Source organism: Phocoena phocoena, chromosome 9 (genome assembly GCF_963924675.1).
Source record: "Phocoena phocoena chromosome 9, mPhoPho1.1, whole genome shotgun sequence".
Classification (NCBI taxonomy): Eukaryota; Metazoa; Chordata; class Mammalia; order Artiodactyla; family Phocoenidae; genus Phocoena; species Phocoena phocoena.
In genome coordinates this window covers 22,482,200-22,554,288 of record NC_089227.1, presented here as the reverse complement: position 1 = coordinate 22,554,288, position 72,089 = coordinate 22,482,200, and the positions used below count along the sequence as shown (strand labels likewise).

The following is a 72,089-nucleotide window of genomic DNA, read 5'->3' as shown; positions in this document are numbered from 1 at the left end:
CACTGAGTACCATAATATATAATAAAAATATAGTTTATTTTATATTTTCCTTTTTTAATGTGATGTTTTCCAGATTTTAAAAGTGATTTATGTAGTTACTTTTTTGGTAATGAATGCATACCCTACCATGGATAACAATTATAAATTCTATACAAAATATCTAAAAGCTGCTATTTGAAACACCTGTGAGTGATCAAAATCTGGCAGAAGCTACAGATATATAGACCCTTGAAGTAGATAAAAACTCTATAGTTAGATTTGTGTTTGTGTGAAATTTTTTCCTGAAAAATTTTTTTCTGAGGATTTTCCACTAGTCCACAAGGCAAAGATAACTGACATTCAAATAGAAATGCATAATTTTACTGGCTGGGCTGCCAGAACAGCTGAAACATGAGTGAAAGCATCTTGGAAAGGAGGGAGCCACAGGGAAATGAGTCCCAGAATCTGTTTAAATTCCAAAAGTCTGGAATAAGACTAGGGTGCCTATTCTTATTACTTATATTCATATTTGTAGTAGAGGTCCTAATAAAGTAATAGGGAGAAATACATACTATTCAAGATACTTTAAAGAGATAAAGATGATAATGAAATATTCTGAAAATTTTAATGACAACATATTTGATGAGTTAGATAATATGGACAAATTCCTTGAACGATGCCAATGAGTAAAGGTCACTCAGGAAGAAATGAATCATCCGATAGCACTATATTTGTTAAACAACATAATCTTGTAGTTAAAAATCTTTGTGGCTTGGAAAGGAAGAGAAAGGCAGGAAAGAGTGATCTTGGATTCTGTTTAAAGCCACTTGGGGATACAATTTAATCCATACAGGGAGATGAATTACTGGGATTCCGAAACAAAGAGATGCAAATATTTATATGAAGAGAACTATGGGCAAGATACCCAGAGAAATGGTTAATTTTCTGAAAAAGCCACTGGTATGTCCCATGATGAAAAGGGTCAGCTTTTAAACACCTGCCAAATCTGGAACGGTTCTGCCCTCTGACAATGGCACTAGTCAAGTCAGATCATTACTGTTTCCTTTCCTCCATCCTCATTCTGTGATCCAGTGAAGGGTAGAAACTTGGTTAACAGGCAGAGGTTGGAGAAAAGAACACGTAAAATATGGGGGAAAGGCGCTATGCACACAGTCTCTTTCTACTTCAGGTGTGTGTCTTGCAGTTTAGAGATGGGAAAGAAAAAAATTGAGGAGAGAAGGGATGGCATTTAAACTTTTTGTTACTATGCTGGACTGGGCCTAAAAATATTGAACATTCATTACTAACAATGACCTCAAAAGTCATGACACTTCCCCAAAATTTCATCCAGCAGATGAGAAGACCCAGTGCAAGAGAATAAACATAAACAGATAGCTTTATGAGAAACCGTTTGTAAAATCCTAGAGGTAAGCACATTTATTTTTTTCAATTTTTAAAAAAATTTTATTTATTTTTGTCTGCCGTGGGTCTTCCTTACTGTGCGTGTGGGCTTTCTCTAGTTGCGGCAAGCAGGGGCTACTCTTCGTTGTGGTGCTTGGGCTTCTCATTGAGGTGGCTTCTCTCGTTGTGGAGCATGGGATCTAGGTCCATGGGCTTCAGTAGTTGTGGCATGTGGGCTCAGTAGTTGTGGCTTGCAGGCTCTAGAGTGCAGGCTCAATAGTTGTGGCTCATAAGCTCAGTTGCTCTGTGGCATGTGGGATCTTCCCAGACAATGGATCGAACTCATGTCACCTATGTTGGCAGGCAGATTCTTAACCACTTTGCCACCAGGGAAGTACATTTTTCAATGTTTTATTCTCCAATTTTCATATATAAAATAACAAACCACTTGGTTGTAGTATATTAATTCTGTAATCCACTGCTGAGTTTTATTTACTCCATTTATTTATACAATTAATATATAATCTTTATAATTATTTGGAATTTTTACATTAATAAATAAAATTTGTTCTATACTTTTCTATTCATATCTTCTTTTTACGTTTTGTTTTTATGATTGTAAAATATTTATAATACTGATCAGAGATATTCCCACTTTTTGGAGTGGAATACTTTAAATGTATTGAAATTATCTTTTCCTAATGTAGAAATGTCACAGAATGTAGCTGTGACAGCATTTGATCTTTGAACGTTTTAACGTATAGAAATGCATTACTATTCTAGTCTCTTCTACTGAAATTGGTCCAGTCACGTTTCTACTTCTCTCTTCTGATTGCATCATCAATGGGGGGGAATTCCCACCATAGTAATCAGCAAACGCTATATATGAGGGTGTTCTTTTTTTCCTTTTTCTTTCTTGGAGAGTCAGTGTTTAAGCACTGACCAGCACACCACAGATGCTAAAATATGGATGTAGAGATAAGATTCTTAGGTGAAAGCAAGGAAATTTTAGGTCAAAACTTCAAAAGAGTTAGGAATTAATGTCTTTTTTGTGAACAAATGATAATCAAGCACCAATTATGAGACCAGGAAAATTTCCAGAAAATGGATATACATGGAGTGAAAAAAGCAAACAATGTCCTTCTTATTGTAGAACTTCCATTCTTGGGGAGAATCAGACAAAGAGATGAATGAGTGAATGAATTAATTAATTAATAGGAAGAGTAAGGTGGGGGACAAAGTACAGTAAAAAAATCAAGGGTTAGTAGATATAGGATAATTTCAATTGTAAGTATTTATAAAATAAAATGTCCTAAAATTTATCCAGGGTAGTACAAAGTCTCATTTTCACTTTATGGCATGAGGTTAAGCATAAAATAGAGAGTATTTTATTTAAGATTATATACAAAATCTAAACTTTAAAAATCTATTTGTAAATATTATGAACAAACTTTCTGACTGTCTACTTCACTGAGAAATTAGAGGTGAATTTCAAACTCTTTTTATCTTTAATCATACATATGGATGAAACTGTCTTTAGCAATAATGTTTTCAAAATTATTATTGATCCATAGATTTTATTTTCAAATAATACTGCTTTAATCTTGTATAGTTATAATGATTTTAATTAACAGTCAACACTTCTAGATTCATTTTCCTATAATTCAAGCCAGAAATAAAGGGTTCTTGAATTTGTTCACTGAACTATTTTTTTCTCCTTCAGAGTGAGAATTGTGCTCTTTATGAGAAAGTTATATGGAAAAGTACATTTAGGTAGTACTAAATTGAATTTGAAAAAAAAAGGTATAAAATTAAACCATACTTTTCTCCTGTATCAGTGAAGATTTAATTTACTACAACTGGATAAAGACCAAAGTTTCCAATTTAAATAACTGCCATTTTTGATGCTAACCAATGATTATAAATACCTCTTGGAAAAATTCTGTATAAACACTTTTCACCTTCCCTTCTCAATGAATGGTCTACCTAGAGAATAACCAGTAACTTGCTGTCAGTAACATTTTGAATTTAGAATATTTTCAAACATCACATAATTGCTGAAGTTCAAAGTGTTTCCATTTAATTGTATTTTCCATCTATATTGGTGTTAATGGTTATAAAGTAAATTAAGTCTGATATAAATATAATAGGAGGTAATACTAGTTTTCTAAAAAGAAAGGTATACTGCCTTTGCTCTTTCATGTCAAAGCAGCCTTATATAGTCTGGGGTATTAGGTCTCCTTCAGAATAGATTCAACTAGAGAACAAAAGCTTAGGAAGGTACTTCTTTATACTTTTCTACCTATTCTACAATTATAAAAACAATTTTCCAGTTAATATGTAATCATATGATCTCCTGATTTATACCACTGTCATCTAAGGCATAAGGACACAATTATATGTATATATATACACACACAACTTTTACATATAATTTTTCCTACCAATAACATACTCATTTACACATTTCTACCAAATAATTTTCTTTTCGCATCCATGGCAAGGTTTAGAAGCAGACATTCATTTTACTAAAACTATCTGTGTTTGTTGTTGCCATGTTCCTCTGCTGACACTGTCAGTATTGAGCTAATGGTTCTATTTATCTCTCTATGTACCACAATAAATTTTAAAAACTATTTTGTTTTACTGAACTATTTGCTATAAAACATTTACTAGCAGTTATAATAGTACCTTTAATACTTCCTTTTAGCTGTCTTCCTTTTGTCCAGACTCTGAAAATCAAACCTTTAAAAACAGCTCTTCATCACCCAATAATTACAAGTTCAGGCACATTTCTATATCATTTTTAATACTTTGGTCTTATTTTAAAAGCTAGAAGCCCCAAAATATGTCAAAGATAGTTTCCAAAGCTTGTACAAAAAGGAATTATCACCGTTTTTCTCCTGTTCAAATTATTTTCATTAATTTTCTCCAAGAATTGATGACCCTCTCCAATAATTACACAATATTTGTCTTGCTTACATCCTTCCAAAAAAGTCATTAGGCCCACTAAAAAGTAGCTGGATATAAAGCATATTCAGGCCAACATAATACAGAGGAAGCAATTTACAAAAATGTTTGTAATTGGCTGGAGTTGAAGTCAGTTGTTGTGCCTCACCCCCTTTCTGAAGTAACTTTAAAAATCAGAAACTTAAGTTACAATAGATTTATTCCTCTTCACTTTTCCATATTTATTATTTCCTTTAATTAAATTACCCTTCTTTTTATTTCCCTTCTTGTTTTTTGGTACAGCTAATAGATTTGTTCTCAACGCCTGAGACTTAGTCGGGCTTGAAAATTTTCTTTCAAGTGGTTAAGGCTTATGTAGAAAGAGCTAATGGGAGTGTTCATTCACTTTAATGTGTCTTCCTCTTTTGGCTCTTTGCCAGCAAGATTTCCCTCCCTCAACCAAAGAAATAAGTTTCAATTTCTATTCATCATTTAAAAAATATTCATGGGAAAGTGCACTCAAATAAACATTAAAGAGATGACCAAGAAATGGTTGCTGACCTCTAGAAACTCCCCCTCACAGCATCAGGGGCCACCAATTGTCCTGGAAAAGGAATAAGAGAGATGTGGGGACTTCCCTGGCAGTCCAGCAGTTAAGACCCCACGCTTCCACTGCAGGGGGCATGGGTTTGATCCCTGGTCAGGAAACTAAGATCCCACCTGCCGCACAGTGCGACAAAAAAAAAACAAGACGTGAAACTAAATCAGGCAGTGGCTGATTTTACTTTCCTAATTTAACAATTTTATTTCAAAGCAATTCATGGCATTCTTTTTTTTATGGTAAATTAACAGATCCTTTACTTATATTAGACTATATATAATACATATTTACTTATATTAGAACCTTGCATGATAAATTTGACATTTTCCTACAGACATTGAAGAGACAGTAAACATTAACACTGAACACTGTGGAAAGCTAGATGAAAAAGCTAGAGAAAACTTTTATACCATAAGATCCAGTGCCTGTATTTTGTCATGTGAACTAAGAAGTTCACCCCTTAAAGCACCAAAAAGAAACACTTGTAACTGTCATGGCATTCTTAAAAGCAATATTTATATAAAGAATCCTTGGTTCACACAATATTCAACACAGTCTTATTAGGCTTTGGGGAAGGAAAAAAATAGAATTTTCCTGATAATAAAGGGTGCCTTGTCTCTCTCACTGAGGAAAATGTATAATACATTCTTAGATCAGAAGCAGATTATGGTTTTCTTTTACTAGGGTCTTGGTTTTGTTGTATTGGATATATTTTTGGTTTCAAAGTACTTTATGTTCTCAGAGTTCACTAGTCATAAGCTTTATTCCTTTCAAATTTTCATTTTCTTTTGTAAGACTGTTGTATCCCCCATGTGTTAATGTTCCTTAGGAGATCAAGTGTTGGCTCTTTCTTACTCTTATCAATAATTCACAGGGAAGACTGACATACAGTAACCTGGTTTGGATCCAGTTTTAAAAAATTAGAGTTGGACACATGTCAAGTCACCAAGTTATCAGAATTAAAATGAAAAGATTGCTTTCCAAGATATCTTCTCTATACTAGAAAAGAAAGCTACTTAAACATATTTTCAGTCTTAATAAGTTCAGCAGTAGTTGTCACACATTGTTAGCTAGTTTCCTACAGTCACATTGAGGAACAATGTTACCACGATATTAAGAAATGTCACTAATTGTTACTAGAATTTACATGTGCTGCTTGTAATATTTTCTTTAAAATTTGTGTTATTCCTCCAAGACTGTATTACTTAAAATAAAATAGATTGACATTTTGGGACATTAGTAAGAAGGCTCCGTTTAGACAAAGGCATCAAAAAGCAAAATGTATCTCTTCCTCAGATAAGACATTGTGTCTCATGTTGAATAATAAATTTGTGTTTTGAAACCGTGTGATGATATTTGGAGGTAAGGCCTTTGGGAAGTGATTAGGTCATGAGAGTGGAACTCTCCTCAAAGAGATCAGTGCCCTTATAAAAGGGACCCCAGAGAGCTCCCCTACCCCCTCTGCCATGTGAGAACATAGAGAGAAGATGTTGTCTATGAACCAGGAAATAGGTTCTCACCAGACACTGAATAAGCTGACTCCTTGTTCTTAGACTTCCCATCCTCCAGAACTATAAGGAAAAAACTTCTGTTGTTTATAAGCTACCCATTCTATTATAGCAGCCCAAACAAACCATGACAGAAATTGGTACCAGGAGTAGGGTGCTGCTATAATAAATAAGCAAAAATGTGGAAGCAGCTTTGGAACTGGGTAATGAGTAGTGTCTGAAAGAGATTTAAGGCTCATTCTAAAAAAAACCCTACATTGCCATGAAAGGACCTTTGAAGTCAATTCTGGTGAGAGCTCACACAGAAAAGAGGGGAGCTGTAGAGAAAGTCTCAACCTTTTTAGAAAATACTTAAATAATCCCGAACAGAAATGTTGATAAAAATATGGACAGTAAAGGCCATTAGGAAGAGGTATCAGAAAGAAATGAGGAACATGTTATTGGACAATGGAGAAAAGACAATCCTTGTTGTAAATTGGCAAAGAATTTGGCTGAATTGAGTTTGTGTTCTAGTGTTTTGTGGAAGGTAGACCTTACAAGTGATAAAAATGAATATTTTGCTGAAGCTATTTCTAAGTAAAGTGTTGATGTGGCTTTGTTCATCCTGACTGCTCATAGTAAAATGAGAGAAGAGAAATAATGTAAAGATAGAGTTGTTAATTTATGCAAAAAAGGAAGCAGAAGTTAAAGATTTGGAAAATGCTCAGCCTATTCATATTACAAAGAATGAAAACACTAAGGATGTGGCCAAGCAACCATTTGATATGCTTAGTATGAATTAGACATCTCAAGAAAGCTTGAACTATTCCCTAACACAACGGAAGAATGAGGCTGAAGATGCTTCGGAGATCATCAGAGCTGCTACTCCTATCACAGACCCAGAGTGTAAGGTCTGGGGTAGGGGCTCAAAGTGGTTTCAAAGGCGGGCCACTGGTATCTGCAGGACCTGGGTGCTCATATGTTGAAACCTAATCCCCAATGTGATGGTATTTGGAGGTGGGGACTATGACAGGTGATTAGGTCATAAGGTTGGAACTATCATGAATTGGATTAGTGCCCTTCTGAAAAGATCCTACAGAGCTCTCCTACCTCTTCTGCCATGTGAGAACACAGCAAGAAGACAGCCATATATGATATTCTACTATAGCAGCCCAAATGGACTAAGACATAGGAATTCCATCTCTGTGAGAGTGCAGGTAAGGTCTAGCAAACAGGTGATAAATGCTATATTGCAGTATATTAATGTCCTAGAAATCTATGAAAAATCAAGCAAAGGAAAAAAATAAAGCCTAAATTTGAAAAGTGCAACTAAAAAAATCAGGCCTGCTTATACACCAAAAAACAAAAAAAAAATCACAAAACAAACAAACAAAAAAACTGTTTTAGAAGAAACCTAAGGTTATCAGGGAGACAGTAATATTGTGTAATGTTGACCAAATTTAACACAGGTGGAAATTAACATTGGCTTTTCTTTTATAGAAAAAAAATCACTCAGTGCAATTGCCTCCTTGACCCTCCTGGGGTCAGGCAAAATCAAAACAATCTCAGCCCAATAGCCAGGAAGATGGGAAGTATGAAATTTATTCAGTGTATTTGGTTTAATTAAAGACTGGTAATTAGGATTATTATGTGTTGTAGCTTATCCTGAATTCTGATCACTGTGCTTTGTTCCCAGCTGGCCCTTTGGATCTTTTCTTTCATGCTCCAAATAGTTTTACCAATTTGAGTTTGAAAAAAGAATCCTTTGTGACTCAATTTATAAAACAAACGTGCTACTACAGTTGAGGGAGAATATTAATGATAGAAATTTTATGATGAGGTTATCTCGTTTGAAGTGTACTCTGCCCAAATTATTTCCCTTATCTACTTTTCATATGTTTTAAAATGTAATTACTATAAATTCATTGTTAAATATTTATCAATTATCATCTGTAGATTATATGTATGTGTGTGTATATATGTGTATGCATGTATAATTTATTTCACTCCCTGTGATTTTTTAAATACAAGTTATGTTTTTAATACTTTCTAAATGGAAAGCACACCATAATCCTTTTTATAAAAAGGGAAACAGATACAGGAGACATTTCCTCAAGACTTATCAAATGTCAGAATTTAAAGTTTTTCCTTCTGTCAACACTTATTATTTCCATTTATTGAAGAGAGCCTAGAAACTTAGGTTACATGAAAAGCTATGAATCCTAAATTTAAATGATTGGGACATTTTTCATATTCACAAATGATGCTTTAGCTGTTTTGGGGGGATAAGAAGACTATATGCCGGAGAAATTTGGTCAAACCACATTCAAACATTCAGTATGACATGATGGTGAAATCTTCCACACTATCTCAATTTCAACCTCATGGAAAATTAATGACTGCTATGAAAAGCCCAGGCTTGTGAGCTTAATTAACCCAGCACTGATACTATTAAACCAAAACAAAAAGTTCCATCTAATTCAAACTTCAGTTTTTAAAACCCATTTTCTTTTGTGCTACAGTTCAAAAGGAAAAAACAATATTGTGAACGTCATCATTGTTAAAATAATGAGCTACTAGCTCCAGTCAATTTGCTGTTTTGCTATAGCACAAATGGTAATGGTAAAAAAGAAAAAAATCATAGAATTATGAAAAGTAGAGTTTTTCTTAAACCTGAGGTAGGAATAAATAGCTGATAATTTAAACAGCATTATATCAAATATTTATTTTTGATGATATATATCTAATTTTGATTATTTTTTTCTTTCTTGTGACTATAATTCTTTGACAAACTATCTTAATTCTGTAATGGTTTGCCAACTCTAAAATATGTTGGTATGGGAGTATTAGTAAGAATATATACACTTTCCATTTCTTAAAATTTTAGCTGCATTTAAGATAGTAGTCACAAATTTCATTGAGGAATTCTATCCTATATCTTTCATGTTCATGTGCTAAGGCAGTTGAAGAAATGGTTGCCTGGTATTTTATTGTGAATCTATTCACCATTAATACATGGTTTAAAACAAAATGTTACTCTCTGTATCAGTCACAATAAGCTGGGTAAATATTATGGTAATAAACAGCCCCAAATCTCAGTGGCTTAAAACATCAAAGATTTGTTTCTTTCTCAATTTCTGCTGGGGTTGGCAGCTTTCCAGGCAGCTGTCTCCAAGGCAGTTGTTCTACATGGTGGGGTTCAGCATCCTAGATTACACCTCTACTTCATCAGATCTTTAATAACTATAGCAGCAGAATGCGATAGAGGATGGGAATACATACTTTTATTTATACCTTATTATATCTTTAATACTTCAACCAGGAAGTGATTCATGGTGCTCTGGTCACATTTTATTGCTAAAGCAAGTCCTATAGCCTTGCCTAAATTCAAGAGGTCAAGAAAGTGCAATCCTCCTGATGGAAAAGAGAACAGAAAATATTGTTGGGCAGTATAATAACTACTATACTTTATGAGATTTTCATTTACTTGTTTTGTTGTTGTTGATTTGTTTTCATGATTGCAGTATACTTTGAGCAGGGGTTGGTAAACCTTTTCCATCTAGAATAACATAGTGAGGATTTTGGCTTTGCAGGCTATACCCTCACAAATACTCAGCTCTTTTGTTGTAGTGTAAAAGTAGCAATAGGCAAGAGATAAACAAATGAGCATTCTGTGTTCCAATAAAACTTTTTTTTTTAACAAAATGTGATGGGGCTGAGTTGGTCATAGTATAATGAATCCTGAATTAGAATACACCCATCCCTTCTGATACAGAGGCTAAACGTTAATAACAAGAGATTTTCTGTATCTTCCTCATTCTTATCACTTCTTAGTCTCCTACCATGGCTTCCTAATATAACCATGTGAGTTGTGCACTGTATAAACTCAAGGGTAATTTTCACATCAACTACAAAATTAATGGTACCTCTTTTATTTCTGCACAGTGGGGGCCCATCTACTAAGCCTTGTACAGACATTACACCAATCACTTACACTTCTGTTTCATAGATACCAGTATGTTCTATTCTCTATTACAACATAATAGTACTCAGTGGGATGAAAAAGGTCTTAGGGGAACTATACACATAATGGTTCTTTTTGATGTATAATTTATAAATAAAAAGAAAATGTTGAAAAATACAGAAACATAAAAGAAAGTTTAAATGCTGTTAATTTTCTATTCAATTTATATGCATATAAATATGCACAAATAAATTGCTATGACAATGTATAATCAACTTTACACTGTACTTTTGTTTCATTTGATGTTTTCCAATATTATAAAGCTTATGAGATTGTGATTTTTAATGAATTTCTGGTTTTTCATTAGTTAGATCAACTATATTTCTTTGGCCATCTCCCTTTGTTTGAAATTTAGCATGTTTAAAATTTTTACTACTACAAATACCACAATGAAATGGCATTTACTAGTATAAATACCGCAAAGACATAGGTCGTTGAGCACACCTCTAGTTATTTTCTTAAAATAAATTCCTGTAAGCCAGCGAGCCACAATTAAGGAGCCTGCCTGCTGCAACTGAGACCCGGCACAGCCAAATAAATAAATATTAAAAAAAAATTATTATAAATGTAATTTTTTAGTCATTCACACAGTATAAGAATATGCTCTAGCTTTTGATGCTTTTAGACAGATTGTACTCCAGAAAAAGCATACCCCTGTATATGCTCACAAAGAGGGTGTAAATATTTCATATTATCCACACCAATACTGAGCATTATCTTTATATGAATAAATCATGTAAAAGCACACACTCATAATTATCTATTATTTACTGATTCAAGAATGATTTATTTATTTAGCAATTTCAGGAACCAAACTCATACACACACACACACACACACACACACACACACACACACACAGATTTTCCAGATATTAGAATGTAACTAATATTTGAGATCATATATTTGTTGTATAATTATCTGCCTTGTTACACAGAGGAATAATTAAAATGTTTCTTAAAGGTTCTGGGTTATCATTAAGACAATATAGGATGCAATTTTCAAAGGTCATTATCAATATTAATGAATTTTCACTCTATGACATATTTCTGTACTGTTTGATTTTGCCCACCTTGAAGATTTATTATTTTTATAATGAGAAAAAAATAGATGTAAATAAATATACACATGGTGAGACTATATACTAACAACCTGCTTTCTCAGCGTCCCTCAGGAAAATCAGTCTTATTAATGTGTAACTATATTACATTATTTATGAGTTTATATTTTCTTACTTCAGTAGTCTGCGTGCATTCTTGTTCTTTCACGTGGAATAGTAGAGAGAGGAGAAAATCATCTATTTCAGTTAGTCACAGAAATGGGAGGAATGTAGTGATGATGGAGAAATGGTTTTGGAGGAAGTGTATCTGAGGACAGTTTAAGAAGAAAGATAGGGCATGGAAACGTTAGAAACATTCTATTCTATTCAGCAGGGTTGGGGGATGTAGGAGTCCTTATCTCCTGCTATACTTGTGTTTTGCATGTTTTTCAAGTTTTCTTAAGTTACTTTTCCTTGTTTCCTGTGTACTCCCAAAGGTCCCCTCAAATAATTTTTTTTTGCCTACTAATGCATTCAATGGGAAGAAATTTATGTGAGATTGGTTTTATTTTCAGAGACTATATGAGAGGTAGCTGTTTACTATAATAATTATAATAAATACTGTTAAATGGTAAGCTTTTCAAAGTATTCTTTAAATGTCATCCCCAACCTATACTGTTATTTTATGTACTAGGCATGTGTTAAAAATGTAATAATAGAAATGTAGTGGGAACAAAACAGAAAAAACTGGGGTAGAGGTGAGGAAAGGGAGTTTTAAATTTTAGGATAATACTGGCATTAATGGCCTATTTTATAATATAAATATATATTATATAAATAATTATATTATATTATTAATTACATTATATTATTAATTATATTATATAAATAAATTATATAAATATATAATATAAATATTATATTATACTTTTATTATTATACACCAGTCAATAAAAAAATATATTACTACTGCATGTAAATGTTGTCCTGCAAATAACTAAATGACAGTATATCAGCACCATTAGTATGCCAGACTTTGTATAACTTCCAACTATAAGAAGCTCTTAGGGACTTCCCTGGTGGTCCAGTGGTGAAGAGTCTGCTTTCCAATGCAGGGGATGTGGGTTCAAAGCCTGGTAGGAGAACTAAGATCCCACATGCTGCAGGGCAACTAAGCCTGCATGCCACAACTGAGCCCGCATGTCTACTAGAGAGAGAAAACCCACACACCACAACTAGAGAGAAGCCCGCGTGCCACAACTAAGAGCCCACATGCCACAACAAAGATCCCGCGTGCAGCAACTAAGACCAGACACAGCCAAGAATAAAATTAATTAATTAATTAATTAATTAATTAAATATTTTAAAAAGAAGCTCTTAGAAGATCACATGATTTTCCAAAAAGATTGGTGTTCTCTTCTTCCAATAGGCAAAGGAATTAAACATTATATTCATATTTGCTGTGTATTACCATTTGACATCAGGATGGTAACAAAATGAGAATGAACCCAACTGCAGCAGACGCTGCTAGTTGTCTTACATTTCCATTCCCACCCTTTCAATGTTAAGATTAAAACATATGTGACAGCTGAAGACGTTATTTCCCAGCCGTCCCTGCATTTAGGTATAGCCATGTGACTGCCTTCTAGGCAATGGGATTTGAGAGAATGTGACATGGATGACTTTCAGGCCATGCCTTAGGAGGCAAAGTGATGCCCTATATTTTTGCCTCTCGCAGTCTTGCTAGCTGGAATGCTGATATCAAAAAGGAGTGGGTTTTTTTTTAATTTTTAAATTTAATTTAATTTAATTTTTTATACAGCAGGTGCTTATTAGTTATCCATTTTATACATATTAGTGTAAATATGTCAGTCCCAATCTCCCAATTCATCACATCACACACCCCCCCCGCCACTTCCCCCGCTTGGTGTCCATACATTTGTGTGTAGCAGACCAGCAAGATAGAAAGAGGCTGGGACTCTTGCACTGATAGAGCCTGATACAGCCACCATATCACACCAGGAATATTTTTTGCTCTGACTATATGTAAGAGAGAATTAAATTTCTATGTGGATTAATCTATTGTTATTCTGACTTTTATCATTGTAGCCAAAAGTTTACTCAATTAATCAACCAACTAAACATAAGCACAACAAATGTAAATGAGCTGGAATAAGTAAGAATGAGGAATTAATGTTTCCTTGCTGTTTTTGGCTCTAATAACAAGATTGAGCACTATTGATACATTAGTCACAGTTGTATAGTAAAATATGTGTTTCTAAATTTTAAATAGATAAGTGAGCTTGGATAGGAACAAAATCAAAAGATTCTGTAAATATACATATAAGAATATTTGAATGAAATATTCAGTACAATAGATTTTATATGTTGACTGTAAGCACTGCAGTTGGGGAAGCAAAGACAGACATAAGTAATAGATTGTAACAAGTGCAATTAGATTTATATGAGCAAAATACTTTGGGACCACACAGGAGTAAGTCTATACTGCAGTGCTTACAGTTATAAAATCTATTGTATTGTTCTGCCTATTTTTTTTGAAAATTTCCCATGTGAAACTACTAACATAAAAATATGGGGGTGAGACCTTCAAGATGGTAGAGGAGTAAGACGTAGAGACACCTTCCTCCCCACAAATACATCAGAAATACATCTACATGTGGAAAAACTCCTACAGAACACCTACTGAATGCTGGCAGAAGACCTCAGACTTCCCAAAAGGCAAGAAACTCCCCACGTACCTGGGCAGGGCAAAAGAAAAAAGGAAAAACAGAGACAAAAGAATAGGGACGGGACCTGCACTTCTGGGAGGGAGCTGTGAAGGAGGAAATGTTTCCACACACTAGGAAGCCCCTTCACTGGCAGAGACGGGGGCTGGGTGGGGGTAAGGTTCGGAGCCGTGGAGGAGAGCGCAGCAACAGGGTGCGGAGGGAACAGTGGAGAGATTCCTGCACAGAGGATCGGTGCCGACCGGCACTCACCAGCCCAAGAGGCTTCTCTGCTCACCCGTCGGGGCAGGTGGGGCCTGAGAGCTGAGGCTTGGGCTTCTGAGGTCATATTCCAGGGAGAGGACTGGGGTTGGCTGCGTGCACACAGCCTGAAGCGGGCTAGTGTGCCACAGCTATCCGGGAGGGAGTCTGGGAAAAAGTCTGGAACTGCCTAAAAGGCAAGAAACCATTGTTTTGGGGTGCGCGAGGAGAGGGGATTCAGAGCACCACGTAAATGAACTCCAGAGATGGGCACGAGCCGCATCTATCAGCGCAGACAACAGAGATGGGCATGAAATGCTAAGGCTGCTGCTGCAGCCACCAAGAAGCCTGTGCGCAAGCACAGGTCACTACCCACACCTCCCCTCCCAGGAGCCTGTGCACCTCACCACTGCCAGGATCCCATGATCCAGGGACAACTTCCCCGGGAAAACACATGACGTGCCTCAGGCTGTTGCAATGTCGCACCGGCCTCTAACGCCAAAGGCTTGCCCCGCATTCCGTACCCCTCCCTCCCCCCGGCCTGAGTGAGCCAGAGCCCCCAATCATCTGCTACTTTAACCCCGTCCTATCTGAGCAATGAACAGATGCCCTCAGTTGACCTACACGCAGAGGCAGGGCCAAATCCAAAGCTAAACACCAGGAACTGTGCCAATAAAGAAGAGAAAGGGAAATTTCTCCCAGCAATCTCAGGAGCAGTGGATTAAATCTCCACAATCAACCTGATGTACCCTGCATCTGTGGAATACCTGAAGAGACAACGAATCATGCCAAAATTGAGGCGGTGGACTTTGGGAGCAACGATATATATATATATATTTTTTTCCTTTTATTCTTTTTGTGAGTGTGTATGAGTATGTTTCTTTGCATGATTTTATCTGTATAGCTTTGCTTTTACCATTTGTCCTAGGATTCTGTCTTTTTTTTTTTTTTAATATAGTTTTTAGTGCTTCTAATCATTGGTGGATTTGGTTTTTGGTTTGGTTGCTCTCTTCTTTCTGTTTTTGTTTTTTTACTTTTAATTATTTATAAAAATTTAATAATTTTTTTTATTTTAATAATTTTATTTTTTCTTTGTTTCTTTCTTCTCCCTTTTCTTCTGAGCCATGTGGCTGACAGGGTCTTGCTACTACAAGCGGGTGTCAGGCCTGTGTCTCTGAGGCGGGAGAGCCGAGTTCAGGATATTGGTTCACCAGAGACCTCCTGGATCCATGTAATACCAAACAGTGAAAGGTCTCCCAAAGGTCTCCATCTCAGTGCTAAGACCCAGCTCCACTCAATGACCAACAAGCTACAGTGCTGGACACCCTATGCCAAACAATTAGCAAGACGGGAATACAAGCCCACCCATTAGCAGAGAGGCTGCCTAAAATAATTATAAGGTCACAGACACCCCAAAACATACCACCGGACATGGTCCCGCACACCAGAAAGACAAGATCCAGCCTTATCCACCAGAACACAGGTATTAGTCCCCTCCACCAGGAAGCCTACACAACCCACTAAACCAACCTTAGCCATGGTGGCAGACACCAAAAACAACATGAACTATGAACCTGCAGCCTGAGAAAAGGAGACCCCAAACACAGTAAATTAAACAAAAGGAGAAGACAGAGAGAAACACACAGAAGATGAAGGAGCAAGATAAAAACACACCAGGGGCTTCCCTGGTGGTGCAGTGGTTGAGAGTCCACCTGCTGATGCAGGGGACGTGGGTTTGTGCCCTGGTCCGGGAAGATCCCACATGACATGGAGCAGCTGGGCCTGTGAGCCATGGCTGCTGAGCCTGTGCATCCAGAGCCTGTGATCCTCAACAGGAGAGGCCACAACAGTGAGAGGCCTGCATACCGCAAAAAAAATAATAATAATAAAAAAATAAAAACGCACCACAACAAACAAATGAAGATGAAATAGGCAATCTACCTGAAAAAGAATTCAGAGTAATGATAGTAAGGATGATCCAAAATCTTGGAAATAGAGTGGAGAAATACAAGAAACGTTTAACAAGGACCTAGAAGAACTAAAGAGCAAACAAACAATGATGAGCAACAAAATAAATGAAATCAAAAATTCTCTAGAAAGAATCAATAGCAAAATAACTGAGGCAGTAGAACGGATAAGTGACCTGGAAGATAAAATAGTGGAAATAACTACCACAGAGCAGAATAAAGAAAAAAGAATGAAAGGAATTGAGTACAGTCTCAGAGACCTCTGGGACAAGACTAAACACACCAATATTCGAATTATAGGGGTCCCAGAAGAAGAAGAGAAAATGAAAGGGTCTGAGAAAATATTTGAAGACATTATAGTTCAAAAACCTCCCTAATGTGGGAAAGGAAACAGTCAATCAAGTCCAGGAAGTGCAGAGAGTCCCATACAGGATAAATCCAAGGAAAAACATGCCAAGACACATATTAATCAAACTATCAAAAATTACATACAAAGAAAAAATATTTTAAAAAGCAAGAGAAAAATAACAAACAACATACAAGGGAATCCCTATAAGCTTAACAGCTGATCTTTCAGCAGAAACTCTTCAAGCCAGAAGGGAGTGGCAGGACATTTTTAAAGTGATGAAATGGAAAAACCTACACCCAAGATTACTTTACCCAGCAAGGAACTCATTCAGATTCAACGGAGAAATTAAAACCTTTACAGACATGCAAAAGCTAAGAGGATTCAGCACCACCAAACCAGATTTACAACAAATGCTAAAGTAACTTCTCTAGGCAAGAAACACAAGAGAACGAATGACCTACAATAACAAACCCAAAACAGTTATGAAAATGGTAATAGGAGCATATATACCAATAATTACCTTAAATGTAAATGGATTAACTGCTCCCACCAAAAGACAAAGATTGGTTGAATGGATACAAAAACAAGACCTGTATATATGCTGTCTACAAGAGACCCACATCAGACCTGGGGACACATACAGACTGAAAGTGAGGGGATGGAAAAAGATATTCCATGCAAATGGAAATTAAAAGAAAGCTGGAGGAGCAATTCTCAAATCAGACAAAATAGACTTTAAAATAAAGACTACTAAAAGAGACAGAGAAGGATACTACATAATGATAAGGGATCAATCCAAGAAGTAGATATAACAATTGTAAATATTTATGCACCTAACACAGGAGCACATCAATACATAAGGCAAATGCTAACAGCCATAAAAGGGGAAATCGACAGTAATGTAATAATTGTAGGGGACTTTACAAAGGACAGATCATCCAAAACTGACACCAATGTACAGATCATCCAAAATGAAAATAAATAAGGAAACACAAACTTTAAATGATACATTAAATAAGATGGGCTTAATTGATAGTTATAGGACATTCCATCCAAAAACAACAGAATACACTTTCTTCTCAAGTGCTCATGGAATATTCTCCAGGATAGATCATATCTTTGGTCACAAATCAAGCCTTGGTAAATTTAAGAAATTTGAAATCATATCAAGTATGTTTTCCGACCACACGCTATGAAACTAGATATCAATTACAGGAAAAAACCTGTAAAAAATACAAACACATGGAGACTAAACAATACACTACTTAATAACCAAGAGATCACTGAAGAAATCAAAGAGGAAATCAAAAAATACCTAGAAACAAATGACAATGAAAACACAATGACCCAAAACCTATGGGATGCAGCAAAAGCAGTTTTAAGAGGGAAGTTTATAGCAATAAAATCCTACCTCAAGAAACAAGAAAAATCTCAAAAAAACAACCTAAGCTTGCGCCTAAAGCAATTACAGAAAGAAGAACAAAAACACCCTGAAGTTAGCAGAAGGAAAGAAATCATACAGATAAGATCAGAAATAAATGAAAAAGAAATGAAGGAAACAATAGCAAAGATCAATAAAAACAAAAGCTGGTTTTTGAGAGGATAAACAAAATTGATAAACCATTCGCCAAACTCATCAAGAAAAACAGGGAGAAGATTCAAATCAATAGAAATGAAAAAGGAGAAGTAACAACTGACATTGCAGAAATACAAAGGATCATGAGAGATTCCTACAATCAACTATATGTCAATAAAATGGACAACCTGGAAGAAATGGACAAATTCTTAGAAAACCACAAGCTTCCGAGACTGAACCAGGAAGAAACAGAAAATATACAGTCCAATCACAAGCCCTGAAATTTAGACTGTGATTAAAAAATCTTCCAGCAAACAACACCCCAGGACCAGATGGCTTCACAGGCGATTTCTATCAATCATTTACAGAAGAGCTAACACCTATCCTCTCAAACTCTCCCACAATAGAGCAGAGGGAGAACACTCCCAAACTCATTCTATGACAACACCATCACCATGACACCAAAATGAGACAAAGACGTCACAAAGAAAGAAAACTACAGGCCAATATCACTGAGGAACACACATGCAAAAATTCTCAACAAAATACTAGCAAACAGAATCCAACAGCACATTAAAAGGAACTTGCACCATGATCAAGTGGGGTTTACCCCAGAAATTCAAGGATTCTTCAATATATGCAAATCAATCAAGGTGATACACCATATTAACAAACTGAAGGACAGAAACCATACGATCTTCTCAATAGATGCAGAAAAAGCTTTCAACAAAATTCAACACTGATTTATGATAAAAACCCTCCAGAAAGTAGGCATAGAGGGAACTTACCTCAACATAATGAAGGCCATATACAACAAACCTACAGCCAACATTGTTCTCAATGGTGAAAAACTGAAACCATTTCCACTAAGATCAGGAACAAGGCAAGGTGCCCACTCTCACCACTATTATTCAACATAGCTTTGGAAGTTTTAGCCACAGCAATCAGAGAAGATAAAGAAATAAAAGGAATCCAAATCAAAGAAGAAGTAAAGCTGTTACTGTTTACAGATGACATGATACTATACATAGAGAATCCTAGAGATGCTACCAGAAAGTTACTAGCGCTAATTAATGAATTTGGTAAAGTAGCAGGATACAAAATTAATGCACAAAAATCTTGCAGGCCTATACACTAATGATGAAAAATCTGAAAGAGAAATTAAGGAAACACTCCCATTTACCATTGCAACAAAAAAAATGAAATACCTAGGAATAAACCTACCTAAGGAGACAGAAGAACTGTATGCAGAAAACTATAAGACACTGATGAAAGAAATTAAAGTTGATACAAACAGATGGAGAGATATACCATGTTCTTGGATTGGAAGAATCAACATTGTGAAAATGACTATACTGCCCAAAGCAATCTACAGATTCAGTGCAATCCCTATCAAACTACCAATGGCACTTTTCACAGAACTAGAACAAAAATTTCACAATTTGTATGGAGAAACAAAAGACCCTGAATAACCAAAGCAATCTTGAGAAAGAAAAATTGAGCTGGAGGAATCAGGCTCCCTGACTTCAGACTATACTACAAAACTACAGTAATCAAGACAGTATGGTACTGGCACAAAAACAGAAAGAGAGATCAATGGAACAGGATAGATAGCCCAGAGATAAACCCATGGTCACCTTACTTTTGATAAAGGAGGCAAGAATATACAATGGAGAAAAGACAGCCTCTTCAATAAGTGGTACTGGGAAAACTGGACAGCTACATGTAGAAGAATGAAATTAGAACACTCCCTAACACCATACACAAAAATAAGCTCAAAGTGGATTAAAGACCTAAATGTAAGGCCAGACACTATAAAACTCTTAGAGGAAAACATAGGCAGAACACTCTATGACATAAATCACAGCAAGATCCTTTTTCACCCACCTCCTAGAGAAATGGAAATAAAAACAAAAATAAACAAATGGGACCTAATGAAACTTAAAAGCTTTTGCACAGCAAAGGAGACCTCAAACAAGACGAAAAGCAACCCTCAGAATGGGAGAAAATATTTGCAAACAAAGCAACTGACAAAGGATTAATCTCCAAAATTTACAAGCAGCTCATGCAGCTCAATAACAAAAAAACAAACAACCCAATCTAAAAATGGGCAGAAGACCTAAATAGACATTTCTCCTAAGAAGATATACAGATTGCCAACAAACACATGAAAGGATGCTCAACATCACTAATCATTAGAGAAATGCAAATCAAAACTGCAATGAGGTATCACCTCACACTGGTCGTAATGGCCATCATCAAAAAATCTACAAACAATAAATTCTGGAGAGGGTGTGCAGAAAAGGGAACCCTCTTGCACTGTTGGTGGGAATGTAAATTGATACAGCCACTATGGAGAACTGTATGCAGCTTCCTTAAAAAACTAAAAATAGAATTATCATACGATCCAGCAATCCCACTACTGGACATATACCCTGAGAAAACCATAATTTAAAAACAGTCATTTATGACAATGTTCATTGCAGCTCTATTTACAATAGCCAGGACATGGAAGCAACCTAAGTGTCCATCAGCAGATGAATGGATAAAGAAGTTGTGGCACATATATACAATGGAATATTACTCAGCCATAAAAGGAAACGAAATTGAGTTTTTTGTACTGAGATGGGTGGACCTAGAGTCTGTCATACAGAGTGAAGTAAGTCCAAAAAAGAAAAACAAATACCGTATGCTAACACATATATATGGAATCTAAATTTTAAAAAGTTGGTTCTGAAAAACCTAGAGGCAGGACAGGAATAAAGACGCAGACCACAGACACAGAGAATGGACTTGAGGACATGTGAGGGGGGAGGGTATGCTGGGACGAAGTGAGAGAGTGGCATGGACTTATATATACTACCAAATGTAAAATAGATAGCTAGTGGGAAGCAGCCGCATAGCACAGGGAGATCAGCTCAGTGCTTTGTGACCACCTAGAGGGGTGGGATAGGGAGGGTGGGAGGGAGACGCAAGAGGGAGGAGATGTGGGGATATATGTATATGTATAGCTGATTCACTTTGTTTTAAAGCACAAACTAACACACCATTGTAAAGCAATGATACTCCAATAAAGATGTTAAAAAAAATTTTTTTAAAGATTGTACAATATTGTCTATCTTCTACAAAGATTTATTGATTGCCCCCTATTTGTTCCAGTACTAGGCACTATAGAGCAAAAGTTAACACATACTACCCATCCTTAAGAAAGTCAAAATCAGGGTCAGGAACAAAGGCAGGCAAAAGTAACAGTAAAGTGTAATATTATTGCACTTATTAGGAGCAAAGTACTTTGGGAGTACCTATGGGTAAGTGATTAATTTTCTTCTGGAAGTCAGAATAGGTTTCATAGAAGAAGTGATGTATGAGCTAGACCTTAAAAAATGAGTTGTATCTTTCCAGCCTTATCCTTCCAGAGGTTTCCAGAAGTCAAATTTATCAGAATGTGAAATGAGCTGCTTCAAGAAGTGATACACTTTCTAACACTGAAGATGATAGAGCATAAGTTGGACAAAGCTTATACAGAATGTAGTGGTCGGGAGTTGAGCATCTGTGTTGGGGTATTTGGCAGATACACCTTGCTTCTCTAAGTTTTTCGTCCCTAAGATGGTAACTTCTAAATTCTGAGTTGGGGTAGGTGTTAAAGTGGAGAGAAGGTGGAGGGCTGGGCATGGTGGTGGTGAATGCATTCCAGAAAAACGGATAGCACATACAAAGTTCTATTTGAAAAATGTGAAATAGGCCTGTGTAATCAGGGTGATAATGGCAGGAGTGCACTGAGGTCAAATACACAAGAGATGAGAAGGAAAGTATGAATTGAGTTCAGATAAACAAAATCCTCAAATATAATGTTTAGGAATTTTATCCTATGAGCTGCTGAAATACAACGGAAGTTTTGGAATCAGAAATATACGTGATAGGGCTTCCCTGGTGGCGCAGTGGTTGAGAGTCCGCCTGCCGATGCAGGGGACACGGGTTCGTGCCCCGATCTGGGAAGATCCCACATGCCGCGGAGCGGCTGGGCCCGTGAGCCATGGCCGCTGAGCCTGCACGTCCGGAGCCTGTGCTCCGCAGTGGGAGAGGCCACAACAGTGAGAGGCCCACGTACCGCAAAAAAAAAAAAAAAAAAAAAGAAATATACGTGATAGTTTTGAAAGAATGAAGTGAAGATATCATTATTCATAAATTTAAATAAAATCATAAGATGTCTAGTGGGCTTCTGATGTTTTTTGCCCACTTAGCATTTTTCCCTTCTCTTGCTAAAAGTGCCTCTTTCTTCTTTTAGAACCATCTCTTCTCAACTACAAGCAATCTTGGTATGACTGTCAATTAAGGCAGGCAAAAAACCTAAGGCAGAAAATGAAGAAGTTCTGCTTGAATTTGAATCTTGTGTAAAACACAAGTGAAGCTGATGATTCCCCTCACCCCAATGACTGTACGTTGAAAACATTACTTATTGATTTATAAACTTAGATTTGCAGAGCTGCCTTATTCTTGTTCTTCCTAAAATATCATTTTTGTCTTTTCCTTCAATAGTTGTTTTCTAACCCACATCCTTCCATAAATTCTAGATTGGTGATTAATCACAGTTCACTTGTGCTGTTTGAGAATAGAAGACCCTAATACATACCCACAGCATTCCTGTTTGATCATAAGCATACACTTCACTTATTACTCACTTAGTGAGATCATTGATATTATTCAAAAAATAGTTGGTGTTGGACATGAGCAAGATGGCAGAACTGAAGGCTCCAGACTTTCCTTCCACCAATGGACAAACCTCTTCGACAACAATACACAGACTGTTTCCCTTTTCAAGAAATTCAGACACCAGCTGAAAGGTGCCTGCACCCCATGAAAAGCTCAAAACCAGATGCATCAAAGTTGGTAGGAAATTTCGTGGCACCCTCTCACCATAACCCCTTCTCTTGGCATAGCACATGGTCTAGAGGAACCCCCCCAGCTCCCAGCATCTTCCTGGGCAGGAAAGGAGAGGACTGTACTCTACATTCAAAGTTTTGACATTTCCAGGGGCTGCCTGAGGGACTGGTATCTGTCTTGGCTGAATCTGAGCCCTGAAAAGGAAGAGCTCCAAGGTGGGAGCCACTGAGAATAAAGATGACAGTTTGGACTAGTATACATTCATTTACCATACATTTCCCTTTGTTGCAGAACATAACAAGAGGATGATAACCCCCAAATTCCAGCTTTTCTCAGGGAAGGGAAAGAGTTGGAGAATGGGTCCAACATTCCAGCTTCTCAATGGCCTGGGGACTGGCTTCTGTCTCACCTGCCTTGGGGGTACTACTAGGACCTGCTCTATTCTAGATGCCTGGGAGCCAGTGTGAATAAAGGTAAGGGTTTGGACCATTACATGCTCACTTGACTTTATGTATATAGAATCTGTGAATAAGAGTAGCCAACTATATTTTGCTGGGTATATTGCTGCTCCAAACAAAATCAGGGAGGAAGAAGCAGTGAGGGGCAGGGATCAACAACTAATGGAACCTGGTGCAGAAATGCAAAATAATGTCTTCAAATGTGGACAAGATGTATCCCCATTATAGAAGATTATAACGATAAATGAACAAGTCAGTGTATCAAATAATAATATAATGATCAAGTAAATTTTACTTGAGAAATCCAAGATATTTTCAACATTGGTCATCTCTTATGGTTATTCACTTCATTAACATAATAAAGGAGAATATCCACCTGGTCATCTAGATTTCAAAAAGCATTTTATAAAACTCAACTGTAGGGCTTCCCTGGTGGCGCAGCGGTTGAGAGTCCGCCTGCCGATGCAGGGGACGGGGGTTCGTGCCCCGGTCCGGGAAGATCCCACATGCCGCAGAACGGCTGGGTCCGTGAGCCATGGCCGCTGAGCCTGCGCGTCCGGAGCCTGTGCTCCACAACGGGAGAGGCCACAACAGTGAGAGGCCCGCGTACAGCAAAAAAAAAAAAAAAAAAAAACTCAACTGTATAGCTAATAAAATTACTTATCAGGCTAGGAGTAGAAAAAAATAATTACTTAACATTGTCATGATATATACAGGTAAAAAATTACTTAACATTGTCATGATATGTATATATATTTTTGTCATGTCTTACAAAAAAATGTAAGAATCATCTTCATTAAAACCAGACTCTAAACACATATAGTCAAGTGTCATCTATGATATTTTCAACTGCAAATAACAAAATGGAAATTAAACTTGCTTAAATGATAAGAAAGTTTATTAACTCACAGGATTGGATTTATCTTGGCTTCAAACTTCGGGATTGGCTTGAAACTGTTGCTGTTTTCCTATAATTCACTCATATGTGGTATCTTTGTTTGTTTCACTCTCAGGCTCTATTATTTTTCATGGTGGAAAAATGGAGGTAGTATTTTTTCAGATAACGCACCCCCATACCAGGACGTCCCAAAGGAAAAAAATATATATATCTCTTTTGGTGGATCACTTTTAAGAGAGAAGAAACTTCATGCCCAGACTCCTCTAGCAAATTACTATATATGTCTCTTGGCCCCAAATTAGTAAATATGCTCAATTTCAATTCTCCACTTTGGCTAAGGGTAATGTCTTATGATGACTGGCTTAAACCTGAATTATTGGACCAGTCATTATGGCAAGTGTGATGGGAATACTCTTGATCAATAAAATTTATTATTATTATTATTTTGGCTTAAAAACAGAAATTTATTTCTCACAGTTCATAAAGTCTGGGAAGTCCAAAATCAAGGTACCAGCATTCTTGGGTTCTGTTGAGAACCCGCTTCTTGGTTTGCAGACTGACACCTTCTTGCTGTCTCTCTTTTATTTTTTTAATTTTATCAAAGATAATATAAAAAGCTAAGCCTTTATTTCTTGTCTAAAGTTAGAGCTAAAACTCACTTTTCTACATTACAATGGAAGAGTCATCGATTACTTCTTTTTTATAATTTTTTAACATCTTTATTGGAGTATAATTGCTTTACAATGGTGTGTTAGTTTCTGCTTTATAACATAGTGAATCAGCTATACATATACATATATCCCCATATCCCCTCTCATCCTCCCTATCCCACCCCTCTAGGTGGTGACAAAGCAACAAGCTGATCTCCCTGTGCTATGCAGCTGCTTCCCACTAGCTATCTATTTTATATTTGGTAGTGTATATATGTCCATGCTACTCTCTCACTTCGTCCCAGCTTACTCTTCCCCCTCCCCATGTCCTCAAGTCCATTCTATACGTCTGTGACTTTATTCCTGTCCTGCCCCTATGTTATTCAGAACCATTTTTGTTTTAGATTCCGTATATATGTGTTAGGATATGGTATTTGTTTTTCTCTTTCTGACTTACTTCACTCTGTATAACAGACTCTAGGTCCATCCACCTCACTACAAAAAACTCAATTTCGTTTCTTTTTATGGCTGAGTAGTATTCCATTGTATATATGTACCACATCTTTTTTATCCATTCATCTGTCGATGGATGCTTAGGTTGCTTCCATGTCCTGGCTATTGTAAATAGAGCTGCAATGCACATTGTCGTAAATGACTCTTTTTGAACTATGGTTTTCTCAGGGTATATGTCCAGTAGTGGGATTGCTGGGTCATATGGTAGTTCTATTTTTAGTTTTTTTAGGAACCTCCATACTGTTCTCCATAGTGGCTGTATCAATTTACATTCCCACCAACAGTGCAAGAGTGTTCCCTTTTCTCCACACCCTCTCCAGCATTTATTGTTTGTAGACTTTTTGATGATGGCCATTAGACTGGTGTGAAGTGATACCTCATTGTAGTTTTCATTTGCATTTCTCTAATGATTAGTGATGTTGAGCATCCTTTCATGTGTTTGTTGGCAATCTGTATATCTTCTTTGGAGAAATGTCTATTTAGGTCTTCTGCCCATTTTTAGATTGGGTTGTTTGTTTTTTTGTTATTGAGCTGCATGAGCTGCTTGTATATTTTGGTGATTAATCCTTTGTCAGTTGATTCATTTGCAAATATTTTCTCCCATTCTGAGGGTTGACTTTTCATCTTGTTTACAGTTTCCTTTGCTGTGCAAAAGCTTTTAAGTTTTAATAGGTACCATTTGTTTCCTTTTGTTTTTATTTCCATTTCTCTAGGAGGTGGGTGAAAAAGGATCTTGCTGTGATTTATGTCATAGAGTGTTCTCCCTATGTTTTCCTCTAAGAGTTTTATAGTGTCTGGCATTACATTTAGGTCTTTAATCCATGCTAAGTTTATTTTTGTGTACCATGTTAGGGAGTGTTCTAATTTCATTCTTCTACATGTAGCTGTCCAGTTTTCCCAGCACCACTTATTGAAGAGGCTGTCTTTTCTCCATTGTATATTCTTGACTACTTTATCAAAAATAAGGTAACCATATGTGTGTGGGTTTATCTCTGGGCTTTCTCTCTTGGTCCATTGATCTATATTTCTGGTATTGTGCCAGTAACATACTGTCTTGATGACTGTAGCTTTGTAATATAGTCTGGAGTCAGGGAGCCTGATTCCTCCAGCTCAGTTTTTCTTTCTCAAGATTGCTTTGGTTATTCAGGGTCTTTTGAGTTTCCATACAAATTGTGAAAATTTTTGTTCTAGTTCTGTGAAAAATGCCATTGGTAGTTTGATAGGGATTGCACTGAATCTGTAGATTGCTTTGGGTAGTATAGTCATTTTCACAATGTTGATTCTTCCAGTCCAAGAACATGGTATATCTCTCCATCTGTTTGTATCACCTTTAATTTCTTTCAACAGTGTCTTATAGTTTTCTGCATACAGTTCTTTTGTCTATTTAGGTAGCTTTATTCCTAGGTATTTCATTCTTTTTGTTGCAGTGGTAAATGGGAGTGTTTCCTTAATTTCTCTTTCAGATTTTTCATCATGAGTGTAGAGGCATGCAAGAGATTTCTGTGCATTAATTTTTTTCCTGCTAGTTTACCAAATTCATTGATTAGCTTTATTAGTTTTCTGGGAGCATCTTTAGGATTCTCTACGAATAGTATCATGTCATCTCTCCAAACAGTGATAGCTTTACTTCTTTTCCAAATTGGATTCCTTTTATTCCTTTTTCTTCTCTGATTGCTGTGGCTAAAACTTCCAAAACTATGTTGAATAATAGTGGTGAGAGTGGGAAACCTTGTCTTGTTCCTGATCTTAGTGGGAATGGTTTCAGTTTTTCACCATTGAGAACAATGTTGGCTGCGGGTTTGTCAAATATGGCCTTTATTTTTTTGAGGTAAGTTCCCTCTATGCCTACTTTCTGTACTGTTTTTACCATAAATGGGTTACGAATCTTGGTGAAAGCTTTTTCTGCATCTATTGAGATGATCGTATGGTTTTTGTCCTTCAATTTGTTAATATGGTGTATCACATTGATTGATTTGGGTATATTGAAGAATCCTTGCATTCCTGAGATAAACCACACTTGATCATGGTGTATGATTCTTTTAATGTGCTGCTGGATTCTGTTTGCTAGTATTTTGTTGAGGATTTTTACATCTATGTTCCTCAGTGATATTGGCCTGTAGTTTTCTTTCTTTGTGACATTGTTGTCTGGTTTTGGTATCAGGCTGATGGTGGCCTCACAGAATGAGTTTAGGAGTTTTCTTCCCTCTGCTATATTTTGGAAGAGTTTGAGAATGATAGGTGTTAGCTCTTCTCTAAATGTTTGATAGAATTCTCCTGTGAAGCCATCTGGTCCTGTACTTCTGTTTTTGGAAGACTTTTAAACACAGTCTCAATTTCAGTGCTTGTGTTTAGCCTTTTATATTTTCTGTTTCTTCCTGGTTCAGTCTCAGAAGGTTGTGGTTTTCTAAGAATTTGTCCATTTCTTCCAGGTTGTCCATTTTATTGGCATATGGTTGGTGGTAATAATCTCTCATGATCCTTTGTATTTCTGCTGTGTCAGTTGTTACTTCTCCTTTTTCATTTCTATTGATTTGAATCTTCTCTCTGTCTTTCTTAATGAGTTTGGCAAATGGTTTATCAATTTTATTTATCTTCTCAAAGAACCAGCTTTTATTTTTATTGATCTTTGTTATTGTTTCCTTCATTTCTTTTTCATTTATTTCTGATCTGACCTGTATGATTTCGTTCCTTCTGCTAACTTTGGGGTGTTTTTGTTCTTCTTTCTGTAATTGCTTTAGGTGCAAGCTTAGGTTGTTTATTTGAGATTTTTCTTGTTTCTTGAGGTAGGATTTTATTGCTATAAACTTCCCTCTTAAAACTGCTTTTGCTGCATCCCATAGGTTTTGGGTCATTGTGTTTTCATTGTCATTTGTTTCTAGGTATTTTTTGATTTCCTCTTTGATTTCTTCAGTGATCTCTTGGTTATTAAGTAGTGTATTGTTTAGTCTCCATGTGTTTGTATTTTTTACAGGTTTTTTTCCTGTAATTGATATCTAGTTTCATAGCGTGTGGTCGGAAAAGATACTTGATACGATTTCAAATTTCTTAAATTTACCAAGGCTTGATTTGTGAATGAAAATATGATCTATCCTGGAGATGTTCCATGAGCACTTGAGAAGAAAGTGTATTCTGTTGTTTTTGGATGGAATGTCCTATAACTATCAATTAAGCCCATCTTGTTTAATGTATCATTTAAAGCTGTGTTTCCTTATTTATTTTCATTTTGGATGATCTGTCCATTGGTGAAAGTCGGGTGTAATAAAAATAATTTTAAAAGTAAAAAAAAAAAAAAGAAAGAAGAGAGCAACCAAACCAAAAAACAAATCCACCAATGATAAGAAGCCCTAGAAACTGTACTAAGAAAGAAACAAACAAAAAGGATAGACAGAACCCTAGGACAAATGGTGAAAGCAAAGGAATACAGAGAAAATAACACAAAGAAGCATATACATACACACTCACAAAAAGAGAAAAGGGAAAAAATATATATATATACATCATTGCTCCCAAAGTCCACTGCCTCAATTTTGGGGTGATTCATTGTCTCTTCAGATATTCCACAGGTGCAGGCTACATCAAGTTGATTGTGGAGATTTAATCCACTCCTCCTGAGGCTGCTGGGAGATATTTCTCTTTCTCTTCTTTGTTTTGCACAGCTCCTGGGGTTCAGCTTTGGATCTGGCCCTGCCTCTGCATGTAGGTCGGCTGAGGGTGGTTGTTCTTTGCTCTGATAGGACAGGGTTAATGCAGCAGCTGATTAAGGGGCTCTGGCTCACTCAGCCTGGGGGAGGGAGGGGTACGGAATTCAGGGTGAGCCTGTGGTGGCAGAGGCCAGCATGATGTTGCAACAGCCTGAAGCGCGCCATGTGTTCTCCCGGGGGAAGTTGTCCCTGGGTCACGGGACCCTGGCAGTGGCGGGCTGCACAGGCTCCCAGGAGCGGAGGTGTGGATAGTGACCTGTGCTTGCACACAGGCTTCTTGGTGGCTGCAGCAGCAGCCTTAGCATCTCATGCCTGTCTCTGGTGTACGCGCTGATAGCCACGGCTTGTGCCGGTCTCTGGAGCTTGTTTAGGCAGTGCTCTGTATCCCCTCTCCTTGCGCACCCCTAAACAATGGTTTCTTGACTCTTAGGCAGGTCCAACCTTTTCCCAGACTCCCTCCCCGCCAGCTGTGGTGCACTAGCCCCCTTCAGGCTGTGTTCACGTAGCCAACCCCAGTCCCATCCTTGGGATCTGACCTCCAAAGCCTGAGCCTCAGGTCCCAGCCCCAACCCGCCCCGGCAGGTAAGCAGACAAGCCTCTCGGGCTGGTGAGTGCTGGTAGGCACCGATCCACTGTGCGGGAATCTCTCCACTTTGCCCTCTGCATCCCTGTTGCTGCGCTCTCCTCTGTGGCTTGAAGCTTCCCCACCACCTGTCTCTGCCAGTGAAGGGGCTTCCTAGTGTGTAGAAACCTTTCCTCCTTCACAGCTCCCTCCCAGAAGTGCAGGTCCCGTCCCTATTCATTTGTCTCTGTTTTTCCTTTTGTCTTTTGCCTTACTCAGGTACTTGGGGAGTTTCTTGCCTTTTGGGAAGTCTGAGGCCTTCTGCCAGCGTTCAGTGGGTGTCCTATAGGAGTTGTTCCACATGTAGATGTATTTCTGGTGTATCTGTGGGGAGGAAGGTGATCTCCACATGTTACTCCTCTGCCATCTTGAAGGTCTCCGATCAATAAAATTTAGCTTTGAAGCTGCAGTTGGGTCAGTTTTCTCTGAACCAAATTGGGGTACTTTGGGGAATTTTGGAATTTTGTATAACTGATTTTAAAAATCAAGTCACTGATTGAAAAACAGAACAAAGGAATAGCTACCAACAATGATCAGTACATTCACTATCACCAAAAGTATTTTAAATTATACTACAGTCCTAGGAAGTTCAAAAGAACAATAAAAGCAGAAATAGGAGATGTGAATATCGGGGAGGAATTTGAAGAGAGTGCAAAATTGTCATTTTATAATATTATCTTAAAAGGAATAAAATAGAGCTAACAGAAAATCTAGATCATTGAGTAAAATGAGTTAGCACAAGATCAACACGAAAAAATTACTTTCCTACACATAAGTAATAACTGATTGGAAATGTAAAATCTTTAAAAAAATATCCCATTCACACATTTATAATAGCCACAAACCACTGTTATATGTTGAAATAAGTCTAATATATAATGTGCAGGACCTACATGTTTAAAATATAAAACTTTACCAGAAGACCTAACCTGGATAAATTACTTGGCTCTGAATGGCTTGATTAAATATTAAAATTCTTATGAAATAAAATACAGGGAAAGTACAAAAATGAAGCAAAGCATTCCTCAGCAATATTTCTTCAGAATAAACAACGAAGAAAATTATCTCTTCTTACTGTTTGTATTTATAAATGCCTTAAATAAGAGTACAAACCACAAACAAAACTCTTTTTCTGGTTTCAGTTTGTAAATTTTTAGTTATCTATCTTGCTTCAAGGATAGAGTTTACAATATCCAAAGACTGGGAGAAGAGTTCACATTTTTCTGTAGATTCTGGAAGTTGAGTTCAGGGTTTATCCACTCCATCTGAACATTAGAATCACCTAGGATATTTAAAAATTATTGATGTCCAAGTCCGTATAGATCAATTATATCACATTTCTGGGGGAGACACCAGGTCTCTGGAAGTTTTTACTTTCGTAGGTTATTCCAAACTAAATCTAGGGTTGACAACTTCTGACTAAATTCTCCATGCCTGCCGTGTTTTATGATGATGTTGAAGAGTTGCAGAAAAGAGAAAAAGCAAAAGCATTGGTCTGGAAATTTGGAAGTAATTGTAAATTGTTGGACTACAAAAAAATTGATGAGCAATGCATCTTAACTATTCATAGACAATATGCTTGAGAAGACTTTAAGTGTTTAGAAAAAGGATAGAATGTTTTGGAATTAAAATATGTTTTCATTCTCATAAAAGTATAAAGTTGCCTAGAAAGTTAAATATCTTTGAGTCAGGCTGAGTCTGTTGCCATAGGAGATTCTGTAGAAGATGTGGGTATATTCTAAGGCTGAAGCAGAAATCCAGAGTCTCTGAGAAGATTCAGGAGGAAAGAGGTACAGACCAGTGTGGATGATCAGGAGATTGTGAAGAAGGTCAGGTACAGATCTGGGAGCAAGAAAGCTCAACCAAAATGAAAAATCCAAAAGCAGACTGAAAAATATGTAGGGTCAAATTTGAGATTTCATGATGTTTTTCTTTATTTCAGCTGTGACCTTGCAGTGACCTAGAAATAATAAATGCTGTGTCCCAGGACATTACTGCTCAGTGCTAGTTCCTTAACATCTATTTTCTGCTTTGAATATATCTAATGTCAACTCTGGAGCATCTGAAAACAAGTTAAGACGTTTTGCAAGCAATAAATTATAGTGTCTTTTTCATGCATATTTTTGCTATTATTAGAAGGCAATTTCCATAATTCAAAGGGTTTCATTTAAAAATACTGAAATAATATTTAAAAGAGGTCATTTTAAACTGAATCTTTTCAAGTTTCTTTTTAGTAGGCAATATTTTCTGTTACATGAGTCTGAACAAGCTATCCCTCTAGAAAAGGTTATTTTAAAATAAATTTGGATGTATTTTGATGTATCAAATTTCCTTTTCAGTGATTATTGTTTCAGTAACACATATATTTGATTTGGTGTCTTTAATGTTAACACTAAACATTTGTAGGTGGAATGGGATAGGAGAAAAAAGATTTGCAAAAAAAAAGAAACACAATTATTTTAAGCTGAAAGTGCTATTTAACCTTTTGAGTTTGGTAAGGATATATTTTCTTATACATTTTTTTAATATTTAATTTTTTAATATCTAATATGACCAGCTACCAATTTCTTTACTTTCTAACAATATAGACCAATATATTGGAGACTAGGACTTAGTCCTCTACAAAATATTAAATCAGATTTATAAGAAGAGAAATTTCCTACTGATCTATTTGCACCTTTTTACTCTATGGCATTCAATCATTTAACAGATACTTTTATGGTCCTTAGTTGTATTAAAGTCTTAATAAATATAATCAGTGCCTCTGATGTTAAAATATAATATATTATTTTACATAGAATGTTAAAAAATATTTGTGTTTATGAATTGTAATTTATTTTTAGCTGGTACAATAACAGATGTTCTACTGAATCCCTGTTCTACTGAATTGAAGTTCTATTGAACACCTCTAATGCCCTATGGACAGGTCAAGCAAACCCTACCAACCCTGAAATACTAAGGCCAGGGAGAATAATCTAAGGCAAAATTTCACAACTGCTCAGACCCCAAGACAACTTAACATAGGCATAAGAAGAATGAATTTAGGCCACTTTTCTATCTCCAAGAAACAATGTTGACAACTAAAACTGGAAAATTCTGACTGACATCCACTTATCAACATCATAGAGAAAAATACTAGGACAACAGTCGGCTGGAAGATCTTACCCCATAAGCTGTTTAATAATTTTGGACATACAAAATTCTTTTCCTCCTAGCTTTGTCCTGGGTCTTTGACTTAAGCCACTTTAAACTTCTTCACAGCTTCCCATAGCATGTTGTTTTGCCTCAAACATAGTTCATTTTTTCTCATCATAATATTATTAGCATGTGAAGGTGCTTCTTTAGGAGGTATAGGAGTGTTGTATACTGAAATCTAAACCATGCATGATCAAATTCTCACTTTATTTTTGGATCATCTCAATTTTATGGTCAATGGATTATAAATATTTTTCACTTTCCCCTTATTATGGCTGTCATTTCATGAGGTGTTATGGGTTGAACTGTGTCCCCCAAAATGATATGTTGAAGTATAGCCCCCAATACTTCAAAATGTGACCTTATTTGGAAATAGGACCTTTAGAGGTAATCGCTTTAGAATAAGGTCATTAAGATGGGCACTGTCCAATATGACTGCTGTCCTTATAAAAAAGGGAGATTTGACATGGAGGCAGACATGCACAGAGAGAAGATCATATGAGGACAGGTAGGGAGAAGTCAGCCATGTGTCCAGAAAGATTAATCTGCAAGTCAAGGAATGCCAGAAGCTAGAAGAGGCAAGGATGGATTCTCCCCTGGAACCATCAGAGATGCCAGCATAGACCTGATTTTGGAATTCTAGCCTCCAAAGCATGAGGCTATAAATTTCGGCTGTTTTAAGCTACCCATTTTTTTGTACTTTCTTACACCAATCCTAAGAAACTAAAACATGTGATTTTTGCTATCTCCACACAATCTCTTAAATTTCCTGGCTTCACAAATTTTATTTTTCAATCTCATCCTGCACATTTGAATTATAAGACACTTTCCTCATCCATTACAGTAAAGACACCTCTGATCACTGCTCTAGTACATGCATCTTAAAAAACACTGTGGATATATCTGTCAAAATAATATTCTTCAGGGTTATATTTCACTGTTTGGAATGAAGTTGTTAGTCATGGACAGCAGTAACTGATCCTTGGCTTTAGTTAGGCTCCTTCCATTTTTCACAATGAAGAAGACCATCTACCCAAAGCAGTCCAGGTAGGAGGAATGCTCTGAAATACTGAAGAAAATCATTGTGATCATAGAAGTAAGTGATTTGAAAAATATTCCACTGCGAAGTCCTCCTAATCAGCCCTTGTGGATCTGTGCCATTATTTCTTAATGTCGCTTATTTTTATATTACTGTTATTCTAATCATTGTTGAGAAACAACCATGAGTGGAACTGGATAGCAATTTGTCTAAAACCTCAGTTACCCAGAAACCAGCTTAGTAACCAGAGATAAGTTCAAAAAGTTCTAACAGCAAAAATTCTGGACTTAGAATTCATTATGCTAAATGCGTGCACCCAGATAGAAGGGAAATCCATTGGTCTCACATTCAAAGCCTATGCACCCTTAATTTATAGACAATTCTACAAGCAAAATCCACTCATTTTCAGATCAACTACACAGAAATGTAAGAAACTCCTAAAGTTTAACATATTTCATTTTATTTTTGAAGCAATGTCAATACATAAAATTCTAAATATATAGAAAAACATGCACCAATAGCTTAAATTGCCTTTAAAAACTTCCATTAGCATTTTAACATTCTCTCTGCATTTTAATCTATGTATACATCTTTTATAATAAATGCTGTACATTTGCAGTATGTATCCTTTCTCCTTTATCACTGTGAGAAATGGACTATTGCCTGCCATATCAATAAACAAAGTATGTTACAGTTATCAACGATTGCAGCCCTCTAACGTGAGCTGGTGAGCCCTGAGGAAACTCAGGAAGGAAAGAATACCTGCCATCTAGCAGCCATCAGACTGCAGCCACTCCCCATGGTGAGCCCTGAGGAAACTCAGGATGTGAAAACACAAGATACTGGCCCCAGAGAGCTGAGGTGTATATCAAAGGAATGATTTCAGTGAGCCCAGACTTCTGCATCTTCCCATACACAGAAAAGTGCTACATTCCTTAACTTGACATATCTGGTTGTTTTTTTTTTTTAATTAACAATAATCTTTTGACTTTCAGACTACCTGCCCTTTGATGCAAAACTCCTATATATTCTGGCTCTCCCCATCACATCCTTGGAGCAGTTCTCTCAGGGTTACTTGAGATGCTGCCTCCTAGGCTTGAAGTCCTAAAAATTCCGGCCAAGTAAGATATAACTCTCAACTTTTAGGTTGTGAACAATTTTTTAAGTTGACAACTGTATATTATATCAAAGATATTTTCCATGCCATTACTTGTTGGCCACCACAACCCCTCTAACGTCAACATAATATTCCATTAAAGTCCTTTATTTCATTCCATTAAACCTGTAGATTAAAATAAGGGTGGATGCTGCATCTGATATCTAAATATCCATAGACAGCAGCAAGCAGCGGCAGATGGAACTGTGGCTTAGAGGAATGAGGTGAATGTTTATTAAAAGTTGATAGAGGAAGTCTAACATAACTATTCCTCAGTAGCTACTGGATGATTCATGGTAATACTGCATGGCTAGAGTCATTCAAAATCTCCAAATCCCCTATTTAAGAAGTCAAAAAAGCATTCATTATGAAAATCACTTCAGTCACATTTGTAGAATGTTTAAAAGTAAAGTGAGTTTTAGCTCAGATGGGTATATTTCAGATATGGAAAATGAAATCAGGAACAACACAGATGATGCTTGATTTGGACACACTAATTATATACTACACCTGGTCGCCCAGTTTCCAGTTTCATAGGGGGGCAAAAGCACAATCAGCCATTCCATACACTGGGCAAAGAACCATGCACTCATCTGGAGGAAAAATCCCTGCTGGTAAGGAAAGATTAATATAACCTAATCCACAGGATTGCAAAGGGTCCATCCAGTTGTGGAAACTGCTTCATTTTGAAATGAAACTAGACTTTAAAACCCGCTGAAGAAACTCTCTTGTAAAACAGAAAACAAAACCGACAAAAACAACAACAAAAAGTGATCAGTGATGTATTACTCTAATCGTTAACATGTTTTAGTTGACTTTTAAAGATATATAGAAACATTTTCTTCTCATAAGAACAATTACGAATAACTAGGCCTATTTAAATTTAAACCCCATGCTAACTACTGGATTTGCATTAGGTAAGGAAAAGGGAAATAGCATTTATTTTTTCAGAAGCATGAAATGAGACAATTGGTATGCATCACTCAACTTAATAAGTATAACATCCCTATGGAGTAACATTGTCTCCATTATTACAGATGAGGAAATTGAGTCAATAATAAATACACATGGCTAGTGAATGGAACATCCAGATTTAAAATGCCAATCTTACTCCAAATTGTGTTCTTAAGCAACATATTATACTAATTCTTCTATTCTATTAACCAGATAGGTCTTAAGTTCATAGAACCACAAAAAATCCTTTGAAACTATTCACACTCAATTTTCCCCTCTGATTTAAACTTATCATAAAACAAAAACTCAAGCTGAAATTACTTCAGCTACCCTTGCATATCTCTCAAACTCATCAAAACACAATTCTCAACATCTGCATTCTAAGGACCAGAGGCAAAGAAGGTAAGAAGAGAAGTAAAGGAAAACAACTGAAAGAATAGTTCAGCTGAAAAAGAAAAAAGACACAAAAGAAGAAGAAGTGGATGAGAAAAGAGAGAAATATAGTTCTAATTCTCTACTTTTCAGCCAATGTATTGAAGAAATACACTTACACCACTATTGCCTGGAAATCACTGATGAGGAAAAAATGTGCGTGTGTTCTTGTATTTCATCTATGCCATTTTTTAATGTCTTAGGCTATGTTTTGAGTCCTTTGAGATTTCTGAATGCTGACAAAATGAGTGGAGAAAGTAATTCTAGAATTTAGAGGAGGACAGATGAATCACAGATTACATATTTCATCAACTGTCATCTAAGTTTCAATTTTTCTTCAACACAAATCTTCAAGAAAGTCAGACTGTCTTCATATCTTGACTTTATGACCTCTTTAGTATTTGGTATAAAAATATTTTTTTAAAAGGAAGCAGAAGGAAAAGCAAGTGCACACTGTAACTCTGTGTGCTGTCCATGGTATTTGTCCTCACTGCCTTTGCAATCCCATTACTTTTCAGTACAGGCAAAGTCCACTGATGACTGTGAGTCTGTTTAGCACAAAAAGTAGCATATTTTTGTATTTCACACACTTAAAAATAATCTAAGACATTAACAATACTTTTAAAGCATGGTAACTTAACCTAAAACCAAATGTCAAGGCTATTTTACAGGATACTCCAATATTTAGGTTCTGGAGTGGAGAATTCTAATTCATGGTGAAAAGGGAGGTTTCTCCACACCACCAAGCAATGCTCCAGACACCAGCTGAGCATTCTACAATTCAACTGAATTCTAACATTATCTACCCAAAGATAGCATCAGATTCCACAGGTAAATAGTTCGATCCTACAAGACTGCCCTCCACTTTGGATGCCAATTGCAGGCTATAAAAAATTAATAAACAGAAACCTCAGTTTGAGTTGGGAGACCAGAAAGGAGAGCTCTCACAGATGGTGAAGATAGCAGAGCCCAACAGGATAGAGAAAGACTCCTCTTCTTTCCTGGCAAGGACTCAGCCAATGAAAAGGCACAGACTTTGTTTACTATACCCTCCTAACTTCCTTTTCCTCTCTATAAAAGTGTTCTCCTTTCCTTGCCCTGTGGGGACTTGCAGGTGGCTCACCATAGCTGCTGATCCCAAATTGCAATTCTCCACCAATCCTGAATAAACCTATCTTTGCTGGAGAAATATCAGGCAGTTAATTAGTTTCAGGTCAACAAAGCCCAGGTTGTGACCCGTCTTTTGACTCATGTGCTACAAATTGGAGGTTCCAACAACCCAGTCCAACTCAGGATGCCAATCTAAAGTGCATGTTGTTACCTGTACTTCTGACCAACTGGCTATAAATCATATTTCCATGACCTTTCCTTGGGTTTGATTAATTTGCTAGAGCATGTCTACTGGGGAAAAAAAAAAAAAAGCACAACATAAGAGCTGTAAGTTGAATTTTATTCAGTCTTACTAGGACTATAGCCCAGGAGATAGCCTCTCAGATAAATCTGAGGAACTGCTCCAAAGAGGGAGGGAAAGAGCCAAGAGCCAGCATATATATATTTGGCAGGGGGGGGAGGACAGTGGTCCTGGGAAATACATGTAATAAAATATATATCTTAGGGGGGGTGGGGCGGGGAGTTGTTGGCGGGAAGTTTAGAACTGGTGCGCTGCGCTCATCCTGCTGTCTCTTGTTTCGCCTGCTCCCTTTGTGCTCACATTCTGCCCTGCCATGCCCTGCTCTCAAGAGGCACAAGTCATCTCCCCCAGCAAACGGGCCCGGCCAGTGGAGGAGGCGGGGATGCGGCTCCGCTTTGTCTGGCTTTCGGAGCACGCCACTGCTCCGACCAAGGGGTCTGAGCGTGCCACGGGCTATGACCTATACAGTGCCTATGATTACACAGTACCACCTATGGAGAAAGCCCTTGTGAAAACAGACATTCAGATAGCTCTTCCTTCTGGGTGCTATGGGAGAGTAGCTCCACGTTCTGGCTTGGCTGCAAAACACTTCATAGATGTAGGAGCTGGTGTCATAGATGAAGATTATAGAGGAAATGTTGGTGTTGTACTGTTTAATTTTGGCAAAGAAAAGTTCGAAGTCAAAAAGGGTGATCGAATTGCACAGCTCATTTGTGAACGGATATTTTACCCAGAAATAGAGGAAGTTCAAGTGTTAGATGACACTGAAAGGGGTTCAGGAGGTTTTGGTTCCACTGGAAATAATTAAAATTTATGCCAAGAACAGAAAATGAGAAAATATACTTTTTCCTTGAAAATAAAGGCTTTGCTTAAAGTGAAATATATATATATATCTTTGTAAAGATTACTGCTTATCACAAAATCCTGGTACTTCAGGTTAATGGTTTTAGTGCTTATCTACGTATGGGAAGATTCAAGAATCTTGGGTCTTGAAACTTCTCAGGGCACACTGTTGGTGGGGCTTTTCAGTGGGTTGCATTTTAATCTTTCTTAAACTGGATGATGAGCAAGATTCTTTGTTCTTTTTGCTTACAAGCAGCTCACAGAACACAGGAAACTCATTTACCCACTAAATTACCAGTATGTTATAAAAAGATATAATTCAGGATTAGCCAGATGTAAGAGATACACAGGGCAAGGTATGGGGAAAGGGTATGGAGCTCCCATGCTCTCTCTGCGTTTGTCAGTCTCCCCAAACTCCACCTGTCCACCAACCTAAAAGCTTTTTGGGTTTTTATAAAGGTTTCATTACATAAGCATGAGAGATGAAGTCTTGTCCAGTGGTGATCATTTCAACCTCTAGTCCCTCACCCCTCCCCAGAGGTCAAGGGGTGGAACTGAAAGCTACAACTCTTCAATCACATGGTTGGTTTTTCTGGCAACCAGCCCCCATCTTTAGGTGACCTGGGGGCATTCCAAAAGTCACCTCATTAACATTAAAAAAGACACCTTTATCTCTCTCACCACTTAGGAAGTTCCAAGTGTCTTAGAAGCTCAGGGCTAGAAATGGGACAAAGATCAACACATGTTTCTTTTTATAAATCACAACGTCACATCCAGCAAAGATTCAGGATTCAAGATCTACACATGACACTTCCTCTTGCTGGGTGACATGAGGCAATTTATTTAAGCTTTCAGTTTTCTGTATGTTGTGGGAGGAAAAAAAACCCTCAAAACTTTCTTCTACCCTTTGAGGTTCTTCTGGATGGTCTAAGAATTAAATTGACATGAGACAAATTAACAGGAGAAAATCAAATTTTATTTTGTATGTATGGGAACCCCACATATATGAGAAGGTCAAAGACCCCACATACATGAGAAGTTCAAAGAGAGAACAAAAGATATATATGCCATCTTGAGCTAAGAAATAGGCTAGGGGCCTGAGGCTTCCAAGGACAGGAGGGTAATTTACAGGACAATAAGAAGAGCAGATGTTGGGTAATTAGATGTTTGCCTTGACTTACAGATGGACCATTGAGATAAAATTTATCTCTGGTAATAACTCTTATTCTGGGAAAGACCAATTTAAATTCTTCTAAGTAGTTAAGCAGGGGCAGAAATTTCTCTTCAATCCACAGGGTCTCAATTGCCTTTAGCTCAAAATAATTTTCATGCAGAAGTAACATATTTGGGGGAGGTTTGTTCTGAAACCCTTCAATGTAAAATATAGATAACAGTACCCACCTCCTAGGATTGCTATGATGATTAAGGAAGATGATTCTTAAAAAATACATAACATGGTATTATCCTATAAAGAGTGCATTCAATAAAAATATTCAGTTTTACTCTCATGTTTATTATTATTAGTGGTATCACCAAGGTGAAGTAACTGGAGAAAATGATCTCACACATCCATAGACATCTAGAAGCATATCACCCCTATGCTATTTAGTATAGAATTTTGATTATTCCAATTTTTTAATTACCAATTTTGTTAAAAACTGAACATGCATCAAGTTAGGTGAGGAAAAATATTATTATTTGTGAAATATTAAAATAGAACGTATTTTGTATGTGGTTTCTGGTCATTTGAAAGGAGATTCTAAATTTATGCTGTCCGATAGCTGCCTGAATGAGCATTCAGGAACAAAATGTCTCAACAGTCCTATACCAGAGAGGCTGAGTACAACCAGCACCCTTAGGACCACTGGAAGGGAGTCTGTTTGAGCCTCTAAAGAATGTTTCTGGGCTCTATATCTCTGGAAACACATACAGATACCTTGAATTACTGCATTGCTGTGTTATTTGCAAATCAGTGTTGATGCAACAAAAAAGTGATACATCTACAATGTTATCTTGAAGAAAGAGGGCTTTCATCCTGGAATAAAGTACAATTTACTAATTCAAGGTGACTCTTGAACTGCTCAATATGAAGCCAAAATTATGAAAATATCATGCAACCAAGCCTTCTAGTTCTTATCAGCAATTCTCTTTCTCATTGTATGAAGAAAATCAATACAAAAGAAGTGATATTGGCATGACTGTGAAACCATGCACCTCAGATTGGGACTTGAACCCACATGTCAGGACTCGAACCCAGGCTAAACTCAGATTGGCACTTGAACCCATGTGGCTGGGACTTGAATCTGGCCAAAACCCACAGTCTTCCCACTGAGATCACACACCTGGTTTCAGGACATAATGAAGCTCGGGTTCTTGATGTCTCATCACAGAAAGAATTCAGTGAGACACAAAGTGATAGGTAAGAACTGGATTAATTTAGAGAGAAACACACTCCACAGAGAGAGTGTGAGCCATCTCAGAAGATGAGAAGGGCACCAGGGTATGGGGTTGTCAGTTTTTATAGGGGTGGATAATTTCATAGGCTAATGAGTGGGAGGAGTATTCCAGCTATTTCAGGAAGGGGCGGGGATTTCCAGGAATTGGGCCATCGCCCACTCTTTGATCCTTATGGTTGGCCTTGGAAATTGTCATGGCACCTGTGGCTGTGTCATTTAGCTTGCTGATGGGTTACAGTGAGCATATACTGAGGCTCAAGGTCTGGTGGAAGTCGAATTGTCCGCCATCTTGGGCCCATTTGATTCTAAGCAGTTTATGTCATGTCCTTGGGCTATGTCATTCTTTCAAAGGCTTTGCCCTGCCCCCTTCCCTGCTGTTTCAACTATGTAACCACTAAGAATTCATTTTATTATCCTATGTCTAATGTTAACCAATTAAAATATAATTTAATATATTAAATTAAAATGTACTGCAAGTTTCCTGCTTGTGACTTGCTAAATTACAGTCATGTTACAAAGCTGTGATAACATAGTCTGTCATAGAAATGCTGAGATCCACAAAAGAAGAGAAGCTAAAGGGCATTATTATAAGAATTGGTTTGTGGTGCATCCTTCTACAAGTACCAGAAATATCTAAGGAAAATCATTATGAGTTCATTTGAGAAAGTTCTCAAAAGTGAATTAAAATTTAGTGTGGGTATTATCGCTTACTGAGCATTTCTGAAGAATCAGATTGAGGTTTCTCCAAGTAAGGTAAAGCATCACTAGGCATGATATCACAATAAAGAGAACAATAAAACTTTTCAATCAGTAGTAGCCATACATTACATATGTTGAAGAAAAAAGAAAAAATCTTGCAGTTGCATAACTTGTATTAAGTTTGGGAAAAAAACCTTGCTCTTGCATCATTTGTATTAAGTTTGGGCACCATAAAGTAAGGGAAAGAACTGTACTCTAATGAAAAGGGAGGTATGTCTTTCATTTCAAAACCTCCATTTAAAGCTTCCATTTTGTCAGACTTAAACTTCTACTTTTTCAACTGCTTTAGGACTTTTAAGTTGCAAACATGTTCTCTTAACTTTTAAGTTGCAATTATCCTTCCAATTTCTTTTTTAACTTCTGAGCAATCTATTTTATTCCACTGAAAAGAAGTTGAAATTTAAGTCAAATACCACTTTTGTTCAACAAGACTTTGATAATGTAATGGTTTAGTCATCTTAATTTATTATGCTCAAAAAAAAAAGTCTCTAATGTATTACTCTGTAATGATCCAGTTTAGACAGTCAAAACTAGTGAGTTGGACATCTCTTTCCTAAAATTATTCCCATTATTTTACTTTAATTTATGTCTCGTATACTCCTACATTTAAAAATATCAGAGTTAATCCTGCATTACATTTGAAAAAGTTTACAAATTGCAAATATAAAGTATTATCAACAACATTTATCAAAAAAGAAGAAACCAAATGCTACAGTTGCTATTATTTTTAAATGTGCTCTGGATATAATGTGAATCATTGTGTCATGATTTTACCTCTGTATCTGTGACTAAATTGTTTCATTTGTTGTAATTTGGTGTTATTAAAATTATATCTTGGTATCAGTTCCCATCTGTGACTTCTAACTTTTCTCTTGCAATGGCCATAGGCTGCAGCGAAATCTTAATTCACCATTCATGACCACCGTCTGTTGGTCACAAAGGAAATTAGTCATGAGACCAGGAATAAGTTAATGCAAAGTCACCATCTATATTACTCAAGTAATTTTGAAAGTCAGGTATGTAAGTCTATTCATTATGGGTAACACATTATTAACATCATTACATGTAATTTAGATTCATAGCCTTTAAAACATACTAAAAAACTAGAAAATACTAGTAAGCATCATCGGCTTTTAGCTTCTAAGTATGCATTATAATAAGAGTAATAAAAATCTATTTTTCCTCAGAAGCTGAATCCTGTGATGTACAAAATAAATTAAGATCATGCCATACACAAGTTTTCACTGATCTTTTACAGCAACCTTCAGTTTTCTAGTAGGTGACCATGTGCAGTAATTTGTCATAAACTAACAGCCTCACATGCTGAGAGTGCTGCTAGACTGCTGTAGGAGAAGTTAGTTTGATGAAATACAAATGAAAACTGTAATAGAAAATTCATCCCAGAACAAATGACTTCTACTGTGCCCAGCCATAAACTCCATGAGGACAGAAGCTCCCCTGCTCATACTACGTAGGATTTAAATTGGTCTTTCCCAGAATAAGAGTGATTACCAGAGATAAATTTTATCTGAATGGTCCTTTAATCCTATCTTTAAAATCCTTTGTACTAAACCGGTAATTTAGTGAGTAAACAAATTTCCTGAGGTCTGTGAGTCACTTTAACAAATTAATCAAACCCAAGGAGGGGGACCCTGGGAACCTCTGAAGCATAGGTAACAACCTGGGTTTGCAATTGTCCTCTGAAGTAGAGGGCAGTCTTGTGGGACTGAGCGCCTTACTTATCAGTGGGATCTGATACTATCTCTGGGTAGATAGAATTGAGTTGTATTGTCAGACACACAGCTAGTGTCTAGAACATTGGTTGGTGGTATGGGGACACCACCTCCCGCCACACATTGGAATTGAGTCCAGAACCCAAAGAATGAGTAAACATTATTTTACTGTTTTTGGAGTGTATGAGTTGTATGCTTGTTTACTAGAATATATTATATAAAATGTATACTAGGGCTATAAAGATGCAGGAGACTCTGAACAAGGAAAGAGTTTAGTCTACTATCTTTTATCCTATTCCAGGCTGTGGTCCTCTAGGAGTTTTGTGGTATATGATCAATCACCAGCTCTCAAGGACTGCAGGTACCCACTGTGTCCTTAAGAAAGAAGGCCCTGGTGTGCCCCTCTTAGACTTTCTTAAGTGTACGGATGTATCAGGTTCAACGAAATTCTTAAATGTGCTCATTTGATTTAAATATATGAAACACCTGACTCTTCATCCCCAAGAGCTTCTAAATGAATGAAAAAGAAAAATTTTAAGGGCCCTTGATTATACATCAGGGGATTTTGTTCAATACAGTATAAATCTTTTATAGGGCTTTAATCCAGTTTGAGAGAAAAAAAAAACCAAAACCTAGGACAGCATACAAGGACTAAAGATTCCCTCCTCTTCTCTCTCCCCTCTCCTCTCTCCCTCTCTCTCATATACACCATATTTCTCATTATAGCATTGGATTTTATATGTAGTCTATGGTCCATAGACTCACACACACACAGGCGTAAAAGTTGATACATTATTATCTACTATAACCCATATTTTATTCAGATTTCCTTCATTTTTAACTAATCTTCGTTTTCTACTTTCTATTTCAGAATCCCATCCAGAATACTACATAAATAGTGGTCTTATCTTTTTAGGCTCCTCCTGAAGTAACAGTTTCTCAGATTTTCCTTGTTTTTGATGACTGAGAGTTTTGAGGAGTATTGGTCAGGTATTTTTATAGAATGTGCCTCAGTTGGGATTTGTCTGATGTTTAATCGAGCATAGTAAAGGAATTTTGGGCAGAAGACCACAGTGATAAAATCTATAGACATTACATTCTCATCACATCATATCAAGGCTATATATTACCAGTGTAACTTATCACTGTTGATGTTGATCTGATCTTTTGGTTGAGGTAGTCTTTTTCAGGCTTGTTCACTGTAAAGTTATTCCTTTATTCCCCTTTCCATAAGGTATTCTTTAGAAAAAAGTCATTCTGTTCAGCACATCTTAAGGAGTAGGGAGTTCTGCTCCACTTCTTGAGGGCAAAATAGCTACATATATTATTTGGAATTCTTCTGCACAGAGGATTTTTCTGTTCTCATCATTTACTTATTTATTCAATCATTTATGTCAGTATGGACTCATGGATATTTATTTTATACTTTGGGTTCTAATCCATTACTACTTTATTGTTTTGTTCCTCAAATTATTTCAACTTTGGCTATTTCAACCTTTCAGTTAGCTGTTGAATCCCTTTCACATATTCTATTAGTGTGTGTGTGTGTGTGTGTGTGTGTGTTTGTGTCTCTGTGTGTGGGGTGGGGGGGAATGAGAATTACCTAACTTTCTGGCACTACACTACACAATGCTGCAAGCTCATGTTGCATATTCCCTGCCCAATTCTTAGAATTAGCCATTTTCCAAGGAAAATGGCTAATTGTTTTTATTAAAGAATGGTATTAAAAATTGATATCTGAGTGCTACATCTACTCATTGTAACTAGAGCGTCATTGCTTCTAGGCTCTCTTAGTTGATAGAGCAAGGAAATATATGTGTCTATAAACATATCTATAAATGTTTCCCTATTTAGCCATCTGTATCTGTATTAACCTAAACAAAAGTTCATACTGATCCCTCCAACATTAATCCATTACCATATGGATTATGCATAATTCTAACTTCTTTCTTATCTGTAACCTCCTACTCCAGCAATGAAAATCCTGGCTCTCACCATCCACCATCTATTTATTTAATACAATATATAGGTATAGTAGCTTCAGAATTATTAAATGTACCCCTGTGATAAACAACTTTATCAACTAGTATAGTGTTTATGTAGCCTTCCTTTAAGTAAGAATAAAATGACTTTATTCTTACAGAAGTCATTTTCAAAATTACTTAGTTCAGCATCACTTCCCCCATCCTCTTCTGTTAGGTTGCTTCATACATTTGTAATACAGTTAGATTCTCCTGTCACATTCTACATTCCATCCTGGGTTCTCTCGACCTCTCAAATGACATTTAAAATTTTTGCACATATTAAAATTTACTTTCTGATGTGAAATTCTATGGATTTTGACAAATGCATAATGTCACTCACCATTATTGTCATCTTTCATTATAGATTCTACAAAATAGCTTCTCAAAACTTTCAAGGTCATCAAAAACAAGAAAACTCTCAAAAACTGTCACACCAAGAGGAGCTTAAGGAGATATGACTGTTAATGTAATCTAGTATCCTGGCATAGAAAAAGTAGATTAGGTAAAAATGAAGGAAATCTGAATAAAAGATGGGTTACAGTGGATAATCATGTATCAATACTGATTCATTAATTCTGACAATGTACACATTAATGCAAGCTGTTAATATTGATAGTAGGGAAAACTGGGTATGTGCTATATGGGAATTCTCTCTACTATCTTTGAAATTTTCTGTAAATATAAAACGATACTTAAATTAAATTTTTATTAAAATTAATTACATCAAAATAAATCTATCAATTCAAAGTAATTCATATCAAACTCCTCAAAGGATTTTTTTAATAGATAAGCTAATTCTTAAAATATTATCAAAGAGAAAATGTTCAAAATTAGCAAATAATTATAGAAGAACTGGGTCAGAGGACTGATTTTAATGACTGGCAGTAATTATTAAAATTATTTTAATAACACAGTTATATTATATTTTAGTAATAATATAATTACTGGGAAACATGGTGTATTTAATAAATATGCTGAGATAAATTGTCATTCAGTGAAAACAATTTGGGACTCCCCTGGTGGTCCAGTGATTGAGACTCTGCACTTCCACTGCAGGGGGAGCAGGTTCAATCCCCACTTGGGGAACTAGGATCCTGCATGCTGAAATGGTGTAGCCAAAAAAAAAAAAAGAAAAAAGAAAACAATTAACTTGGATCTACACCTTACAGTAAAAATAAGTGTCATGGGCATTAAAACACTAAATGTGAAAATTTTTAATTCTCTAGAACAAAATAGAAGAGAATAATTTAAAAAATACAGTATAGTGAGAGATTTTTTTAAACATATTTTTAAAAGATAGGAACCAAAATGGTGGCACTCAATTAATTCAACTATACTGAAAAATGAATCTCTGTTCATCACAAAGTAAGCGAAAAATCAAACCACAGACAATAAGAAAATGATTTCTAACCAGGTGGATATCAGAAGGACAAGGACCAAGATTATATAAAGAACTCCCACAATATAACATAAGAAAACAAACTGCAAATAGTTAAGAAAAATAGAGAGGTGGCCAAAACTCTGAATGGGCAGGTCACTGAAAAGGAAAATAAAAATAGGAATTTGAACAGATAATCTGTCTCATCATCTGTGAGGACAATCCAAATTAAAACTATGTGAAACAATCAAAAGCCTGATAAGCATCAGAGGATATGGAGCCACAAGACTTCTCCCTCATTGCTGGAGGAATTTAATTGACACCACCATTCTAGAGGAGAATTGGAATATCCATTACGTTAAAGATGCCAGTACCCTACTATCCAAGAATTCAATATCTATTCACATATATTAGAGCAGTACTTTAAAAAACACATTAACCATCATCCACGGTAAAAAAATCATTTTTATATTGCAATGCTGTACACACATAGTTAGAGGAAAAAAGAATTTTCATGAAACAATATCCTTACATGTGTGATACCTTTGAATATTCTCTTTTATTCTCTTCTCCCTTGTCATTTCACTCCATTCCTTTGTATTTCAATTTTTTAAGATCAAGGACACATGTACAAGCATATATATTGCTGAGTTTTTGTAATGAGAAAGTGAAATACTTAGCTATTTATCAAGAGAATAATGGATATAGAGTGAAATTAATGAAGTAGGGAAAATTGCATCAACATAAATAAAACTCAAAAATACATTGATACAATTTAACTACAGAATGATACTTTTATGTAAAATTTTAAAACATACAAAACAAAATTATATATTTTGGGGTACAAACATACTTGATAAAAATCCAAAATATTCACAGCACTGATAAACTTTAAATTTGGGATAGTGGTTACCTCCAGGAAGTAAAGGAGATAGGACAATGGAATTGAGAAATTGTATAAAGGAGGTTTGAATTATATTTGTAGTATTATTTCTTAAGCTAGAAGGTGGGCACTTGGGCACACTATTTTTAGTGTGCTTAGAATATTTCATTATAATAAAAAAGGAATGCAATATATGGATATAATTATAAAGAGAAATCTCTAAGACTATTGTAATCCTTATCTTTGCATTATAACTCTATTCAAGCTCAAATAATTCATTCAAACTTTGTTGCCCTTCTAGAGTTAAGATATGGCATATTTTCCACCATTTCATTGAGGGAATTCTTCATATTTCTATCTGGATTTGAACCTTCATTAAGCTATCATAAACTGCTCAGTTTTCCTTGCTACTGAACGCCCTGAACTGAACTGATCATTTTTTTAATACAGAAGAAAATGATTTTGCATAAACACAGTATCTCACCAAATTTCTACTTGTAAATCTGGACTGAGTTGCATGGGGAAATTACTCAAGCTGAATCTGTTTAAATATTAAGTTTAACTCAAGCAGATAGACGCTTCCGTTTTTAGGTATTTGAACAAAAAATGAAGTATCTTTGAAAATGAAATCAGGAAGCTGAGGAGTGTGAGCTGAGTCATTTAATTTAGAGGAATAGTACATCTAGACAGCATTGTAATGGCCCAGTCACACAGAATTTAATGTGTAGATCTTTGCTATATTTTTATAAGTTCACAGGCAGAGCTGATTTATTTAAATCAATGCTTAGTTTTCAAGGTACACTCCATCTATTTAAAACCATAAATCAAATTGATGACAAACATTATCAATGACCTTACAGTATATCTGTGTCTTGGTTAACTGATGTCCACTTGGAAAAGACAGATGACAGAACAGTAGGGGCTCTTTGATATAATGAAGACTGATAGCTTCTGCCTTGGTAGAGTGAAGCACATTTGCCATCAATCTAGATTCCAGCAGTTCATTTCAGGCAGAACCAGACAAATAAGAAAGTACAACGAAAGGAGATGTACTCTCAAAAAAATCTCAATACAGTAACTTAAAATGTCAGCAAGTGGAATTTTTATGTTAAATACATCTAAGTGAGGAAGGACAAAAAAAGAAAGCATGAGTAGTATTTTCCTCTAATTCAATTGATAGATATTGATTCACCACATGCTTTTTTAAAATTTCTAAAATATGTTTTATTTTGGTGTACAAAAATGTTTTCTATATGTAAAATTCACCATTCAATATCAAAAATAGAACATTACTCATATCATTGCAAATATTAGTACGTTTCTCATCAATTTCATCCATTGCCTATAGCATGACCTCTATAATCCAGAAGGAAAAATAAAAAACTGGTGAACTGGCAAACAACAACAAAAAAGGAAAACATGAATAATAATGTAAATTTAAAGATAATACAGGGAGCTCCCTGGTGGCTAGTGGTTAGAGTTCTGGGCTTTCACTGCCATAGTCGGGTCTTAATCTTTGGTGGGGAAACTGAGATCCTACAAGGCGCACAGTGTAGCCATAAAAACAAAAAACACAAAGTAAAAAGAAAATACAATGCTCTTCCTTAGAAAATGAAACCCTAAAACTTAATAACATCATCAATGAATTATGAAAACTTTTAAGAAAGGAATAATTCTAATCATACACAATATCTTCCAAATGAGAGAAAAAGAAAGATCACCACTCTGAACAAGTAAATACTGACATTGATATCAGCAAAGTATTTGCTTTAGGATAGCAAATACTGACATTGATATCAAATTTGGTTGAGCACAGTATGAAAATAGAAAATACAAGATTGATTTAGGATTTGAATATCAGTGCAATTATTACATTAACACAGTGTGGTCATCTGAACTGATGCAAAATAAAAATACATTTAGTAAAAGTCACTATTCATTCTTGATAAAACAACTTTTAGCAAAGAGTTACAGAAGGTGATTTTTTTAATCTAAAAACGATAATTCAATAAAATAAACGTCATAAAAATCATCATACATGTTGGTGACATGTTTAAAGTTTTGTCTCTGATGATAGGAACAAAAGATGGATACTCTTATCATCTCTTTATGCAACTTTGTACCTAAACAATGATAAAAGGTAGGGAAAAAAATGAAATGTAACGATTGGAGAAACTAACGATTATAGGTTATACTGTTATTTAATAAGAAAATCTAAAAGTATCTGCAGATAAGTCATTACACTAATAAAGCAATCTAGCAATATTGCTAAATATAAACTCAATATTAAAAACCTGCATTTCTGGGCTTCCCTGGTGGCGCAGTGGTTGAGAGTCCACCTACTGATGCAGGGGACATGGGTTCGCGCCCCAGTCCGGGAAGATCCCACATGCTGCGGAGCAGCTGGGCCCGTGAGCCATGGCTGCTGAGCCTGCACGTCTGGAGCCTGTGCTCTGCTAAGGGAGAGGCCACAACAGTGAGAGGCCCACGTACTGCAAAAAAAACAAAAAACAAAAAACAAAAATACCCCTGCATTTCTATATACTAGTTAAGAATTAGGAAATGAAATGTTAAATAAAGGTGCTCATTCTAGTTAGTAATGAAGGAATGTAAGTTAAACCTAAAATGAAATATCACTACATAGTTACCAAAATGGCTAAAATTAAAAGTACTGACTACAAAATAGAGTAGAGGAGGAACAAATTTGCATGGTTTAGGAAACGGTATGCCAGTACCTTTCACAGTTTGTCATATAAATGTAAAATGACCTAAAAATCCAATTCCCAGGTATATACCAAACAGAACTGCATGTGTTATGCACCATAAGACATTTACAAGTGTGTCCACAGTAGCATTTTTAAAGGCATGAATGAAAAACAACCGAATTATCCATTAACAGTAGAATGGATTCATATATTTTGGTATATACATATAATAGACTACTACAAGGGACTTCCCTGGTGGTGCAGTGGTTAAGAATCCACCTGCCAATGCAAGGGACATGGGTTCGAACCCTGGTCTGGAAAGATTCCACATACCACAGAGCAACTAAGCCCATTGTGCCACAACTACTAAGCTTGCACTCCAGAGCCCATGAGCCACAACTACTGAAGCCTGCACATCTAGAGCCAGTGCTCTGCAACAAGAGAGGACACCATAACAAGAAGCCCATGCACTGCAACAAAGATTAGCCCCCGCTCGCCGCAACTAGAGGAAGCCCATACACAGCAACGAAGACCCAATGCAGCCACAAATTAATTAATTAATTAAAAAAAAAATAATGGACTACCACAGCTATGCAACAACATAGTAATAATAGAATATGGTAATAGGAACATACATATCAATAACTACCTTAAATGTAAATGGATTAAATGTTCCAACCAAAAGACAGAGACGAGCTGAATGGATACAAAAACAACACCCATATATATGCTGTCTACAAGAGACCCACTTCAGACCTAGGGACACATACAGACTGAAAGTGAGGGGATGGAAAAAGATATTCCTTGCAAGTGGAAATCAAAAGAAAGCTGCAGTAGCAATTCTCAAACCAGACAAACTAGACTTTAAAGACTATTACAAGAGACAAAGAAGTACACTACATAATGATCAAGAGATCAATCCAAGAAGATATTGCACCCAACATAAGAGCACCTCAATACATAAGGTAAATGTTAACCATATAATGTTAGCCATAAAAGGGGAAATCAACAGTAACACAATAATTGTAGGGGACTTTAACATCCCACTTTCACCAATGGACAGATCAACCAAAATGAAAATAAATAAGGAAACACATGCTTTAAATGACACATTAAACAAGAGGGACTTAATTGATATTTATAGGCCATTCCATCCCAAAAAACCCAGAATACACTTTCTTCTCAAGTGCACATGGAATCATCTCCAAGATAGATCACATCCTGGGTCACAAATCAAGCCTTGGTAAATTTAAGAAAATTGAAACTCTATCAAGTATCTTTTCTGATCACAACTCTATGAGAATAGATATCAATTAGAGGAAAAAATCTGTAAAAAATACAAACACATGAAGGCTAAAAAATACGATACTAAATACCCAAGAGATCACTGAAGAAATCAAAGAGGAAATCAAAAAATACCTAGAAACAAATGACAATGAAAACACGATGGCCCAAAACCTATGGGATGCAGCAAAAGCAGATCTAAGAGGGAAGTTTATAGCAATAAAAGCCTACCTCAAGAAACAAGAAAAATCTCAAATAAACAACCTAACTTAACACGTAAAGCAATTAGAGAAAGAAGAACAAAAGTCAACCTGAAGTTAGCAGAAGGAAAGAAATCATAAAAATCAGATCAGAAATAAATGAAAAACAAATCAAGGAAACAGTAGCAAAGATCAATAAAACTAAAAGCTGGTTCTTTGAGAAGATAAAAAAAGTTGATAAACCATTACCCAGACTCATCAAGAAAAAAAGGGAGAAGACTCAATTAACAGAATTAGAAATGAAAAAGGGGAAGTAACAACTGACACAGCAGAAATACAAAGGATCATGAGAGATTACTACAAGCAACTATATGCCAATAAAATGGACAACCTGGAAGAAACGGACAAATTCATAGAAAAGCACAACCGTCCAAGATTGAACTGGGAAAAAATAGAAAATATAAACAGACCAATCACAAGCCCTGAAATTGAGACTGTGATTAAAAATCTTCCAACAGACAAATGCCCAGGACCAGATGGCTTCACAGGTGAATTCTTTCAAACATTTAGAAAAGAGCTAACACCTATCCTTCTCAAACTCTTCCAAATTATAGCAGAGAGAGGAACACTCCCAAACTCAGTCTACAAGGCAACCACCACTCTGATACAAAAACCAAACAAAGATGTCACAAAGAAAGAAAACTACAGGCCAATATCACTGAGGAACATAGATGCAAAAATCCTCAACAAAATACTAGCAAACACAAATCCAGCAGCACGTTAAAAGGATCATACACCATGATCAAGTGGGTTTTATCCCAGGAATGCAAGGATTCTTCAATATATGCAAATCAATCAATGTGATACACCATATTAACAAATTGAAGGACAAAAAACATATGATCCTCTCAAGAGATGCAGAAAAATCTTTTGACAAAATTCAACACCGATTTATGACAAAAACCCTCCAGAAAGTGGCCATAAAGGGAACTTACCTCAACACAGTCAAGGCCATATATGACAAACCCACAGCCAACATCGATTTCAATGTTGAAAAACTGAAACCATTTCCACTAGGATCAGGAACAAGGCAAGGTTGCCCACTCTCACCACTATTATTAAACATAGTTTTGGAAGTTTTAGCCACAGCAATCAGAGAAGAAAAAGAAATAAAAGGAATCCATATTGGAAAAGAAGAAGGATAACTGTCACTGTTTGGAGATAACATGATACTATACAGAGAGAATCCTAAAGATGCTACCAGAAAACTACTAGAGCTAATCAGTGAAATTGGTAAACTAGCAGGATACAAAATTAATGCACAGAAATCTCTTGCATGCCTCTACACTAATGATGAAAAATCTGAAAGAGAAATTAAGGAAATACTCCCATTTACCATTGTGAAAAAAAAAGAATAAAATACCTAGGAATACACCTACCTTAGGAGACAAAAGACCTGTATGCAGAAAACTATAAGACACTGATGAAAGAAATTAAAGTTGATACAAACAGATGGAGAGATATACCATGTTCTTGGATTGGAAGAATCAACATTGTGAAAATGACTATATTACCCAAAGCAATCTACAGATTCAGTACAATCCCTATCAAACTACCAATGGCATTTTTCACAGAAGTAGAACAAAATATTTCACAATTTGTATGGAAACACAAAAGACCCCGCATAGCCAAAGCAATCTTGAGAAAGAAAAACTGAGCTGGAGGAATCAGGTTCCCAGACTTCAGACTATACTACAAAGCTACAGTAATCAAGACAGTATGGTACTGGCACAAAAACAGAAATATAGATCAATGGAACAGGATAGAAAGCCCAGAGATAAACCCATGCACATATGGTCACCTTATTTTTGATAAAGGAGGCAAGAATATACACTGGATCAAAGACATCCTCTTCAATAAGTGGTGCTGGGAAAACTGGACAGCTACATGTAAAAGAATGAAATTAGAACACTCCCTAACACACCATACACAAAAATAAACTCAAAATAGATTAAAGACCTAAATTTTAGGCCAGATACTATAAAACTCTTAGAAGAAGACATAGGCAAAACACTCTATGACATAAATCACAGCAAGATCCTTTTTCACTCACATCCCAGAGAAATGGAAATAAAAACAAAAATAAACAAATGGGACCTAATGAAACTTCAAAGCTTTTGCACAGCAAAGAAAACCATAAACAAGATGAAAAGACACCCCTCAGAATGGGATAAAATATTTGCAAATGAAGTAACTGACAAAAGATTAATCTTCAAAATATACAAGCAGCTCTTGCAGCTCAATATCACATAAACAAACAACCCAATCCAAAAATGGGCAGAAGACCTAAGTAGACATTTCTCCAAAGAAGGTATACAGATTGCCAACAAACACATGAAAGGATGCTCAACATGACTAATCATTAGAGAAATGCAAATCAAAACTACAATGAGGTATCACCTCACACCAGTCATAATGGCCATCTACAAACAATAAATGCTGGAAAGGGTGTGGAGAAAAGGGGACCCTCTTGCACTGTTGGTGGGAATGTAAATTGTTAACAGCCACTATGGAGAACAGTATGGAAGTTCCTTAAAAAACTAAAAATAGAACTATCATATGACCCAGCACTCCCACTACTGGGCATATACCCTGAGAAAACCATAATTCAAAAAGAGTCATGTACCACAATGTTCATTGCTGCACTATTTACAATAGCCAGGACATGGAAGCAACCTAAGTGTCCATCAACAGATGAATGGATAAAGATGTGGCACATATACACAATGGAATATTACTCAGCCATAAAAAGAAAGTGAGTTATTTGTAGTGAGATGGATGGAACTAGAGTCTGTCACACAGAGTGAAGTTAGTCAGAAAGTGAAATACAAATACTGTATGCTAACACATATATATGGAATCTAAAAAAAAATGTTTTAAAAAAAGTGGTTTTGAAGAACCTAGGGTCAGAACAGTAATAAAGACGCAGATGTAGCGAATGGAATTGAGGACACGGGGAGGGGAAAGGGTAAGCTGGGACGAAGTAAGAGAGTGGCATGGACATATGTACACTACCAAATGTAAAATAGATAGCTAGTGGGAAGCAGCTGTATAGCACAGGGAGATCAGCTCAGTCCTTTGTGACCACCTAGAGGGGTGGGATAGGGAGGGTGGTAGGGAGATGCAAGAAGGAGGTGATATGGGGATATATGTATACGTATTACTGATTCACTTTGTTATAAATCAGAAACTAACACACCATTGTAAAGCAATTATACTCCAATAAAGGTGTTTAAAAAAAAAAAAAGAATTGTTTTACATAGTATCTATTAAAAGACTCATTTAATAGAACAGGATATGGTTGCCGGTAAGCCACTGTCTTCCCTGCATTAAAATATAAATGTAAGTTAAATTAAATAGAATTTATATATTTCATTAGAACAATAATTTCACGTAAATTCTTAATAATGAGAAATCTCTATTAATACAGGTTTTTTTATTCTTTTGAGAGAGGTTGCATGAGTCTATAGCCATACCACCCTGAACACACCCAATCTCGCCCATTCATGTCTGATTACGGAAGCTAAGTAGGTTTAGGCCAGGTTGGTACTTGGATGGGATATGGGTTGCATGAGAGGAAAAATCAGATTTGCAGATTATTATTTCATCTTTTTGAAAGTTAAATAATAAATGGATCTTCATGATAAATAGTATGGCTACACAACTCTCTAGTCTAAGAACATGAACCTTCATTTGATGACCCTGAGCTTGTGATCTACAGAGTGGCTGGCAGTATATCAAACTTGTGATAACAAGGTCAGGTTCAGCATTGCTATCCATTCAAATAATGGGCACTTTATTCATAAAGATTGATAGAGTACTGAGTCATTTCCTAGAAAAGTTCATTCCACTTGGTCTGTTCTTCATTTATATGATGTGGTACCAAGATGCCATAATATAATAATAGGACATTTTCCCAAGGGAGTACAGGTTATTTTTAAAAAATATATCTCAAGGGATATCTCAAAGCTATCCATAGGTAAATATAATGTCATAATTCCCTTGACATTTCATGTACGAAATATTTCTTCACCAAATAGTTCCTCATAACTACCATTTCTTCACATCTTTACCCTTTACTTTCAATTTTTTTTCCTGTCCTGTCAACTTCTTTCCTCACCTGATACTTCTATGTCATAAACACAGGACCACAAGGCCAAGTTACCGGCTCCCAGAGACTCACAAATATAAACCAAAGGACTTATTCCTAAATTGAGTACAGGATTATGTATTTGAAAACTACTGAAAAACCAGGGAAAGAGGAGACCGGACGTTTATGAACAAAAAGTGATTGACTTCCCTGCAAATTTAAGCTGCAAATTACTATAATATGATACTATCCTAGAAAAGTGAAAACTGCCTGATACTTATTGTATTGAATCTTATTTAATCCTCTTTACAGTTTTTACTTAATTCAAGTATTATGAAGCCGCACCCTCTGACCATTACAGGAAAATATTTCCATTTTTCGACTTCTATTTTATGTAGTCATCCCAGCTGTTGGTAAAAGAAACTACACCAGAATAATAAAACACAAAGATTTATTTTCATGGTCTGTCACAGTGCTTTGACTATTAATTAATAAAATAATATTTGCGTAAATACAATGTTCTTTAGATGTCTTTTCTTTTTAAATTTTTTTCAGTTTCTTATAGAATAGAGATACTAAAATATCTCCTACTCAGTAGTAAATAAGTTTGTTCCATTAAACTTACTAGATTTTTCACATCAAGAAATAATCTGAGAGGCATTTTTAAAATCTCTTTATCTTGTTTTGGCCCTCCTATCTATACTGTATGGATCAGTCAACTCTGGCAGCTTGAACCAACTTTTTGTTTTTTGGAGAAGCTGTCAAATCACACCATCTAGCTGACAAATCAATTATTACTATATTTTTAAAAACTCTTATGGTTAGTTATAGTAAAATATTATGAATATTTTATTATTTGCATAATTCCTATATTTAGATTCCCAGAAAAATGATCATAAGCTTTATTGTCTTTAGTTTTTTAATAAGCCCATCCCAATACAGGATATAGTCACTTATGTCTGGATTATTTCAATATGCTCCTAAACTGTTCCTCCACCTCCATTCTAACATTGGTTCAATTGATACTACAGCCTTGAAACACTCTTCTAAGTTAATTACTAGAAACTAATGTAGTAGGATAAAAATCCAACCTTCATCAACTCCACATTACTGGCAAACTACTTGCTCAGCTTGACAGGCAGGTCCCTACACCATCACATACGTCACCCTGACATCCACACTACCAATCACCACAGTGTGAAACCTGAGAGTATGATGTCTCAACTTACGCATCATCTCCAAAAAAGAGAGAATAAATGAGTTGAATTTATTGAAAAAAAATTATATTAGAGCGAAATATATTTAAGACACTCTCTTTGACCCAGAGTCATGAAAAAATAAGGTATATTTGGGAAGCAGTAAATAATCCATGGCCAAGAAAAAATATCAAACTGTTGAGAAACTTCTTGTCAGTTTAAAGGACTTCTATTTTATTCAATATGCAATGGGAAATCACTGAAGAATTTTAAGCAGAACAGTAACTCAATTAGATTTGTAATTTAGAAAACTATTCTTGACAGCTTGTGGATGATTGATTGAATGGGGAGAGAGGCTAGGGAAGTTAGTCTACAAGTCTAAATGAAAGATGACGGTGACCAAAATAAGAAAATGGCACTGGAAAGGAATTCTTTGAGAAAAGGGTCTATTTCTTATTCCTTTCTCGTGTTCTCAACACCTAGCATAGTGTCTGTCACATATCCAAACTCAACTTCAAACTGACTCTCTGGGAAAGAAAAATGACTAGTATCAACATGTGACAAAAATATAAATTACTGTCACATCTTCTAGTTTATTAAATCATTTACCATAACATTGTTATATGTCTCAAAGGGCATTGCTATAATCAATCTGTTGGCAGAGTCTTCACAGACCACCTCCTTACCACAAGACTCTTCATTCTGGTTTCTTTGTTTTTATAGCACAAATACCTAAAAGAGGAAAAGTTAACCTTTCACTTTCCTAATGTTCTCTATTCTTACTTCAACCCCAAATAACAAGCTAAAACATTCCCATCAAAATTTGTCCCTGTCTAATAATTCCAAACATGCTTAACTTCCCTACCCAATATCACATATTTTGTTGTGAACAATTCTCTATTTAATTCACTTTGCTTTCCAACCTTATTGTCAGTTTCTTCAGAGTAAGGATTTGTCTTACTTATCAACTTCTTAGAAATGTAGAAGGCATAGCATATGTGCTTTAAAATAATGTTGGTTGATTAGTTCCTAAAATTTAAGCATATTTAATTCACTAATACTTTCTTATATTAAAATGCAATTAGAATTGGGGAATCATGCTTTCATATCATTGTGATATGCAGGTGTCCCAGACTGCTTTGCAAAGTTGAAATTTTGCAGGTTTTACTGAGTATCTAAGATGTCATATTCTACTATTGTAATGTGCACAAAGAAAGGAACTGTGGCTGTGACTAAAGAATTTAGCAGGATGAGACAGTCAGCTCTGAAGAGGCTTTTCTCTGTAAAATCCTAGCAGTTACAAATGTTATCAAGATTAAAACCATAAGGTATGATATAAAAAATTGTATCAATCCAATTTCACTGATAGAATTAATTGGAATTGATTTTGTTCTCTTTACATCATACAGTTTGTAATTTCATTTTTAATAATATTTATCCCAATTTTTTACCCTTTAGATTCAAAGTTATTTGTTAAAAGAGTTTATGACTTTTATAACCACACACAAAAAAAGTGAATTCGCTAACCCGTATTTGGACTCATGAATGCTTGTGCATATCAGCTATGGCCTAGGCCTCAAAAACCTTGATTAAGGTAAACTTCATTGTAAAGTGGGATTAAAAAAGGGCAGGCTCACCAATCTGATACTACAGAAGTTCTGTTTGCCTGACTTCTCGGTCTTACCTCGTCATGGGAAGAGAGGAGGTCATAACAAAGTACAAGGAATAAACATTTACTGAGTGTCAGTTATAAGTTGGGCAACTAAATGCTGAAGATATGCAGCTGAGCTACCTCTGGGTGATGACAATCTGCAAGGATCAGTACTGGCCCCTTTCAAATTCAAAAGTCCAGTCCAGACCACTTATGTATTTGGGCTTACTTAGGTATATCTAGTTCCCCACTAGATATCTTTAGTTATCCAACTAAATAATTTATTTGGCTCTTGGGCCTTAATGTGTCCAATTCTGAGTTAACCAATTTTGTCCCTCCAATTTGGCATACTATTTGCCTCTCGGTACAAGTCAGAAACAATAACTATGTAGAGATAATTAATAGTTACAGGAACAACCTTCAAATGAAAAATAACATACAAAAAGTCTACAGGAATGTCTGAACCCATTGGAATGTTAATAATTATCATGATAATAATACTAATGACAATCACCACCTCTTAACTGACTCAATACTAAACACTATACTAAGTCCTTACAATACTTATTTAATTTTCACGGTAACACAGAGGGATAGGTACTGTAATCTTCATTTGGGTCAGTGAAAAAAGTTGAGAGTCTGAAAATTCATGAGGAGAAGCCAGAATTTGAATTCTGATTTTCTCATATTTACAATTACAAAACATCTATTCTCATATTGAATTTCAATGAAACATTTGAGTTTATTTGAATGAAAATATTGCCATAGGAAGTACACAACATCTCAACTTTTATTTCAATGTATCCTTCTGTAATTACCATAGTTGTATTTTCTAAAACTGAGCAAAAGGAAAGGTGGAATCTATGTTTCACCATACCATGCATCAATATAATGAATCCATTAGTACAAAATACCTAGCTATCATTACCTCATTTGGTGTACTCAATATATTGTAAAGTTGTCATAGAACATTCTTTATTTCATGCTTTAATGTCATGCTATTAAGTAATGGCTATTTTCTTGGAGCAAAGTTGCCATAGAGTACCCCATTAAACTAAGTGTTACACTTAAGAGAATTTCAATTAAAAAGATTTTAGACACTGGGGCTTTCAAAATGCTTTCTGTTCTTTTGCAAAAGATTGAAAAATCTTTGTGTTTGATAGAATATTCTCCCCTCAAACTACAGTCTTTATTAACATCATTGAAAACTGAAACGCATTCTTCAAAATTAATACAAATTAACTGCTCAGCAATTTAGTCCATTATTTTTGATAGACATACAAATAAATTGTGAAAATAAAAGACCTCTAAGTGGCGGAGATTCTAATACTGGTGTTGAAATGGAGACTGTATGGCACAAAGCAGCTACAAAAGAAGGAAGTCAAGCAAGTCCTTCAAACGACATAAAACTTGGGGGAAAACCACAGCAATAACCTCATTTTGGAAGAAGACAACTTGTTCTATATTTACTGTTGCTATATTTTATAATAATATAAAGAGGAATCTCACCCACCCACATGATGGATGGCAGCTCAATGTCTTCACGCACAAATCCTCTCACCCTGCTTTCAGAAACTCACATTCCCCGAAGGTCTTCTGTTCCTTAGCTTGCAGATACCCGACACACCACAGAAGAAACACATTTCACCTCAGCATATACTCATTGAGCTAAGCCTCCCAAGGAGCCAATTCAACTCAAGCATGATGAAACAATTCTTACAAAATGATCATTGAAATTTCAGTCTCTCTATAATAGCCAACAAACAAGGAAGCCAGACTGTGACCACAAATAATGGTTTATAGATTAATATTGTGAGGAGATAGGAGTGTCCCAGCTTTAAGAATTTAAGATTTTTCAAGTAAGAGGAATTCTTGTTCTGTGAAAGCAAACAAACCAAGTGTGAAGCCTATGAATGTGAATGTGAACGACAAAGATGGATAAAAAGTCTTTGTTCTCTCCACTCAATGACTTACCTGGAAGAGGACATTTATGCTGGGGAATGGGGAGGTGGGGTGGGGGGAGGGTGATGTCATTCAGGAGTCAGCTGACCTGCTCTCTCCACCTTATACTAAGCACACACCACATTTTCAGCTGTATCATTTCACTCTTAGGTCTTAGCTCATACTATTCCTCTCTCTCTGCTGGAGTTTCCTTCATATGCTCAGCCTGTGCAGACCTCCAATGCCTCTTCCTTTCACAATTACTGTTAACCACAGGATGAAAGGTTTATTCTAAACAGCCTTATTCTCTGGTAGTTTCTAGGATATAATTTAAGCATTTAGATAGTTGAATGATCTGTGGATATCTGGAACATCCTGAAGTCTAAAGGAATGTCACATGAAGAGAGTGAAATAAATTTAAACGCACACACAAATTTCCATTTGGAATTTGAACTCAAATTCAAACAAGTTCTCCAGTTTTTGTGATCATCCTGTCCCAGGATATCTTAATAAAAATGACTCAAATTACTCTTCCCTTAGTTGCAGGAAACACATCACCCTCATTCATACCCAGATCAATATTACCAGGGAATATTAGTAATGCTATATATTTTTTTAAAACCTGAATTGCTCATTTCCTGCTTATACTGAATTATTGATCTCTGTCATATCTCACCTCATATAGACGTGTGAGTTTCTCTGTCCCATGGTGATTAAAATGGAAAACAAAGCAGTTTTTATTTCATGTCACCAATATCTACATCTAGATCTAAACAGATAATTCTTTAAATACTGTAATTTAAAAATAAAACATACATTTAAACTAATTTTAAAACAATTACTTCTATGAAGTAAACTGTGACAATCTTTTATACCTTACCTCTTAATTCATTCTCCAACAAACTATATATATACACACACACACACACACACATATATATGTGTTATATGTGTGTGTGTGTGTGTGTGTATAATACTATATTGAATGGACCTAGACATTACAGCAACCAAAATTCTCTGCTTTTCCTCAACTCAATGAAAGCAGCTCTTTTGCCCCTTTCCTGTTTGCCCATTTCTGTCCCCCTCTAACCTTGAAAGAACCTAATTATAGGAATTAGATCACTAGGCAATTTAAACTAACTCCTGACGTTTGCTCTCCTGAATGCATACCATGCCTTGCTTAACCTGTTGATTCTTTTCCTAGATAAAAAGAATAAATAATTAAGTAGTTAAAGAATGACTAGCTCTCTAGCCCCAACAACCTCCTTAGCAATCCTGCAGGCAGATCTGCAGGCAAGATAACATCTGAAGAGAGAGTCAGCCAGTCTGCACACGATGGAGAATGATGCCGAACTCAACCTTCTGCCCCAGTGATTTACTGAGATTCTCAACACCTCCCCCTTTAAAAACTGTCAAGGCTGAGCAGAATCTTTGGAGCTGGTCTCAGGACACGAGTCCACCTTCTCCCCAGATTGCCAGCTTTTCTGATTAAAGCCTGTTTCCTTTTGACTGACACTTTCCTCTTGATTATCATCTTTTGAGTGGCAAGCAGCTGAACCTGAGTTCAGTAACATCAAGACTGATATAGACTAGAGAACCTGTAGTGGGGAGATGGGTGTGTCTCTTTTCTTCTCTTTTGTTTTTTTTTCCTTTTCTTTCCTCTCAGTTTGGGCTGCTATAACAAAAGTATCATAGACTAGGTAGCTTATAAACAATAGAAATTTGTTTTTCACAGTCCAAGAGGCTGGAAGTCCAAGATCAAAGTGCCAGCATGGTCGGTTGAGGAACCTCTTCTGGTTGCAGACTTCTTGTTGTATCCTCCCACAGTAGAAGGAGCAAGGGACCTTTCTGGGGCCTCTTTTATAAGGGCACTAATCTCATTTATGACCTTATTGCCTCCCAAAGGCCCCCACCTCCAAATACCACCACACTGGGGGTTAGGTTTTAACATATGAATTTGTGGTGGGAATACAAACATTCAGACTGATACCAAGCCCCTGTGGGGCTCTCTCAGGTACAAATCCTTTCCGCATCCCCCATTTCTTGTTTGTAGGAACTAGGCTTCATTCAGCCTCCTTGACCTTCCCTGAGTTCCAAAGGGCAGATTCAAACAGTTGCTAATCAGGGAAGGGACGGAAGGCAGAAACAAAGGAAGAGCAGTCACGAAACAATAGTGCAGCAATAAAGCAGGGTCTTGGTTCCTCCCCAAGGAATATCTTTGAGCTCCTCTGTAGGAACTAAGGCCCTCATCCAGGCAGAGGATGGTAACTTCAGGCTGAGTCTAAGATACTTCAAATGCCACCCTGTTACCTCACCACCAACCAATCAGAAAAAAGTCTGCACCCAGTAGATGATAACAAAGACTCTGACCCCCTCCCAAATGATTCTCCCTTTAGAAACTTTCATGGCTGAGCAGAATTTTGGGAGTTGGTTTTTGCACAAGAGTCTGCTTTCTCCCCAGGTTGCTGGCCTCCTGAATAAAGCAACCTTTCCTTTCCAACCAACACTTGTCTCTTGGGTACTGAGTAGCCAAACTTGAGTTTGGTAACAAGACCATAACACTTTCTTCTGTTTGTTCTGTTCTTGTTTTTCTTTGCTGTTATTACTGCTGTTGTTGTTCAATCTTCTGCCCTGCTTCTGTTTCTGCCCCTCCCTTGCTCAGATCACACAGGGAGGAGGTATGGCAGGACACATACGTGGCTTTCTTAACACCATGATTGTCACTTGAAGGCAGTATTTGCATTAGTTCCTATTGCTGCTGTAACAAATTGCCACACTTTTTTTTTTGATTAAACAACATAAATGCATTATCATGCAGCTCTGGAAGTCAGAAATTCAAAATATATCTTATAGGACTAAAATCAAGGTGTTAACAGGGCTGTATTCCTTCTGGAGGCTCTAGTGAAGAATCCATTTCCTTGCCTTTTCCAGCTTCTAGAGACTGCCCGCATTTCTTGTCTTGTGGCCCCTTCCTCCATCTTCAAAGCACATCACTCCAACCTCTGCTTCCACTGTCACATCTCCTTCTCTCACTCTGACACTCCTGTCTCTCTCTTATAAGGATCCTTGTTATTTCTCCAGGATAATCTCCCCATTCAAGATCCTTAAACATATCTGTAAAGTCCCTTTTGTCATGTAAATTTCCAGGGTTTAAGATGTAGTCATCTTTTGGAGAAGGGAGCATTATCCTGCCAATCACAGTAGCCTCCCAGGGAAACTTTTATAGGTTCTTCTCTCAAGCAAAAGGACTTAGTGTTTCCCCAAATCCAGGAGACACTGGTCACATTCTCCCAAGAGCTCTCTGGATCATCATACTCCCAAGGCAGCAGAATGTTCCAAAGAGTCCCCTCACTTGTCTTAATTTATGTATAGGGGAAGGCTTTGCTCATTCCCTAGAGTGGGAAGGGAGAGTGCACAGCACTCCCGTTTTGGACCAAAAAAATTTATTGATAGACATTGCCCTGTTAAATCCTTCTTGATTTTTTTCAACTCTGTATAGCCTGTATTGGGTATGGGCCAAAGGCCACAAGCCTTGTTATGCTATGTATTTTTAACCCCTGTTTTCTAACATCCTGCTGTAGGATATTTGGAACCTTATCAGTCATTGTGCTCAACATGGGGGCCTTAGCCAAAATCCCCAAAGAAGGGAAAGTATAAATTAAATTTCTTATTGTATATAAATAAAAAATTAATTCATCTTTAATTATCTGAGTAATAAGTTAACAAGTTTTACTTTTAAGACCTGGGGCTAAAATCTCTCCCCTCTGCCAGGGACAGCCTGATTATTATTATTATTTGAAAATACATCCTAATTCTTCATATCTGAAGAAACGTATCATTTTGTTCAATGTGGCTTTTACTTAATAAATAACATCATATCACATGATGTGATCTACTTCGTTCTTTTAACCATATTGCATTATTCTATATGAATATAGCACACTTTATTTAACCAATTCACCAAAAGCCAATTCATTGAGAACCATTTCACCAAATGATCAATATGTCAAATAAAAAATTGTAATATGTACTTTCTAAATTTTAACTATTTATAGAACCCTTACAACAATGTGAAGCGGTAAGCGTTATCAGCTTTTATAGATTTCTGCAAAATTTAAGTTGATACATTTAGAATCTAAAAATATTTCATTTTTTCAGAAGCTGGGAATAATATTCTGAAAATGTGCCCTTCAAACTCCTCTTATCTCTGCCCCATACTCACCAGATCACTGGTGTCATCATTCTGGGCTTCTGTTTTGTTTACTGACTGTTTTTTGGTCCCTGGCAGCATCTTCTCTCACTGCTGCAGCTGCAAGTTGATGAAGCACAATTGGACATTTCTTAAAATGCTGCCAAGAAAAAAAAAAATTGTTAACTATCCAATTGTTTGAAAAGTCCCAAATCATACATATTGTTGTAAATTTTAAAATTAAAGAATTTTAACTTTGGCAAATTGATTATTCTGTGCATTGACTTTTGGCAATTTGACTGTATAGTAAAGAAGCTTTCCATAATTGCCTTGAATGAATTAACTTCCACAATTGTTCTTCTCACATTAATGGAAATCTAGTCTGTTTTTCATTTTCCTTTGGCAAAAAAAAAAAAAAAAATATATATATATATATATACACACTGCCACATTTTTCTTCAAAGTGGCTTTTAAAATTTGCATACTCAAAGGAGTATAGAAGGTTCCAACTTCACCACATCTTCACATACACTAGTTTTTATAAAACTTAGTGTTTTGTTATTATCGCTGTCTTTCTCTATTAGAGAGATTGACATTTACATTTTTTAATGGCCACTGGAATTTCCTCTTCTGTGGTTTTCTCTGTATCCTTTGCCATATGTCAATTTCAATACTATGGCTTTTCTAAAAATTAATCTATAGGAAACTTTGCACATTCTGCTCTCATTCCTTTGTTTGCTATGTGTGTTACAAATAAAATTTCCAGTCTGTAGCTTGTATTTTTGTTGTTCAGTTTCCCTTTTTTCTTTTTTTTTCCTTAAATTTGTTTATTATGTCATTTATCTTACAGAAATTTACTTTCAAATGTCAATTTAAAAATATTTTATTTCATGTCTCTTGCTCATTTTGGAACTTAAGATGGTCATCCCTGTCTTAAAATCATAAATATTTTCTTTTATAATCTGCCAATATTTGAAATATTTTTTTCCTTTTACATGTTTAATATACATGGAAATCATTGTTCTAAAAGACGTGAGACACAGATCTAATTTTAATATTGGAGGCATTCAAATCTCACTTTTCTTTCTTTTTTTAATTAATTAATTAATTTATTTATTTAGGGCTGTGTTGGGTCTTCGTTTCTGTGCGAGAGCTTTCTCAAGTTGCGGCGAGCGGGGGCCACTCTTCATCGCGGTGCACGGGTCTCTCACTGTCGCAGCCTCTCTTGCTGCGAAGCACAGGCTCCAGAAGCGCAGGCTCAGTAGCTGTGGCGCACGGGCTTAGTTGCTCCGCGGCATGTGGGATCTTCCCAGACCAGGGCTCAAACCCATGTGCCCTGCACTGGCAGGTAGATTCTCAACCACTGCGTGACCAGGGAAGCCCCCCAGATCTCACTTTTAAACTTCCCGGATTTAAAAGAATCTTTGGTATTTGATAGAACAAGTTTCTATCTTTCTTTGTTAACTTAGCTGATCTCGCTAAACTGACATGAATTTTAGAATAAGTTTGCCAAGTTCCATGAAAATTTTCTAGGACAATTTTAATTGAAATTGTATCGATAGTAAATCTATAGACTGATTGAAGAACTGATATTTTTACCATATTCATTCATAGCAACTATTCATTGCCGTGAATAGAAGATTTTTCTAGTTTTTCCTTTAATGTCTTTAGTACCTCTTTTATAATTTTCTTAATACATGGTTTGTCCATTTCTGATTCAGTGTATACATATTTTATAGATTTTATTGCCATTTTAAAGGAATTTATATACTTTGTTTGCATTTTAGAATTAGTTATTGTTGTTTTTTAGGAGAGTTTCAGTTTTATATATTAATTTTGTACCCTGCCACCTTGTGGTAAACTTCTAAATGGCCCTGAATTTATTGGAAATAATTTTAATGTTTCACAACAATTTATTTGCCTACTGAAAGTTTTAGATACAATCACTAATCACATTTCATTCCTTCCTATGTTTTATTTATGAAATATCTTCATCAGAAATGAGAGGTAAATTTTGTAAAACACTTTACTACTTGATCTGTTGAGATGACAGTGGTGTCCTTCTCTTTAACCTTTTATAAAGTTACATTAATAGAGCTTCTAAATGTGGTACAATTCATGCATTCCTATGGCCACATATTTTCAAATGTTTACTAGATATTTCTGTTTCTTTTTCTGTGACTTACTTATTCTTATTCTTTACCCATTTTTCTAACAGTTGTATTATTTTATTTGTAATTGTACTTTATGATGGAAGTTAACTTTTTGTCATCATATGTTTGCAAATATCCTCAATTCTCTTTTTTGGTTTATTTGCTTGTGGCTTTGGTTCTATATAATATCTAGTTTTTAGTTTCTTGTGACAGATTATATATTTTCTGGGGTTGCCATTCTTTCTTCCTTCTTTCTTTCCTCTTTGCATCTTCAAAGCCTTCTTCAGAAAGGCTTGCTAGTTATCCCCAAACATTTTTAAAAGAGTCCATTTTTTACCACTAACTTGAAATGTCACCTTTATCACGTACCAAATTCTCATACATATGAGGATATATTTCCCAATGTATCAATAGTATACTTAACACTAGTTTTTTGGTCCTACACTCTTCCATTGACATGTATATACTATTTTAGTCGCCTCATCTTTAACATGCTAGATTTTGGCCCCAGCCATTGCAGTTTCTGCATGTGTGCTCTTCTTGGTGAGCTATCAGTCACTTCATAAATTTCTAAATGTTGTTTTCATAGTTTAAGTCAAAAGAATTGTCATTTTGACTATTACCTCTATTAAAAAGGCATTTTAATCTATTTATTCAAGCCTTTTCTTTTGTTGTTCCTTGACAGAGTTTTAAAGTTTTATCCATATAGTTTCTGAAAGTTTCTTGTAAAGTGTATTCCTTGGTATTTAATTCTTGTGCCCCTATCTAATGTTTTTCTTTTCCATTATATTTTCTAACTGGTTACTTTTTTGCATACAGGCAAATTATTATTTTTGAAATATTGTTTTTAAACAAATCACATTACTGAAAATCTGTATTGTTTCCAATATATTTTTACCTGCTCTTTGCCTAGAAGTCACACTTTGATGGTTGGGAGAAATAATAAAAATTTACAGTGCAACTTCTTCCAGTATACAATATAAAATTTAAATTTAGCTATTCTTGTTCTTAAAATCCCTGAGTCATAGCTGCCCTGGGAATTTCTCACTGAAGATTTCCTCTCTCAGGTTCACAGGCTTTTGCCATCTTGCTGGGTCTATCTCTCTTTTCCTGCTCTCATCTTCTCTCATTTCCCTTCGCACCATTGCATTCTTATCACTGCCTCTGTAGGTATGCTCCCCCAAATAATAAATTCTTAATTTCAAAACAATTAAGTTATCTTCCTGTCATTTTTATACCAACCTAATCATGCCCTAAAAACTATATTTCCACAACCAAGTCTCTTCCCAAGCAGTTTTATTAATAAAAGATTATGTCTTTTCTCTGAGAAATTCTGTCATATGCTTTGAACTAGCAATGGAATAGCATGTGTGTGCGTGTGTGTGTGTAGTAGACATGTATTTTTCAGAACTCTTTCAGATAACAAATTTGTATGCAAACTACCCGAAGGCCCAAGAGGAACTAATTGGCACAATTAACTGTGACACTGGTCTCAGTCACACTGGGAACCAGGGCCATTAGTAATATCATAGCATTCTATCACTCCAAATTTTAGACCAAGAGTATCTATGTGTCAGCCCTTAACTTGTATACTCTGAAAAAAAAATCTTTCCCCTTAGTTCCTACAGAAAAATTATCAGGGAGGACTTGATGGGCTCAACCAGAGACCTGCACTCATTCCTGAACTTGTTGCTATGTCCAATGTGGAAATGGATACTCCAGTTATCCAAGACTTGGGTAATGTGTCCAATACTGGCTGACAGGGAGAGAGCAAGGGCATTACAACGCAAATCCGACGAAATGAATTTCCCACGGGAAATAGGGGCCTATTAACCAAAGCAGAAAAAGGGTGTTGGACTGGCCCAATCAACAAATGTGCGCTGCAACAGAAGTGTTAGAGATATAAAACAAGGTATGATATCGAGGGTTATTCCAGAGTATAAAACTTAATTGGAAGAATTAAAATAAATCACACTTTTATAGACACATAAAACCATTAAAGGTAAACAGTACAGATATGGGATATTATCTATTCATTAAACAGGTAGTTAATAGGCACTTTTTGAGAGCTAATTTGCACCAGAAACTGTTTTAGCTGTTGTGATTAGAGCACCAAGCAAGACATAAAAGAATTCTGCCTTCACAAAGTCTACAGTGTTTTAGAGTATATTAATATTGTTTTGGTTGCAAATATTAGATCAATTTGAACTAGCTCAGGAGAAAAAAAGAGAACTTTGTCAACAAAGTGGGATTCTCCATAGGCTCTAGGACAAGGATGCAGCAACTTAAGAATGGAACCAAGGTCTAGATTAGTATTATGAAACCAAAAATCCTTCTCTATTTTCTTCAATCCTGCTTTTCTTTGTGAGTATCTATTGCATTTGCAAACTTCTATTGCAAACTGACTTATGCTTCCAGGATCTCATAGCAGAAAATGGATACCATAAACAGTTCCCCAGGTTATATGTGATAGTCTAGGTATCTGAACTCTCTGTAAGTTCCAAAATTTCCAAAGAAGAAACCCTACAATCTGAGTGAGATGCTTACCATGGGACCAATCCTCTACGGCCAGAGAAAGGGGCATAAATTGCGGTGACTGCTACAAACATGCAGATGGGAATGCAAAGAAATTACCAGACAAGGGTGATAGGACTACTATTCAATAGGTGTCCACTACACAGGAAAGATAGACAACAATTTCTTGTGGTGTGTTTTATGATAAGGAAAATACAGGGTCTTCAGAAGTACACTGGGCAGCACAAAAGAAAGGAGAAAAGCTCTTGCTTTTGTTTAGGGAAAAGTGAAGACCTCCCAGGTGAAGTATTGTTTTCACTAAGTTTTTCAAGAAATAAGTAGCATTTCCAGATGACCTAGATTGGGATCAGCCTGGAGTCTCATCATGAAATCTCTAATTTCACTGAAATGAAATTTTAAAATTTATTGATAGAACTCTAGAATAATTATTCTCTAGTACAATGCTCATCAAATTTTAATATGTGTATACTCATCTGGGGAAGACTTGCTAAAATTCAGACTCCATTGTCTAATGCCTGGGGATGACAGGATTCTGCATTTCTGCAAGCTACTAGGTGATGTTGAAAATGTTGATGCACAGAGTACACTCTGAGTTACAATGTCTAGTGTATTTTAAAGAAAGACTTACATTTTGGAGACTAATATGCTACTTAATGCCTTAAATCATGAAGAATATTTCACCATGTCATGAGTGTTGTTGAATGAATCAGTGATAACAGAAGGGAATATAATCATTTTTTTAAAGTCAAAAGTCAAGTATATTAAGGCTTGGATATTGGATAATTGCAGTCAATGCAGCGGCATATAAAACAAATTTTCTTTGACATCTGGGGGACCCACCGCAGATAAAGCAATTTTTTCACACCATGTTATTTTTACAGCTAATTTATGGCCATTTGGTTCTTTGCAATTATATTCAGTGTCTTCTGGTGATCTTCTGATGAAAAAATATACTGTCCTCTGGAGTTTACACAAACACCTGCTGCAATGTCCCTACAATTTCTTCACTGAATTATTGAGGATGTGAAACTAATTTGGTAAGAGAAACTTAAATATATATTACCATGAAATATTACCATAATATACCATGAAAACACTCAATGGTCAATGTTTGACAAATTGGGAAATAATGTCATAATATCTTCTTATATACTATGAAGTCCCTTGCGTAAAATTAAGACTAGTAATTGAGTAATAACATTAAGCTGTTTTAAACTAATATATCAAAATTAATTTATAATTAATACATAATGTAGTAGGTCTGGTTCCCAGGAAAGACTCCAAGCAGAAGATTTGTATGGAAATTTTTTATTGGAGAATACTTCCAGAAAACTACACCCACAAGGAAGTGAGGGAAGGATAAGTAAGCAGAAAAAGAAGTTGAACTGTGCTAGTTACAAAAGAGGCCTCAGCAGAGCCCATGGTAATTCTGAAGCCAGCCCTCAGAAAATTTTTTTGTCCTGTAATGAATTGAAGCAAGGAAGTGGACTCTTATTTTCTTGCCCATTTGAGCCCCATGAACAAAATTCAGCATTTTTCCTCTTCTGTCACCCAGTCTTGAAGGGAATATAAGGCCATAGATGTGAGCTGGGGTAGATGTACCAGTGTAATTAGGGTGGATGACATGGGTGTCAGCTTTCTTATATCTAATTTTCTGTGTATTTTCTCAACTTCGTGCAGATATATTAAAACAGCCAAATTCTATAATGATGAATATTTCAACCTACAAATCACATAGCA

General features: G+C 36.0%; 1 pseudogene; it reads left to right on the top strand.

Moving 5' to 3' along the window:
• Positions 1–38,582: 38,582 nt before the first annotated feature.
• LOC136128417 (deoxyuridine 5'-triphosphate nucleotidohydrolase pseudogene) lies at positions 38,583–39,077 on the top strand (annotated as a pseudogene).
• The last annotated feature ends 33,012 nt before the right edge of the window (positions 39,078–72,089 follow it).